This window comes from Lonchura striata, unplaced genomic scaffold (genome assembly GCF_046129695.1).
Source record: "Lonchura striata isolate bLonStr1 unplaced genomic scaffold, bLonStr1.mat Scaffold_82, whole genome shotgun sequence".
NCBI lineage: Eukaryota > Metazoa > Chordata > Aves > Passeriformes > Estrildidae > Lonchura > Lonchura striata.
The window spans coordinates 124,528-196,616 of record NW_027461187.1 but is presented as its reverse complement, the minus strand read 5'-3'; positions in this window follow the sequence as shown (position 1 = coordinate 196,616).

Below are 72,089 nucleotides of genomic sequence, written 5' to 3'. Positions count from 1 at the left end.
GCTCCATTGGGACACTGCGAGACCCCACGGAAACAAAGCTCCAGGGTAACACAGAGAGGCTGCCTGTAATCAGTGCTCCATTGTGACCCTGTGGAGCCAAAGGAGAGCGTTGTGACACTGCAAAGCCCCATGGTCCATTGGTCCAAAGGTCCATTGTGACATTGCAGGACTCATGGAACAGAGGAGTCACATGACACTGTGGGGCCTGTGGAACCATGGAGAACATTGTGACACTGCAAGGCCTCAAGGAATCATTAGGACTGTTATATGTCTATAGGATAATTCGTGCAAATAAAATTGTCGTCTATTTTATAGTTATGTGCTGTTAAATTATACTCTTATAAGAAGTTTTTAAATCGCACAAGCCAGCAACAGCGACTGCAACACCATGTCAAAGCCACCTGGACGAGAGAGGGAGGACTTTATTTACAAGCGAACGAAAGTGGCCAGCCCAGAGAGGGATCATGCATCAAGGTTGTCCGAGAAACACCCGGACGATAAATACACGATAAATATCCGAGACCGAGATAGTCAGAGCCATCAGGGAGGTACATCTCAAATCCGAATTCCGGGACTGCAAACACAGGTGTTCATCACTCTCCGGACACGTATTGTTCAACTTGCCACAGAGAAAAGAACTCCGCATGAATACATGCACTTTGAAAAGGAAGAAAGGGGACTCTGGCTCAGGCAAGGAAAATCGTATAAAAATGGGTCAGACAGGACGGTCGGTGTGAAGCATAGAGGACCCTCTGCTGCAGCTGTCCAACCTGTGTCTCACCCGGTGGCAATCCCGGGCTCCACATTGACCTTTTTTTATAGTGGCTTTTTTTCATTTTTCTCAAAGTTTATATTTGGTACACTTAATAACTTTTATTAAATTAAAAATTAATAACTTGGAGCCTTGCATTTCTAAGATGTTTATCACATTCGGTTTCTCATGATAAGCCTATCTACTTCTGCTAATTCTGAGATGGGGAAAATGAACTGTCATGATTCCCGCTGGCACTAAAGGATTGTGACACGGGCTGACTTTGTGATGCCAGAGTCTTCTGTGCCATCACAGCGCAACTGTATGACATCCCAGAGTGATGGAGCAGCACTGGCTCTGTGACATCACAAGGGGGATTTGTGAGATCTCAGGGTGGGCTGTGACATCCCAGGAGGCAGTGTGACATCTCAGGGGCTCTGTGACCTTACTGGGGAGGTCACTTCAAGCCAGCTCCCACTCACAGTTCCTCCCAGAGAAGTCCAAAGCTGCTCGTGCCCGGTGGCATCCCGTGTCCCTCTGGGTCCCCCTGCCCCTGGCGCTGCAGCCTCCCGCTGAGGATGTTCGAGGAGATCAAGCCCAGAGCCTGACACGGGGACAGGGGCTCAGGGCCGTCACAGTTGGAACAGGGAGACAGGGACCCCCTAGCAGCATCCCTGTGCCCCCAGGGCCAGAGCTTGGCCAGGGCTCCTTCACCCTCTTATGAAGGAGGGCTTGAGAGCACTTTAAAAATCCCCAGCAGGGGAGTAGCATAAAACAGCTTTAATATTAAGTGACAGCACCACAGAGTTCCTTGGCAAGAGTCACTCTGCTCCTGACTGGACACTTCAGGCACACCAAGGAAACAAAGCAACAACAAAACCAAACAAAATCCAGGCAATCAAACCAAAAAGGAGTCAAGAACTGTCCCGGTGTCTGTGTGTCTCTGTGTGTTTGTGTGTGTGTGTGTGTGTGTGTGTGTGTGTGTGTGACGAAAGGACAGTGAGGGCAAGGATAAAAGGAATACAGCCTAAAAACTAAACAGAGCTGTGGAATAACACTTAACAATATTCAACTTCGCTTATAACTTCTATTAAGCTTCACAAATTAGCAAAAGAACAACTCTTAGCAGCATTTAACTTTGCTTACAGCTTGTGACTTTGTCGCTATAAGACACGTGAAAGCACGACGCGAGCCACCTGCTATTTTCAAGGTAAAGAGAAAAGTTTATTCTCTGACTCCAACTTTTATACTTTCCCAAAGGTGACATTGGATTGGAGAGTGAATGGACCACCTGTCCAAAGACATTGGACAAAGCACTAGTACATCAAGTTTGTCCAGCCCCATAAAAGATTGTAAACAATATGTTGTTGACAGAAATTGTGTGGGAAGGTTCTCCAACAGAATGGAAACTCAGAAGGCTTTAGAAAATCTTAAGAATCAGGGTGACATGACTTAACCTTACTTCCAGGCCTGACTAGCTCAGCTATCCAAGGCAATCAAAGCCCTCAGAGAGCAGCATTTCTTCCACATTTCCCTGAGCACAGGCACCCCTGTGTGCACACAGACACAAAGAGTCACTACAAGGCACCTGTGAGAAATTCCCCTCAGCAAAGGGAAATGCTCCCTGTGGAGGCTTTGGCATCTCCCCAGGGGATGAAGGGTTGAGCCTGGAGCAGACAGTGTCTGTGATGAGCTCCAGAGGAGCTGAGCCCAGGGGCTGCTGGCCAAGGCCCTGGCCCAGTGAGCATTTCTCAGCTGGCAGGGCGGCCTGAGAAGGGAAAAGGGGAATGCACCAGACCAGGAACCATGGAACCAAGGGACCATTGTTACACTGTGGGGCCATGTGAGAAGAAGTGACCACTGGGACACTGTGGGGCCTTGTGAGACCAAGGGACCATTGGGACACTGTGGGACCATGTGAGATCAAGGGACCATTGGGATACTGTGAGTCCTCATGGATTCATGGACACCACTGTGACATTGCTGGGCCTCATGGAAGCAAGGGGACCCTAGTGATGCCGTGTGCCTCAGTGGAATGTAGGCATCATTGTGACACTGTGAGGCCCCATCCAGCCAAGGCTCCATTGGGACACTGCGAGACCCCACGGAAACAAAGCTCCAGGGTAACACAGAGAGGCTGCCTGTAATCAGTGCTCCATTGTGACCCTGTGGAGCCAAAGGAGAGCGTTGTGACACTGCAAAGCCCCATGGTCCATTGGTCCAAAGGTCCACGGTGACATTGCAGGACTCATGGAACAGAGGAGTCACATGACACTGTGGGGCCTGTGGAACCATGGAGAACATTGTGACACTGCAAGGCCTCAAGGAATCATTAGGACTGTTATATGTCTATAGGATAATTCGTGCAAATAAAATTGTCGTCTATTTTATAGTTATGTGCTGTTAAATTATACTCTTATAAGAAGTTTTTAAATCGCACAAGCCAGCAACAGCGACTGCAACACCATGTCAAAGCCACCTGGACGAGAGAGGGAGGACTTTATTTACAAGCGAACGAAAGTGGCCAGCCCAGAGAGGGATCATGCATCAAGGTTGTCCGAGAAACACCCGGACGATAAATACACGATAAATATCCGAGACCGAGATAGTCAGAGCCATCAGGGAGGTACATCTCAAATCCGAATTCCGGGACTGCAAACACAGGTGTTCATCACTCTCCGGACACGTATTGTTCAACTTGCCACAGAGAAAAGAACTCCACATGAATACATGCACTTTGAAAAGGAAGAAAGGGGACTCTGGCTCAGGCAAGGAAAATCGTATAAAAATGGGTCAGACAGGACGGTCGGTGTGAAGCATAGAGGACCCTCTGCTGCAGCTGTCCAACCTGTGTCTCACCCGGTGGCAATCCCGGGCTCCACATTGACCATTTTTTATAGTGGCTTTTTTTCATTTTTCTCAAAGTTTATATTTGGTACACTTAATAACTTTTATTAAATTAAAAATTAATAACTTGGAGCCTTGCATTTCTAAGATGTTTATCACATTCGGTTTCTCATGATAAGCCTATCTACTTCTGCTAATTCTGAGATGGGGAAAATGAACTGTCATGATTCCTGCTTGCACTAGAGGATTGTGACACGGGCTGACTTTGTGATGCCAGTCTTCTGTGCCATCACAGCGCAACTGTATGACATCCCAGAGTGATGGAGCAGCACTGGCTCTGTGACATCACAAGGGGGATTTGTGAGATCTCAGGGTGGGCTGTGACATCCCAGGAGGCAGTGTGACATCTCAGGGGCTCTGTGACCTTACTGGGGAGGTCACTTCAAGCCAGCTCCCACTCACAGTTCCTCCCAGAGAAGTCCAAAGCTGCTCGTGCCCGGTGGCATCCCGTGTCCCTCTGGGTCCCCCTGCCCCTGGCGCTGCAGCCTCCCGCTGAGGATGTTCGAGGAGATCAAGCCCAGAGCCTGACACGGGGACAGGGGCTCAGGGCCGTCACAGTTGGAACAGGGAGACAGGGACCCCCTAGCAGCATCCCTGTGCCCCCAGGGCCAGAGCTTGGCCAGGGCTCCTTCACCCTCTTATGAAGGAGGGCTTGAGAGCACTTTAAAAATCCCCAGCAGGGGAGTAGCATAAAACAGCTTTAATATTAAGTGACAGCACCACAGAGTTCCTTGGCAAGAGTCACTCTGCTCCTGACTGGACACTTCAGGCACACCAAGGAAACAAAGCAACAACAAAACCAAACAAAATCCAGGCAATCAAACCAAAAAGGAGTCAAGAACTGTCCCGGTGTCTGTGTGTCTCTGTGTGTTTGTGTGTGTGTGTGTGTGTGTGTGTGTGTGTGTGTGACGAAAGGACAGTGAGGGCAAGGATAAAAGGAATACAGCCTAAAAACTAAACAGAGCTGTGGAATAACACTTAACAATATTCAACTTCGCTTATAACTTCTATTAAGCTTCACAAATTAGCAAAAGAACAACTCTTAGCAGCATTTAACTTTGCTTACAGCTTGTGACTTTGTCGCTATAAGACACGTGAAAGCACGACGCGAGCCACCTGCTATTTTCAAGGTAAAGAGAAAAGTTTATTCTCTGACTCCAACTTTTATACTTTCCCAAAGGTGACATTGGATTGGAGAGTGAATGGACCACCTGTCCAAAGACATTGGACAAAGCACTAGTACATCAAGTTTGTCCAGCCCCATAAAAGATTGTAAACAATATGTTGTTGACAGAAATTGTGTGGGAAGGTTCTCCAACAGAATGGAAACTCAGAAGGCTTTAGAAAATCTTAAGAATCAGGGTGACATGACTTAACCTTACTTCCAGGCCTGACTGGCTCAGCTATCCAAGGCAATCAAAGCCCTCAGAGAGCAGCATTTCTGCCACATTTCCCTGAGCACAGGCACTCCTGTGTGCACACAGACACAAAGAGTCACTACAAGGCACCTGTGAGAAATTCCCCTGAGCAAAGGGAAATGCTCCCTGTGGAGGCTTTGGCATCTCCCCAGGGGATGAAGGGTTGAGCCTGGAGCAGACAGTGTCTGTGATGAGCTCCAGAGGAGCTGAGCCCAGGGGCTGCTGGCCAAGGCCCTGGCCCAGTGAGCATTTCTCAGCTGGCAGGGCGGCCTGAGAAGGGAAAAGGGGAATGCACCAGACCAGGAACCATGGAACCAAGGGACCATTGTTACACTGTGGGGCCATGTGAGAAGAAGTGACCACTGGGACACTGTGGGGCCTTGTGAGACCAAGGGACCATTGGGACACTGTGGGACCATGTGAGATCAAGGGACCATTGGGATACTGTGAGTCCTCATGGATTCATGGACACCACTGTGACATTGCTGGGCCTCATGGAAGCAAGGGGACCCTAGTGATGCCGTGTGCCTCAGTGGAATGTAGGCATCATTGTGACACTGTGAGGCCCCATCCAGCCAAGGCTCCATTGGGACACTGCGAGACCCCACGGAAACAAAGCTCCAGGGTAACACAGAGAGGCTGCCTGTAATCAGTGCTCCATTGTGACCCTGTGGAGCCAAAGGAGAGCGTTGTGACACTGCAAAGCCCCATGGTCCATTGGTCCAAAGGTCCATTGTGACATTGCAGGACTCATGGAACAGAGGAGTCACATGACACTGTGGGGCCTGTGGAACCATGGAGAACATTGTGACACTGCAAGGCCTCAAGGAATCATTAGGACTGTTATATGTCTATAGGATAATTCGTGCAAATAAAATTGTCGTCTCTTTTATAGTTATGTGCTGTTAAATTATACTCTTATAAGAAGTTTTTAAATCGCACAAGCCAGCAACAGCGACTGCAACACCATGTCAAAGCCACCTGGACGAGAGAGGGAGGACTTTATTTACAAGCGAACGAAAGTGGCCAGCCCAGAGAGGGATCATGCATCAAGGTTGTCCGAGAAACACCCGGACGATAAATACACGATAAATATCCGAGACCGAGATAGTCAGAGCCATCAGGGAGGTACATCTCAAATCCGAATTCCGGGACTGCAAACACAGGTGTTCATCACTCTCCGGACACGTATTGTTCAACTTGCCACAGAGAAAAGAACTCCACATGAATACATGCACTTTGAAAAGGAAGAAAGGGGACTCTGGCTCAGGCAAGGAAAATCGTATAAAAATGGGTCAGACAGGACGGTCGGTGTGAAGCATAGAGGACCCTCTGCTGCAGCTGTCCAACCTGTGTCTCACCCGGTGGCAATCCCGGGCTCCACATTGACCATTTTTAATAGTGGCTTTTTTTCATTTTTCTCAAAGTTTATATTTGGTACACTTAATAACTTTTATTAAATTAAAAATTAATAACTTGGAGCCTTGCATTTCTAACATGTTTATCACATTCGGTTTCTCATGATAAGCCTATCTACTTCTGCTAATTCTGAGATGGGGAAAATGAACTGTCATGATTCCTGCTTGCACTAGAGGATTGTGACACGGGCTGACTTTGTGATGCCAGTCTTCTGTGCCATCACAGCGCAACTGTATGACATCCCAGAGTGATGGAGCAGCACTGGCTCTGTGACATCACAAGGGGGATTTGTGAGATCTCAGGGTGGGCTGTGACATCCCAGGAGGCAGTGTGACATCTCAGGGGCTCTGTGACCTTACTGGGGAGGTCACTTCAAGCCAGCTCCCACTCACAGTTCCTCCCAGAGAAGTCCAAAGCTGCTCGTGCCCGGTGGCATCCCGTGTCCCTCTGGGTCCCCCTGCCCCTGGCGCTGCAGCCTCCCGCTGAGGATGTTCGAGGAGATCAAGCCCAGAGCCTGACACGGGGACAGGGGCTCAGGGCCGTCACAGTTGGAACAGGGAGACAGGGACCCCCTAGCAGCATCCCTGTGCCCCCAGGGCCAGAGCTTGGCCAGGGCTCCTTCACCCTCTTATGAAGGAGGGCTTGAGAGCACTTTAAAAATCCCCAGCAGGGGAGTAGCATAAAACAGCTTTAATATTAAGTGACAGCACCACAGAGTTCCTTGGCAAGAGTCACTCTGCTCCTGACTGGACACTTCAGGCACACCAAGGAAACAAAGCAACAACAAAACCAAACAAAATCCAGGCAATCAAACCAAAAAGGAGTCAAGAACTGTCCCGGTGTCTGTGTGTCTCTGTGTGTTTGTGTGTGTGTGTGTGTGTGACGAAAGGACAGTGAGGGCAAGGATAAAAGGAATACAGCCTAAAAGCTAAAGAGAGCTGTGGAATAACACTTAACAATATTCAACTTCGCTTATAACTTCTATTAAGCTTCACAAATTAGCAAAAGAACAACTCTTAGCAGCATTTAACTTTGCTTACAGCTTGTGACTTTGTCGCTATAAGACACGTGAAAGCACGACGCGAGCCACCTGCTATTTTCAAGGTAAAGAGAAAAGTTTATTCTCTGACTCCAACTTTTATACTTTCCCAAAGGTGACATTGGATTGGAGAGTGAATGGGCCACCTGTCCAAAGACATTGGACAAAGCACTAGTACATCAAGTTTGTCCAGCCCCATAAAAGATTGTAAACAATATGTTGTTGACAGAAATTGTGTGGGAAGGTTCTCCAACAGAATGGAAACTCAGAAGGCTTTAGAAAATCTTAAGAATCAGGGTGACATGACTTAACCTTACTTCCAGGCCTGACTGGCTCAGCTATCCAAGGCAATCAAAGCCCTCAGAGAGCAGCATTTCTGCCACATTTCCCTGAGCACAGGCACTCCTGTGTGCACACAGACACAAAGAGTCACTACAAGGCACCTGTGAGAAATTCCCCTGAGCAAAGGGAAATGCACCCAGGGGAGGCTTTGGCATCTCCCCAGGGGATGAAGGGTTGAGCCTGGAGCAGACAGTGTCTGTGATGAGCTCCAGAGGAGCTGAGCCCAGGGGCTGCTGGCCAAGGCCCAGGCCCAGTGAGCATTTCTCAGCTGGCAGGGCGGCCTGAGAAGGGGAAAGGGGAATGCACCAGACCAGGAACCATGGAACCAAGGGACCATTGTTACACTGTGGGGCCATGTGAGAAGAAGTGACCATTGGGACACTGTGGGGCCTTGTCAGACCAAGGGACCATTGGGACACTGTGGGACCATGTGAGATCAAGGGACCATTGGGATACTGTGAGTCCTCATGGATTCATGGACACCACTGTGACATTGCTGGGCCTCATGGAAGCAAGGGGACCCTAGTGACGCCGTGTGCCTCAGTGGAATGTAGGCATCATTGTGACACTGTGAGGCCCCATCCAGCCAAGGCTCCATTGGGACACTGCGAGACCCCACGGAAACAAAGCTCCAGGGTAACACAGAGAGGCTGCCTGTAATCAGTGCTCCATTGTGACCCTGTGGAGCCAAAGGAGAGCGTTGTGACACTGCAAAGCCCCATGGTCCATTGGTCCAAAGGTCCATTGTGACATTGCAGGACTCATGGAACAGAGGAGTCACATGACACTGTGGGGCCTGTGGAACCATGGAGAACATTGTGACACTGCAAGGCCTCAAGGAATCATTAGGACTGTTATATGTCTATAGGATAATTCGTGCAAATAAAATTGTCGTCTCTTTTATAGTCATGTGCTGTTAAATTATACTCTTATAAGAAGTTTTTAAATCGCACAAGCCAGCAACAGCGACTGCAACACCATGTCAAAGCCACCTGGACGAGAGAGGGAGGACTTTATTTACAAGCGAACGAAAGTGGCCAGCCCAGAGAGGGATCATGCATCAAGGTTGTCCGAGAAACACCCGGACGATAAATACACGATAAATATCCGAGACCGAGATAGTCAGAGCCATCAGGGAGGTACATCTCAAATCCGAATTCCGGGACTGCAAACACAGGTGTTCATCACTCTCCGGACACGTATTGTTCAACTTGCCACAGAGAAAAGAACTCCACATGAATACATGCACTTTGAAAAGGAAGAAAGGGGACTCTGGCTCAGGCAAGGAAAATCGTATAAAAATGGGTCAGACAGGACGGTCGGTGTGAAGCATAGAGGACCCTCTGCTGCAGCTGTCAAACCTGTGTCTCACCCGGTGGCAATCCCGGGCTCCACATTGACCTTTTTTTATAGTGGCTTTTTTTCATTTTTCTCAAAGTTTATATTTGGTACACTTAATAACTTTTATTAAATTAAAAATTAATAACTTGGAGCCTTGCATTTCTAAGATGTTTATCACATTCGGTTTCTCATGATAAGCCTATCTACTTCTGCTAATTCTGAGATGGGGAAAATGAACTGTCATGATTCCCGCTTGCATAAAAGGATTGTGACACGGGCTGACTTTGTGATGCCAGAGTCTTCTGTGCCATCACAGCGCAACTGTATGACATCCCAGAGTGCTAGAGCAGCACTGGCTCTGTGACATCACAAGGGGGATTTGTGAGATCTCAGGGTGGGCTGTGACATCCCAGGAGGCAGTGTGACATCTCAGGGGCTCTGTGACCTTACTGGGGAGGTCACTTCAAGCCAGCTCCCACTCACAGTTCCTCCCAGAGAAGTCCAAAGCTGCTCATGCCCGGTGGCATCCCGTGTCCCTCTGGGTCCCCCTGCCCCTGGCGCTGCAGCCTCCCGCTGAGGATGTTCGAGGAGATCAAGCCCAGAGCCTGACACGGGGACAGGGGCTCAGGGCCGTCACAGTTGGAACAGGGAGACAGGGACCCCCTAGCAGCATCCCTGTGCCCCCAGGGCCAGAGCTTGGCCAGGGCTCCTTCACCCTCTTATGAAGGAGGGCTTGAGAGCACTTTAAAAATCCCCAGCAGGGGAGTAGCATAAAACAGCTTTAATATTAAGTGACAGCACCACAGAGTTCCTTGGCAAGAGTCACTCTGCTCCTGACTGGACACTTCAGGCACACCAAGGAAACAAAGCAACAACAAAACCAAACAAAATCCAGGCAATCAAACCAAAAAGGAGTCCCGGTGTCTGTGTGTCTCTGTGTGTTTGTGTGTGTGTGTGTGTGTGTGGGTGTGTGTGTGTGTGTGTGTGTGTGTGATGAAAGGACAGTGAGGGCAAGGATAAAAGGAATACAGCCTAAAACCTAAACAGAGCTGTGGAATAACACTTAACAATATTCAACTTCGCTTATAACTTCTATTAAGCTTCACAAATTAGCAAAAGAACAACTCTTAGCAGCATTTAACTTTGCTTACAGCTTGTGACTTTGTCGCTATAAGACACGTGAAAGCACGACACGAGCCACCTGCTATTTTCAAGGTAAAGAGAAAAGTTTATTCTCCAACTTTTATACTTTCCCAAAGGTGACATTGGATTGGAGAGTGAATGGACCACCTGTCCAAAGACATTGGACAAAGCACTAGTACATCAAGTTTGTCCAGCCCCATAAAAGATTGTAAACAATATGTTGTTGACAGAAATTGTGTGGGAAGGTTCTCCAACAGAATGGAAACTCAGAAGGCTTTAGAAAATCTTAAGAATCAGGGTGACATGACTTAACCTTACTTGCAGGCCTGACTGGCTCAGCTATCCAAGGCAATCAAAGCCCTCAGAGAGCAGCATTTCTGCCACATTTCCCTGAGCACAGGCACTCCTGTGTGCACACAGACCCAAAGAGTCACTACAAGGCACCTGTGAGAAATTCCCCTGAGCAAAGGGAAATGCTCCCTGTGGAGGCTTTGGCATCTCCCCAGGGGATGAAGGGTTGAGCCTGGAGCAGACAGTGTCTGTGATGAGCTCCAGAGGAGCTGAGCCCAGGGGCTGCTGGCCAAGGCCCTGGCCCAGTGAGCATTTCTCAGCTGGCAGGGCGGCCTGAGAAGGGGAAAGGGGAATGCACCAGACCAGGAACCATGGAACCAAGGGACCATTGTTACACTGTGGGGCCATGTGAGAAGAAGTGACCATTGGGTCACTGTGGGGCCTTGTGAGACCAAGGGACCATTGGGACACTGTGGGACCATGTGAGATCAAGGGACCATTGGGATACTGTGAGTCCTCATGGATTCATGGACACCACTGTGACATTGCTGGGCCTCATGGAAGCAAGGGGACCCTAGTGACGCCGTGTGCCTCAGTGGAATGTAGGCATCATTGTGACACTGTGAGGCCCCATCCAGCCAAGGCTCCATTGGGACACTGCGAGACCCCACGGAAACAAAGCTCCAGGGTAACACAGAGAGGCTGCCTGTAATCAGTGCTCCATTGTGACCCTGTGGAGCCAAAGGAGAGCGTTGTGACACTGCAAAGCCCCATGGTCCATTGGTCCAAAGGTCCATTGTGACATTGCAGGACTCATGGAACAGAGGAGTCACATGACACTGTGGGGCCTGTGGAACCATGGAGAACATTGTGACACTGCAAGGCCTCAAGGAATCATTAGGACTGTTATATGTCTATAGGATAATTCGTGCAAATAAAATTGTCGTCTCTTTTATAGTTATGTGCTGTTAAATTATACTCTTATAAGAAGTTTTTAAATCGCACAAGCCAGCAACAGCGACTGCAACACCATGTCAAAGCCACCTGGACGAGAGAGGGAGGACTTTATTTACAAGCGAACGAAAGTGGCCAGCCCAGAGAGGGATCATGCATCAAGGTTGTCCGAGAAACACCCGGACGATAAATACACGATAAATATCCGAGACCGAGATAGTCAGAGCCATCAGGGAGGTACATCTCAAATCCGAATTCCGGGACTGCAAACACAGGTGTTCATCACTCTCCGGACACGTATTGTTCAACTTGCCACAGAGAAAAGAACTCCACATGAATACATGCACTTTGAAAAGGAAGAAAGGGGACTCTGGCTCAGGCAAGGAAAATCGTATAAAAATGGGTCAGACAGGACGGTCGGTGTGAAGCATAGAGGACCCTCTGCTGCAGCTGTCAAACCTGTGTCTCACCCGGTGGCAATCCCGGGCTCCACATTGACCTTTTTTTATAGTGGCTTTTTTTCATTTTTCTCAAAGTTTATATTTGGTACACTTAATAACTTTTATTAAATTAAAAATTAATAACTTGGAGCCTTGCATTTCTAAGATGTTTATCACATTCGGTTTCTCATGATAAGCCTATCTACTTCTGCTAATTCTGAGATGGGGAAAATGAACTGTCATGATTCCCGCTTGCATAAAAGGATTGTGACACGGGCTGACTTTGTGATGCCAGTCTTCTGTGCCATCACAGCGCAACTGTATGACATCCCAGAGTGCTAGAGCAGCACTGGCTCTGTGACATCACAAGGGGGATTTGTGAGATCTCAGGGTGGGCTGTGACATCCCAGGAGGCAGTGTGACATCTCAGGGGCTCTGTGACCTTACTGGGGAGGTCACTTCAAGCCAGCTCCCACTCACAGTTCCTCCCAGAGAAGTCCAAAGCTGCTCGTGCCCGGTGGCATCCCGTGTCCCTCTGGGTCCCCCTGCCCCTGGCGCTGCAGCCTCCCGCTGAGGATGTTCGAGGAGATCAAGCCCAGAGCCTGACACGGGGACAGGGGCTCAGGGCCGTCACAGTTGGAACAGGGAGACAGGGACCCCCTAGCAGCATCCCTGTGCCCCCAGGGCCAGAGCTTGGCCAGGGCTCCTTCACCCTCTTATGAAGGAGGGCTTGAGAGCACTTTAAAAATCCCCAGCAGGGGAGTAGCATAAAACAGCTTTAATATTAAGTGACAGCACCACAGAGTTCCTTGGCAAGAGTCACTCTGCTCCTGACTGGACACTTCAGGCACACCAAGGAAACAAAGCAACAACAAAACCAAACAAAATCCAGGCAATCAAACCAAAAAGGAGTCCCGGTGTCTGTGTGTCTCTGTGTGTTTGTGTGTGTGTGTGTGTGTGTGGGTGTGTGTGTGTGTGTGTGTGTGTGTGACGAAAGGACAGTGAGGGCAAGGATAAAAGGAATACAGCCTAAAAGCTAAACAGAGCTGTGGAATAACACTTAACAATATTCAACTTCGCTTATAACTTCTATTAAGCTTCACAAATTAGCAAAAGAACAACTCTTAGCAGCATTCAACTTTGCTTACAGCTTGTGACTTTGTCGCTATAAGACACGTGAAAGCACGACGCGAGCCACCTGCTATTTTCAAGGTAAAGAGAAAAGTTTATTCTCCAACTTTTATACTTTCCCAAAGGTGACATTGGATTGGAGAGTGAATGGACCACCTGTCCAAAGACATTGGACAAAGCACTAGTACATCAAGTTTGTCCAGCCCCATAAAAGATTGTAAACAATATGTTGTTGACAGAAATTGTGTGGGAAGGTTCTCCAACAGAATGGAAACTCAGAAGGCTTTAGAAAATCTTAAGAATCAGGGTGACATGACTTAACCTTACTTGCAGGCCTGACTGGCTCAGCTATCCAAGGCAATCAAAGCCCTCAGAGAGCAGCATTTCTGCCACATTTCCCTGAGCACAGGCACTCCTGTGTGCACACAGACACAAAGAGTCACTACAAGGCACCTGTGAGAAATTCCCCTGAGCAAAGGGAAATGTTCCCTGTGGAGGCTTTGGCATCTCCCCAGGGGATGAAGGGTTGAGCCTGGAGCAGACAGTGTCTGTGATGAGCTCCAGAGGAGCTGAGCCCAGGGGCTGCTGGCCAAGGCCCTGGCCCAGTGAGCATTTCTCAGCTGGCAGGGCGGCCTGAGAAGGGGAAAGGGGAATGCACCAGACCAGGAACCATGGAACCAAGGGACCATTGTTACACTGTGGGGCCATGTGAGAAGAAGTGACCATTGGGACACTGTGGGGCCTTGTGAGACCAAGGGACCATTGGGACACTGTGGGACCATGTGAGATCAAGAGACCATTGGGATACTGTGAGTCCTCATGGATTCATGGACACCACTGTGACATTGCTGGGCCTCATGGAAGCAAGGGGACCCTGGTGACGCCGTGTGCCTCAGTGGAATGTAGGCATCATTGTGACACTGTGAGGCCCCATCCAGCCAAGGCTCCATTGGGACACTGCGAGACCCCACGGAAACAAAGCTCCAGGGTAACACAGAGAGGCTGCCTGTAATCAGTGCTCCATTGTGACCCTGTGGAGCCAAAGGAGAGCGTTGTGACACTGCAAAGCCCCATGGTCCATTGGTCCAAAGGTCCATTGTGACATTGCAGGACTCATGGAACAGAGGAGTCACATGACACTGTGGGGCCTGTGGAACCATGGAGAACATTGTGACACTGCAAGGCCTCAAGGAATCATTAGGACTGTTATATGTCTATAGGATAATTCGTGCAAATAAAATTGTCGTCTATTTTATAGTCATGTGCTGTTAAATTATACTCTTATAAGAAGTTTTTAAATCGCACAAGCCAGCAACAGCGACTGCAACACCATGTCAAAGCCACCTGGACGAGAGAGGGAGGACTTTATTTACAAGCGAACGAAAGTGGCCAGCCCAGAGAGGGATCATGCATCAAGGTTGTCCGAGAAACACCCGGACGATAAATACACGATAAATATCCGAGACCGAGATAGTCAGAGCCATCAGGGAGGTACATCTCAAATCCGAATTCCGGGACTGCAAACACAGGTGTTCATCACTCTCCGGACACGTATTGTTCAACTTGCCACAGAGAAAAGAACTCCACATGAATACATGCACTTTGAAAAGGAAGAAAGGGGACTCTGGCTCAGGCAAGGAAAATCGTATAAAAATGGGTCAGACAGGACGGTCGGTGTGAAGCATAGAGGACCCTCTGCTGCAGCTGTCAAACCTGTGTCTCACCCGGTGGCAATCCCGGGCTCCACATTGACCTTTTTTTATAGTGGCTTTTTTTCATTTTTCTCAAAGTTTATATTTGGTACACTTAATAACTTTTATTAAATTAAAAATTAATAACTTGGAGCCTTGCATTTCTAACATGTTCATCACATTCGGTTTCTCATGATAAGCCTATCTACTTCTGCTAATTCTGAGATGGGGAAAATGAACTGTCATGATTCCCGCTTGCACTAAAGGATTGTGACACGGGCTGACTTTGTGATGCCAGAGTCTTCTGTGCCATCACAGCGCAACTGTATGACATCCCAGAGTGATAGAGCAGCACTGGCTCTGTGACATCACAAGGGGGATTTGTGAGATCTCAGGGTGGGCTGTGACATCCCAGGAGGCAGTGTGACATCTCAGGGGCTCTGTGACCTTACTGGGGAGGTCACTTCAAGCCAGCTCCCACTCACAGTTCCTCCCAGAGAAGTCCAAAGCTGCTCGTGCCCGGTGGCATCCCGTGTCCCTCTGGGTCCCCCTGCCCCTGGCGCTGCAGCCTCCCGCTGAGGATGTTCGAGGAGATCAAGCCCAGAGCCTGACACGGGGACAGGGGCTCAGGGCCGTCACAGTTGGAACAGGGAGACAGGGACCCCCTAGCAGCATCCCTGTGCCCCCAGGGCCAGAGCTTGGCCAGGGCTCCTTCACCCTCTTATGAAGGAGGGCTTGAGAGCACTTTAAAAATCCCCAGCAGGGGAGTAGCATAAAACAGCTTTAAGATTAAGTGACAGCACCACAGAGTTCCTTGGCAAGAGTCACTCTGCTCCTGACTGGACACTTCAGGCACACCAAGGAAACAAAGCAACAACAAAACCAAACAAAATCCAGGCAATCAAACCAAAAAGGAGTCAAGAACTGTCCCGGTGTCTGTGTGTCTCTGTGTGTTTGTGTGTGTGTGTGTGTGTGTGTGTGTGTGTGTGTGTGTGACGAAAGGACAGTGAGGGCAAGGATAAAAGGAATACAGCCTAAAAGCTAAACAGAGCTGTGGAATAACACTTAACAATATTCAACTTTGCTTATAACTTCTATTAAGCTTCACAAATTAGCAAAAGAACAACTCTTAGCAGCATTTAACTTTGCTTACAGCTTGTGACTTTGTCGCTATAAGACACGTGAAAGCACGACGCGAGCCACCTGCTATTTTCAAGGTAAAGAGAAAAGTTTATTCTCCGACTCCAACTTTTATACTTTCCCAAAGGTGACATTGGATTGGAGAGTGAATGGGCCACCTGTCCAAAGACATTGGACAAAGCACTAGTACATCAAGTTTGTCCAGCCCCATAAAAGATTGTAAACAATATGTTGTTGACAGAAATTGTGTGGGAAGGTTCTCCAACAGAATGGAAACTCAGAAGGCTTTAGAAAATCTTAAGAATCAGGGTGACATGACTTAACCTTACTTGCAGGCCTGACTGGCTCAGCTATCCAAGGCAATCAAAGCCCTCAGAGAGCAGCATTTCTGCCACATTTCCCTGAGCCCAGGCACTCCTGTGTGCACACAAAGAGTCACTACAAGGCACCTGTGAGAAATTCCCCTGAGCAAAGGGAAATGCTCCCTGTGGAGGCTTTGGCATCTCCCCAGGGGATGAAGGGTTGAGCCTGGAGCAGACAGTGTCTGTGATGAGCTCCAGAGGAGCTGAGCCCAGGGGCTGCTGGCCAAGGCCCTGGCCCAGTGAGCATTTCTCAGCTGGCAGGGCGGCCTGAGAAGGGGAAAGGGGAATGCACCAGACCAGGAACCATGGAACCAAGGGACCATTGTTACACTGTGGGGCCATGTGAGAAGAAGTGACCATTGGGACACTGTGGGGCCTTGTGAGACCAAGGGACCATTGGGACACTGTGGGACCATGTGAGATCAAGAGACCATTGGGATACTGTGAGTCCTCATGGATTCATGGACACCACTGTGACACTGCTGGGCCTCATGGAAGCAAGGGGACCCTAGTGACGCCGTGTGCCTCAGTGGAATGTAGGCGTCATTGTGACACTGTGAGGCCCCATCCAGCCAAGGCTCCATTGGGACACTGCGAGACCCCACGGAAACAAAGCTCCAGGGTAACACAGAGAGGCTGCCTGTAATCAGTGCTCCATTGTGACACTGTGGAGCCAAAGGAGAGCGTTGTGACACTGCAAAGCCCCATGGTCCATTGGTCCAAAGGTCCATTGTGACATTGCAGGACTCATGGAACAGAGGAGTCATATGACACTGTGGGGCCTGTGGAACCATGGAGAACATTGTGACACTGCAAGGCCTCAAGGAATCATTAGGACTGTTATATGTCTATAGGATAATTCGTGCAAATAAAATTGTCGTCTATTTTATAGTCATGAGCTGTTAAATTATACTCTTATAAGAAGTTTTTAAATCGCACAAGCCAGCAACAGCGACTGCAACACCATGTCAAAGCCACCTGGACGAGAGAGGGAGGACTTTATTTACAAGCGAACGAAAGTGGCCAGCCCAGAGAGGGATCATGCATCAAGGTTGTCCGAGAAACACCCGGACGATAAATACACGATAATTATCCGAGACCGAGATAGTCAGAGCCATCAGGGAGGTACATCTCAAATCCGAATTCCGGGACTGCAAACACAGGTGTTCATCACTCTCCGGACACGTATTGTTCAACTTGCCACAGAGAAAAGAACTCCACATGAATACATGCACTTTGAAAAGGAAGAAAGGGGACTCTGGCTCAGGCAAGGAAAATCGTATAAAAATGGGTCAGACAGGACGGTCGGTGTGAAGCATAGAGGACCCTCTGCTGCAGCTGTCCAACCTGTGTCTCATCCGGTGGCAATCCCGGGCTCCACATTGACTTTTTTTTATAGTGGCTTTTTTTCATTTTTCTCAAAGTTTATATTTGGTACAATTAATAACTTTTATTAAATTAAAAATTAATAACTTGGAGCCTTGCATTTCTAACATGTTCATCACATTCGGTTTCTCATGATAAGCCTATCTACTTCTGCTAATTCTGAGATGGGGAAAATGAACTGTCATGATTCCCGCTTCCACTAGAGGATTGTGACACGGGCTGACTTTGTGATGCCAGAGTCTTCTGTGCCATCACAGCGCAACTGTATGACATCCCAGAGTGATAGAGCAGCACTGGCTCTGTGACATCACAAGGGGGATTTGTGAGATCCCAGGGTGGGCTGTGACATTCCAGGAGGCAGTGTGGCATCTCAGGGGCTCTGTGACCTTACTGTGGAGGTCACTTCAAGCCAGCTCCCACTCACAGTTCCTCCCAGAGAAGTCCAAAGCTGCTCGTGCCCGGTGGCATCCCGTGTCCCTCTGGGTCCCCCTGCCCCTGGCGCTGCAGCCTCCCGCTGAGGATGTTCGAGGAGATCAAGCCCAGAGCCTGACACGGGGACAGGGGCTCAGGGCCGTCACAGTTGGAACAGGGAGACAGGGACCCCCTAGCAGCATCCCTGTGCCCCCAGGGCCAGAGCTTGGCCAGGGCTCCTTCACCCTCTTATGAAGGAGGGCTTGAGAGCACTTTAAAAATCCCCAGCAGGGGAGTAGCATAAAACAGCTTTAAGATTAAGTGACAGCACCACAGAGTTCCTTGGCAAGAGTCACTCTGCTCCTGACTGGACACTTCAGGCACACCAAGGAAACAAAGCAACAACAAAACCAAACAAAATCCAGGCAATGAAACCAAAAAGGAGTCAAGAACTGTCCCGGTGTCTGTGTGTCTCTGTGTGTTTGTGTGTGTGTGTGTGTGTGTGTGTGTGTGTGTGTGTGTGTGTGTGTGTGACGAAAGGACAGTGAGGGCAAGGATAAAAGGAATACAGCCTAAAAGCTAAACAGAACTGTGGAATAACACTTAACAATATTCAACTTTGCTTATAACTTCTATTAAGCTTCACAAATTAGCAAAAGAACAACTCTTAGCAGCATTTAACTTTGCTTACAGCTTGTGACTTTGTCGCTATAAGACACGTGAAAGCACGACGCAAGCCACCTGCTATTTTCAAGGTAAAGAGAAAAGTTTATTCTCCGACTCCAACTTTTATACTTTCCCAAAGGTGACATTGGATTGGAGAGTGAATGGGCCACCTGTCCAAAGACATTGGACAAAGCACTAGTACATCAAGTTTGTCCAGCCCCATAAAAGATTGTAAACAATATGTTGTTGACAGAAATTGTGTGGGAAGGTTCTCCAACAGAATGGAAACTCAGAAGGCTTTAGAAAATCTTAAGAATCAGGGTGACATGACTTAACCTTACTTCCAGGCCTGACTGGCTCAGCTATCCAAGGCAATCAAAGCCCTCAGAGAGCAGCATTTCTGCCACATTTCCCTGAGCACAGGCACTCCTGTGTGCACACAGACCCAAAGAGTCACTACAAGGCACCTGTGAGAAATTCCCCTGAGCAAAGGGAAATGCTCCCTGTGGAGGCTTTGGCATCTCCCCAGGGGATGAAGGGTTGAGCCTGGAGCAGACAGTGTCTGTGATGAGCTCCAGAGGAGCTGAGCCCAGGGGCTGCTGGCCAAGGCCCTGGCCCAGTGAGCATTTCTCAGCTGGCAGGGCGGCCTGAGAAGGGGAGAGGGGAATGCACCAGACCAGGAACCATGGAACCAAGGGACCATTGTTACACTGTGGGGCCATGTGAGAAGAAGTGACCATTGGGACACTGTGGGGCCTTGTGAGACCAAGGGACCATTGGGACACTGTGGGACCATGTGAGATCAAGAGACCATTGGGATACTGTGAGTCCTCATGGATTCATGGACACCACTGTGACACTGCTGGGCCTCATGGAAGCAAGGGGACCCTAGTGACGCCGTGTGCCTCAGTGGAATGTAGGCGTCATTGTGACACTGTGAGGCCCCATCCAGCCAAGGCTCCATTGGGACACTGCGAGACCCCACGGAAACAAAGTTCCAGGGTAACACAGAGAGGCTGCCTGTAATCAGTGCTCCATTGTGACCCTGTGGAGCCAAAGGAGAGCGTTGTGACACTGCAAAGCCCCATGGTCCATTGGTCCAAAGGTCCACTGTGACATTGCAGGACTCATGGAACAGAGGAGTCACATGACGCTGTGGGGCCTGTGGAACCATGGAGAACATTGTGACACTGCAAGGCCTCAAGGAATCATTAGGACTGTTATATGTCTATAGGATAATTCGTGCAAATAAAATTGTCGTCTCTTTTATAGTTATGTGCTGTTAAATTATACTCTTATAAGAAGTTTTTAAATCGCACAAGCCAGCAACAGCGACTGCAACACCATGTCAAAGCCACCTGGACGAGAGAGGGAGGACTTTATTTACAAGCGAACGAAAGTGGCCAGCCCAGAGAGGGATCATGCATCAAGGTTGTCCGAGAAACACCCGGACGATAAATACACGATAAATATCCGAGGCCGAGGTAGTCAGAGCCATCAGGGAGGTACATCTCAAATCCGAATTCCGGGACTGCAAACACAGGTGTTCATCACTCTCCGGACACGTATTGTTCAACTTGCCACAGAGAAAAGAACTCCACATGAATACATGCACTTTGAAAAGGAAGAAAGGGGACTCTGGCTCAGGCAAGGAAAATCGTATAAAAATGGGTCAGACAGGACGGTCGGTGTGAAGCATAGAGGACCCTCTGCTGCAGCTGTCAAACCTGTGTCTCACCCGGTGGCAATCCCGGGCTCCACATTGACTTTTTTTTATAGTGGCTTTTTTTCATTTTTCTCAAAGTTTATATTTGGTACACTTAATAACTTTTATTAAATTAAAAATTAATAACTTGGAGCCTTGCATTTCTAAGATGTTCATCACATTCGGTTTCTCATGATAAGCCTATCTACTTCTGCTAATTCTGAGATGGGGAAAATGAACTGTCATGATTCCCGCTTCCACTAGAGGATTGTGACACGGGCTGACTTTGTGATGCCAGAGTCTTCTGTGCCATCACAGCGCAACTGTATGACATCCCAGAGTGATAGAGCAGCACTGGCTCTGTGACATCACAAGGGGGATTTGTGAGATCTCAGGGTGGGCTGTGACATTCCAGGAGGCAGTGTGACATCTCAGGGGCTCTGTGACCTTACTGGGGAGGTCACTTCAAGCCAGCTCCCACTCACAGTTCCTCCCAGAGAAGTCCAAAGCTGCTCGTGCCCGGTGGCATCCCGTGTCCCTCTGGGTCCCCCTGCCCCTGGCGCTGCAGCCTCCCGCTGAGGATGTTCAAGGAGATCAAGCCCAGAGCCTGACACGGGGACAGGGGCTCAGGGCCGTCACAGTTGGAACAGGGAGACAGGGACCCCCTAGCAGCATCCCTGTGCCCCCAGGGCCAGAGCTTGGCCAGGGCTCCTTCACCCTCTTATGAAGGAGGGCTTGAGAGCACTTTAAAAATCCCCAGCAGGGGAGTAGCATAAAACAGCTTTAATATTAAGTGACAGCACCACAGTGTTCCTTGGCAAGAGTCACTCTGCTCCTGACTGGACACTTCAGGAACACCAAGGAAACAAAGCAACAACAAACCCAAACAAAATCCAGGCAATCAAACCAAAAAGGAGTCAAGAACTGTCCCGGTGTCTGTGTGTCTCTGTGTGTTTGTGTGTGTGTGTGTGCATGTGGGTGTGTGTGTGTGCGTATGTGTGTGTGTGACGAAAGGACAGTGAGGGCAAGGATAAAAGGAATACAGCCTAAAAGCTAAACAGAACTGTGGAATAACACTTAACAATATTCAACTTTGCTTATAACTTCTATTAAGCTTCACAAATTAGCAAAAGAACAACTCTTAGCAGCATTTAACTTTGCTTACAGCTTGTGACTTTGTCGCTATAAGACACGTGAAAGCACGACGCAAGCCACCTGCTATTTTCAAGGTAAAGAGAAAAGTTTATTCTCCGACTCCAACTTTTATACTTTCCCAAAGGTGACATTGGATTGGAGAGTGAATGGGCCACCTGTCCAAAGACATTGGACAAAGCACTAGTACATCAAGTTTGTCCAGCCCCATAAAAGATTGTAAACAATATGTTGTTGACAGAAATTGTGTGGGAAGGTTCTCCAACAGAATGGAAACTCAGAAGGCTTTAGAAAATCTTAAGAATCAGGGTGACATGACTTAACCTTACTTCCAGGCCTGACTGGCTCAGCTATCCAAGGCAATCAAAGCCCTCAGAGAGCAGCATTTCTGCCACATTTCCCTGAGCACAGGCACTCCTGTGTGCACACAGACCCAAAGAGTCACTACAAGGCACCTGTGAGAAATTCCCCTGAGCAAAGGGAAATGTTCCCTGTGGAGGCTTTGGCATCTCCCCAGGGGATGAAGGGTTGAGCCTGGAGCAGACAGTGTCTGTGATGAGCTCCAGAGGAGCTGAGCCCAGGGGCTGCTGGCCAAGGCCCTGGCCCAGTGAGCATTTCTCAGCTGGCAGGGCGGCCTGAGAAGGGGAAAGGGGAATGCACCAGACCAGGAACCATGGAACCAAGGGACCATTGTTACACTGTGGGGCCATGTGAGAAGAAGTGACCATTGGGACACTGTGGGGCCTTGTGAGACCAAGGGACCATTGGGACACTGTGGGACCATGTGAGATCAAGGGACCATTGGGATACTGTGAGTCCTCATGGATTCATGGACACCACTGTGACATTGCTGGGCCTCATGGAAGCAAGGGGACCCTAGTGACGCCGTGTGCCTCAGTGGAATGTAGGCATCATTGTGACACTGTGAGGCCCCATCCAGCCAAGGCTCCATTGGGACACTGCGAGACCCCACGGAAACAAAGCTCCAGGGTAACACAGAGAGGCTGCCTGTAATCAGTGCTCCATTGTGACCCTGTGGAGCCAAAGGAGAGCGTTGTGACACTGCAAAGCCCCATGGTCCATTGGTCCAAAGGTCCATTGTGATATTGCAGGACTCATGGAACAGAGGAGTCACATGACACTGTGGGGCCTGTGGAACCATGGAGAACATTGTGACACTGCAAGGCCTCAAGGAATCATTAGGACTGTTATATGTCTATAGGATAATTCGTGCAAATAAAATTGTCGTCTCTTTTATAGTTATGTGCTGTTAAATTATACTCTTATAGGAAGTTTTTAAATCGCACAAGCCAGCAACAGCGACTGCAACACCATGTCAAAGCCACCTGGACGAGAGAGGGAGGACTTTATTTACAAGCGAACGAAAGTGGCCAGCCCAGAGAGGGATCATGCATCAAGGTTGTCCAAGAAACACCCGGACGATAAATACACGATAAATATCCGAGACCGAGATAGTCAGAGCCATCAGGGAGGTACATCTCAAATCCGAATTCCGGGACTGCAAACACAGGTGTTCATCACTCTCCGGACACGTATTGTTCAACTTGCCACAGAGAAAAGAACTCCACATGAATACATGCACTTTGAAAAGGAAGAAAGGGGACTCTGGCTCAGGCAAGGAAAATCGTATAAAAATGGGTCAGACAGGACGGTCGGTGTGAAGCATAGAGGACCCTCTGCTGCAGCTGTCCAACCTGTGTCTCACCCGGTGGCAATCCCGGGCTCCACATTGACTTTTTTTTATAGTGGCTTTTTTTCATTTTTCTCAAAGTTTATATTTGGTACACTTAATAACTTTTATTAAATTAAAAATTAATAACTTGGAGCCTTGCATTTCTAAGATGTTCATCACATTCGGTTTCTCATGATAAGCCTATCTACTTCTGCTAATTCTGAGATGGGGAAAATGAACTGTCATGATTCCCGCTTCCACTAGAGGATTGTGACACGGGCTGACTTTGTGATGCCAGAGTCTTCTGTGCCATCACAGCGCAACTGTATGACATCCCAGAGTGATAGAGCAGCACTGGCTCTGTGACATCACAAGGGGGATTTGTGAGATCTCAGGGTGGGCTGTGACATCCCAGGAGGCAGTGTGACATCTCAGGGGCTCTGTGACCTTACTGGGGAGGTCACTTCAAGCCAGCTCCCACTCACAGTTCCTCCCAGAGAAGTCCAAAGCTGCTCGTGCCCGGTGGCATCCCGTGTCCCTCTGGGTCCCCCTGCCCCTGGCGCTGCAGCCTCCCGCTGAGGATGTTCAAGGAGATCAAGCCCAGAGCCTGACACGGGGACAGGGGCTCAGGGCCGTCACAGTTGGAACAGGGAGACAGGGACCCCCTAGCAGCATCCCTGTGCCCCCAGGGCCAGAGCTTGGCCAGGGCTCCTTCACCCTCTTATGAAGGAGGGCTTGAGAGCACTTTAAAAATCCCCAGCAGGGGAGTAGCATAAAACAGCTTTAATATTAAGTGACAGCACCACAGTGTTCCTTGGCAAGAGTCACTCTGCTCCTGACTGGACACTTCAGGAACACCAAGGAAACAAAGCAACAACAAACCCAAACAAAATCCAGGCAATCAAACCAAAAAGGAGTCAAGAACTGTCCCGGTGTCTGTGTGTCTCTGTGTGTTTGTGTGTGTGTGTGTGCATGTGGGTGTGTGTGTGTGCGTATGTGTGTGTGTGACGAAAGGACAGTGAGGGCAAGGATAAAAGGAATACAGCCTAAAAGCTAAACAGAACTGTGGAATAACACTTAACAATATTCAACTTTGCTTATAACTTCTATTAAGCTTCACAAATTAGCAAAAGAACAACTCTTAGCAGCATTTAACTTTGCTTACAGCTTGTGACTTTGTCGCTATAAGACACGTGAAAGCACGACGCAAGCCACCTGCTATTTTCAAGGTAAAGAGAAAAGTTTATTCTCCGACTCCAACTTTTATACTTTCCCAAAGGTGACATTGGATTGGAGAGTGAATGGGCCACCTGTCCAAAGACATTGGACAAAGCACTAGTACATCAAGTTTGTCCAGCCCCATAAAAGATTGTAAACAATATGTTGTTGACAGAAATTGTGTGGGAAGGTTCTCCAACAGAATGGAAACTCAGAAGGCTTTAGAAAATCTTAAGAATCAGGGTGACATGACTTAACCTTACTTCCAGGCCTGACTGGCTCAGCTATCCAAGGCAATCAAAGCCCTCAGAGAGCAGCATTTCTGCCACATTTCCCTGAGCACAGGCACTCCTGTGTGCACACAGACCCAAAGAGTCACTACAAGGCACCTGTGAGAAATTCCCCTGAGCAAAGGGAAATGTTCCCTGTGGAGGCTTTGGCATCTCCCCAGGGGATGAAGGGTTGAGCCTGGAGCAGACAGTGTCTGTGATGAGCTCCAGAGGAGCTGAGCCCAGGGGCTGCTGGCCAAGGCCCTGGCCCAGTGAGCATTTCTCAGCTGGCAGGGCGGCCTGAGAAGGGGAAAGGGGAATGCACCAGACCAGGAACCATGGAACCAAGGGACCATTGTTACACTGTGGGGCCATGTGAGAAGAAGTGACCATTGGGACACTGTGGGGCCTTGTGAGACCAAGGGACCATTGGGACACTGTGGGACCATGTGAGATCAAGGGACCATTGGGATACTGTGAGTCCTCATGGATTCATGGACACCACTGTGACATTGCTGGGCCTCATGGAAGCAAGGGGACCCTAGTGACGCCGTGTGCCTCAGTGGAATGTAGGCATCATTGTGACACTGTGAGGCCCCATCCAGCCAAGGCTCCATTGGGACACTGCGAGACCCCACGGAAACAAAGCTCCAGGGTAACACAGAGAGGCTGCCTGTAATCAGTGCTCCATTGTGACCCTGTGGAGCCAAAGGAGAGCGTTGTGACACTGCAAAGCCCCATGGTCCATTGGTCCAAAGGTCCATTGTGATATTGCAGGACTCATGGAACAGAGGAGTCACATGACACTGTGGGGCCTGTGGAACCATGGAGAACATTGTGACACTGCAAGGCCTCAAGGAATCATTAGGACTGTTATATGTCTATAGGATAATTCGTGCAAATAAAATTGTCGTCTCTTTTATAGTTATGTGCTGTTAAATTATACTCTTATAGGAAGTTTTTAAATCGCACAAGCCAGCAACAGCGACTGCAACACCATGTCAAAGCCACCTGGACGAGAGAGGGAGGACTTTATTTACAAGCGAAAGAAAGTGGCCAGCCCAGAGAGGGATCATGCATCAAGGTTGTCCGAGAAACACCCGGACGATAAATACACGATAAATATCCGAGACCGAGATAGTCAGAGCCATCAGGGAGGTACATCTCAAATCCGAATTCCGGGACTGCAAACACAGGTGTTCATCACTCTCCGGACACGTATTGTTCAACTTGCCACAGAGAAAAGAACTCCACATGAATACATGCACTTTGAAAAGGAAGAAAGGGGACTCTGGCTCAGGCAAGGAAAATCGTATAAAAATGGGTCAGACAGGACGGTCGGTGTGAAGCATAGAGGACCCTCTGCTGCAGCTGTCAAACCTGTGTCTCACCCGGTGGCAATCCCGGGCTCCACATTGACTTTTTTTTATAGTGGCTTTTTTTCATTTTTCTCAAAGTTTATATTTGGTACACTTAATAACTTTTATTAAATTAAAAATTAATAACTTGGAGCCTTGCATTTCTAACATGTTCATCACATTCAGTTTCTCATGATAAGCCTATCTACTTCTGCTAATTCTGAGATGGGGAAAATGAACTGTCATGATTCCCGCTTGCACTAGAGGATTGTGACACGGGCTGACTTTGTGATGCCAGAGTCTTCTGTGCCATCACAGCGCAACTGTATGACATCCCAGAGTGATGGAGCAGCACTGGCTCTGTGACATCACAAGGGGGATTTGTGAGATCTCAGGGTGGGCTGTGACATTCCAGGAGGCAGTGTGACATCTCAGGGGCTCTGTGACCTTACTGGGGAGGTCACTTCAAGCCAGCTCCCACTCACAGTTCCTCCCAGAGAAGTCCAAAGCTGCTCGTGCCCGGTGGCATCCCGTGTCCCTCTGGGTCCCCCTGCCCCTGGCGCTGCAGCCTCCCGCTGAGGATGTTTGAGGAGATCAAGCCCAGAGCCTGACACGGGGACAGGGGCTCAGGGCCGTCACAGTTGGAACAGGGAGACAGGGACCCCCTAGCAGCATCCCTGTGCCCCCAGGGCCAGAGCTTGGCCAGGGCTCCTTCACCCTCTTATGAAGGAGGGCTTGAGAGCACTTTAAAAATCCCCAGCAGGGGAGTAGCATAAAACAGCTTTAATATTAAGTGACAGCACCACAGAATTCCTTGGCAAGAGTCACTCTGCTCCTGACTGGACACTTCAGGAACACCAAGGAAACAAAGCAACAACAAACCCAAACAAAATCCAGGCAATCAAACCAAAAAGGAGTCAAGAACTGTCCCGGTGTCTGTGTGTCTCTGTGTGTTTGTGTGTGTGTGTGTGTGTGTGTGTGTGTGTGTGTGTGTGTGTGTGTGTGTGACGAAAGGACAGTGAGGGCAAGGATAAAAGGAATACAGCCTAAAAGCTAAACAGAACTGTGGAATAACACTTAACAATATTCAACTTTGCTTATAACTTCTATTAAGCTTCACAAATTAGCAAAAGAACAACTCTTAGCAGCATTTAACTTTGCTTACAGCTTGTGACTTTGTTGCTATAAGACACGTGAAAGCATGACGCGAGCCACCTGCTATTTTCAAGGTAAAGAGAAAAGTTTATTCTCTGACTCAAACTTTTATACTTTCCCAAAGGTGACATTGGATTGGAGAGTGAATGGACCACCTGTCCAAAGACATTGGACAAAGCACTAGTACATCAAGTTTGTCCAGCCCCATAAAAGATTGTAAACAATATGTTGTTGACAGAAATTGTGTGGGAAGGTTCTCCAACAGAATGGAAACTCAGAAGGCTTTAGAAAATCTTAAGAATCAGGGTGACATGACTTAACCTTACTTCCAGGCCTGACTGGCTCAGCTATCCAAGGCAATCAAAGCCCTCAGAGAGCAGCATTTCTGCCACATTTCCCTGAGCACAGGCACTCCTGTGTGCACACAGACACAAAGAGTCACTACAAGGCACCTGTGAGAAATTCCCCTGAGCAAAGGGAAATGTTCCCTGTGGAGGCTTTGGCATCTCCCCAGGGGATGAAGGGTTGAGCCTGGAGCAGACAGTGTCTGTGATGAGCTCCAGAGGAGCTGAGCCCAGGGGCTGCTGGCCAAGGCCCTGGCCCAGTGAGCATTTCTCAGCTGGCAGGGCGGCCTGAGAAGGGGAGAGGGGAATGCACCAGACCAGGAACCATGGAACCAAGGGACCATTGTTACACTGTGGGGCCATGTGAGAAGAAGTGACCATTGGGACACTGTGGGGCCTTGTGAGACCAAGGGACCATTGGGACACTGTGGGACCATGTGAGATCAAGGGACCATTGGGATACTGTGAGTCCTCATGGATTCATGGACACCACTGTGACATTGCTGGGCCTCATGGAAGCAAGGGGACCCTAGTGACGCCGTGTGCCTCAGTGGAATGTAGGCATCATTGTGACACTGTGAGGCCCCATCCAGCCAAGGCTCCATTGGGACACTGCGAGACCCCACGGAAACAAAGCTCCAGGGTAACACAGAGAGGCTGCCTGTAATCAGTGCTCCATTGTGACCCTGTGGAGCCAAAGGAGAGTGTTGTGACACTGCAAAGCCCCATGCTCCATTGGTCCAAAGGTCCATTGTGACATTGCAGGACTCATGGAACAGAGGAGTCACATGACACTGTGGGGCCTGTGGAACCATGGAGAACATTGTGACACTGCAAGGCCTCAAGGAATCATTAGGACTGTTATATGTCTATAGGATAATTCGTGCAAATAAAATTGTCGTCTATTTTATAGTTATGTGCTGTTAAATTATACTCTTATAGGAAGTATTTAAATCGCACAAGCCAGCAACAGCGACTGCAACACCATGTCAAAGCCACCTGGACGAGAGAGGGAGGACTTTATTTACAAGCGAACGAAAGTGGCCAGCCCAGAGAGGGATCATGCATCAAGGTTGTCCGAGAAACACCCGGACGATAAATACACGATAAATATCCGAGACCGAGATAGTCAGAGCCATCAGGGAGGTACATCTCAAATCCGAATTCCGGGACTGCAAACACAGGTGTTCATCACTCTCCGGACACGTATTGTTCAACTTGCCACAGAGAAAAGAACTCCACATGAATACATGCACTTTGAAAAGGAAGAAAGGGGACTCTGGCTCAGGCAAGGAAAATCGTATAAAAATGGGTCAGACAGGACGGTCGGTGTGAAGCATAGAGGACCCTCTGCTGCAGCTGTCAAACCTGTGTCTCACCAGGTGGCAATCCCGGGCTCCACATTGACCTCTTTTTATAGTGGCTTTTTTTCATTTTTCTCAAAGTTTATATTTGGTACACTTAATAACTTTTATTAAATTAAAAATTAATAACTTGGAGCCTTGCATTTCTAACATGTTCATCACATTCGGTTTCTCATGATAAGCCTATCTACTTCTGCTAATTCTGAGATGGGGAAAATGAACTGTCATGATTCCCGCTTCCACTAGAGGATTGTGACACGGGCTGACTTTCTGATGCCAGAGTCTTCTGTGCCATCACAGCGCAACTGTATGACATCCCAGAGTGCTAGAGCAGCACTGGCTCTGTGACATCACAAGGGGGATTTGTGAGATCTCAGGGTGGGCTGTGACATCCCAGGAGGCAGTGTGACATCTCAGGGGCTCTGTGACCTTACTGGGGAGGTCACTTCAAGCCAGCTCCCACTCACAGTTCCTCCCAGAGAAGTCCAAAGCTGCTCGTGCCCGGTGGCATCCCGTGTCCCTCTGGGTCCCCCTGCCCCTGGCGCTGCAGCCTCCCGCTGAGGATGTTTGAGGAGATCAAGCCCAGAGCCTGACACGGGGACAGGGGCTCAGGGCCGTCACAGTTGGAACAGGGAGACAGGGACCCCCTAGCAGCATCCCTGTGCCCCCAGGGCCAGAGCTTGGCCAGGGCTCCTTCACCCTCTTATGAAGGAGGGCTTGAGAGCACTTTAAAAATCCCCAGCAGGGGAGTAGCATAAAACAGCTTTAAGATTAAGTGACAGCACCACAGAGTTCCTTGGCAAGAGTCACTCTGCTCCTGACTGGACACTTCAGGCACACCAAGGAAACAAAGCAACAACAAAATCAAACAAAATCCAGGCAATCAAACCAAAAAGGAGTCAAGAACTGTCCCGGTGTCTGTGTGTCTCTGTGTGTTTGTGTGTGTGTGTGTGTGTGTGTGTGTGTGTGTGTGTGTGACGAAAGGACAGTGAGGGCAAGGATAAAAGGAATATAGCCTAAAAGCTAAACAGAGCTGTGGAATAACACTTAACAATATTCAACTTTGCTTATAACTTCTATTAAGCTTCACAAATTAGCAAAAGAACAACTCTTAGCAGCATTTAACTTTGCTTACAGCTTGTGACTTTGTCGCTATAAGACACGTGAAAGCACGACGCGAGCCACCTGCTATTTTCAAGGTAAAGAGAAAAGTTTATTCTCTGACTCCAACTTTTATACTTTCCCAAAGGTGACATTGGATTGGAGAGTGAATGGACCACCTGTCCAAAGACATTGGACAAAGCACTAGTACATCAAGTTTGTCCAGCCCCATAAAAGATTGTAAACAATATGTTGTTGACAGAAATTGTGTGGGAAGGTTCTCCAACAGAATGGAAACTCAGAAGGCTTTAGAAAATCTTAAGAATCAGGGTGACATGACTTAACCTTACTTCCAGGCCTGACTGGCTCAGCTATCCAAGGCAATCAAAGCCCTCAGAGAGCAGCATTTCTGCCACATTTCCCTGAGCACAGGCACTCCTGTGTGCACACAGACACAAAGAGTCACTACAAGGCACCTGTGAGAAATTCCCCTGAGCAAAGGGAAATGTTCCCTGTGGAGGCTTTGGCATCTCCCCAGGGGATGAAGGGTTGAGCCTGGAGCAGACAGTGTCTGTGATGAGCTCCAGAGGAGCTGAGCCCAGGGGCTGCTGGCCAAGGCCCAGGCCCAGTGAGCATTTCTCAGCTGGCAGGGCAGCCTGAGAAGGGGAGAGGGGAATGCACCAGACCAGGAACCATGGAACCAAGGGACCATTGTTACACTGTGGGGCCATGTGAGAAGAAGTGACCATTGGGACACTGTGGGGCCTTGTGAGACCAAGGGACCATTGGGACACTGTGGGACCATATGAGATCAAGGGACCATTGGGATACTGTGAGTCCTCATGGATTCATGGACACCACTGTGACATTGCTGGGCCTCATGGAAGCAAGGGGACCCAGGTGACGCCGTGTGCCTCAGTGGAATGTAGGCATCATTGTGACACTGTGAGGCCCCATCCAGCCAAGGCTCCATTGGGACACTGCGAGACCCCACGGAAACAAAGCTCCAGGGTAACACAGAGAGGCTGCCTGTAATCAGTGCTCCATTGTGACCCTGTGGAGCCAAAGGAGAGCGTTGTGACACTGCAAAGCCCCATGGTCCATTGGTCCAAAGGTCCACGGTGACATTGCAGGACTCATGGAACAGAGGAGTCACATGACACTGTGGGGCCTGTGGAACCATGGAGAACATTGTGACACTGCAAGGCCTCAAGGAATCATTAGGACTGTTATATGTCTATAGGATAATTCGTGCAAATAAAATTGTCGTCTATTTTATAGTTATGTGCTGTTAAATTATACTCTTATAAGAAGTTTTTAAATCGCACAAGCCAGCAACAGCGACTGCAACACCATGTCAAAGCCACCTGGACGAGAGAGGGAGGACTTTATTTACAAGCGAACGAAAGTGGCCAGCCCAGAGAGGGATCATGCATCAAGGTTGTCCGAGAAACACCCGGACGATAAATACACGATAAATATCCGAGACCGAGATAGTCAGAGCCATCAGGGAGGTACATCTCAAATCCGAATTCCGGGACTGCAAACACAGGTGTTCATCACTCTCCGGACACGTATTGTTCAACTTGCCACAGAGAAAAGAACTCCACATGAATACATGCACTTTGAAAAGGAAGAAAGGGGACTCTGGCTCAGGCAAGGAAAATCGTATAAAAATGGGTCAGACAGGACGGTCGGTGTGAAGCATAGAGGACCCTCTGCTGCAGCTGTCCAACCTGTGTCTCACCCGGTGGCAATCCCGGGCTCCACATTGACTTTTTTTTATAGTGGCTTTTTTTCATTTTTCTCAAAGTTTATATTTGGTACACTTAATAACTTTTATTAAATTAAAAATTAATAACTTGGAACCTTGCATTTCTAACATGTTCATCACATTCGGTTTCTCATGATAAGCCTATCTACTTCTGCTAATTCTGAGATGGGGAAAATGAACTGTCATGATTCCCGCTTGCACTAGAGGATTGTGACATGGGCTGACTTTGTGATGCCAGAGTCTTCTGTGCCATCACAGCGCAACTGTATGACATCCCAGAGTGCTAGAGCAGCACTGGCTCTGTGACATCACAAGGGGGATTTGTGAGATCTCAGGGTGGGCTGTGACATCCCAGGAGGCAGTGTGACATCTCAGGGGCTCTGTGACCTTACTGGGGAGGTCACTTCAAGCCAGCTCCCACTCACAGTTCCTCCCAGAGAAGTCCAAAGCTGCTCGTGCCCGGTGGCATCCCGTGTCCCTCTGGGTCCCCCTGCCCCTGGCGCTGCAGCCTCCCCCTGAGGATGTTCAAGGAGATCAAGCCCAGAGCCTGACATGGGGACAGGGGCTCAGGGCCGTCAAAGTTGGAACAGGGAGACAGGGACCCCCTAGCAGCATCCCTGTGCCCCCAGGGCCAGAGCTTGGCCAGGGCGCCTTCACCCTCTTATGAAGGAGGGCTTGAGAGCACTTTAAAAATCCCCAGCAGGGGAGTAGCATAAAACAGCTTTAATATTAAGTGACAGCACCACAGAGTTCCTTGGCAAGAGTCACTCTGCTCCTGACTGGACACTTCAGGCACACCAAGGAAACAAAGCAACAACAAAACCAAACAAAATCCAGGCAATCAAACCAAAAAGGAGTCAAGAACTGTCCCGGTGTCTGTGTGTCTCTGTGTGTTTGTGTGTGTGTGGGGGTGTGGGTGTGTGTGTGTGTGTGTGTGTGTGTGTGACGAAAGGACAGTGAGGGCAAGGATAAAAGGAATACAGCCTAAAAGCTAAAGAGAGCTGTGGAATAACACTTAACAATATTCAACTTTGCTTATAACTTCTATTAAGCTTCACAAATTAGCAAAAGAACAACTCTTAGCAGCATTTAACTTTGCTTACAGCTTGTGACTTTGTCGCTATAAGACACGTGAAAGCACGATGCGAGCCACCTGCTATTTTCAAGGTAAAGCGAAAAGTTTATTCTCTGACTCCAACTTTTATACTTTCCCAAAGGTGACATTGGATTGGAGAGTGAATGGGCCACCTGTCCAAAGACATTGGTCAAAGCACTAGTACATCAAGTTTTTCCAGCCCCTAAAAGATTGTAAACAATATGTTGTTGAGTGAAATTGTGTGGGAAGGTTCTCCAACAGAATGGAAACTCAGAAGGCTTTAGAAAATCTTAAGAATCAGGGTGACATGACTTAACCTTACTTCCAGGCCTGACTGGCTCAGCTATCCAAGGCAATCAAAGCCCTCAGAGAGCAGCATTTCTGCCACATTTCCCTGAGCACAGGCACTCCTGTGTGCACACAGACACAAAGAGTCACTACAAGGCACCTGTGAGAAATTCCCCTGAGCAAAGGGAAATGTTCCCTATGGAGGCTTTGGCATCTCCCCAGGGGATGAAGGGTTGAGCCTGGAGCAGACAGTGTCTGTGATGAGCTCCAGAGGAGCTGAGCCCAGGGGCTGCTGGCCAAGGCCCTGGCCCAGTGAGCATTTCTCAGCTGGCAGGGCGGCCTGAGAAGGGGAAAGGGGAATGCACCAGACCAGGAACCATGGAACCAAGGGACCATTGTTACACTGTGGGGCCATGTGAGAAGAAGTGACCATTGGGACACTGTGGGGCCTTGTGAGACCAAGGGACCATTGGGACACTGTGGGACCGTGTGAGATCAAGGGACCATTGGGATACTGTGAGTCCTCATGGATTCATGGACACCACTGTGACATTGCTGGGCCTCATGGAAGCAAGGGGACCCTAGTGACGCCGTGTGCCTCAGTGGAATGTAGGCATCATTGTGACACGGTGAGGCCCCATCCAACCAAGGCTCCATTGGGACACTGCGAGACCCCACGGAAACAAAGCTCCAGGGTAACACAGAGAGGCTGCCTGTAATCAGTGCTCCATTGTGACACTGTGGAGCCAAAGGAGAGCGTTGTGACACTGCAAAGCCCCATGGTCCATTGGTCCAAAGGTCCATTGTGACATTGCAGGACTCATGGAACAGAGGAGTCACATGACACTGTGGGGCCTGTGGAACCATGGAGAACATTGTGACACTGCAAGGCCTCAAGGAATCATTAGGACTGTTATATGTCTATAGGATAATTCGTGCAAATAAAATTGTCGTCTCTTTTATAGTTATGTGCTGTTAAATTATACTCTTATAAGAAGTTTTTAAATCGCACAAGCCAGCAACAGCGACTGCAACACCATGTCAAAGCCACCTGGACGAGAGAGGGAGGACTTTATTTACAAGCGAACGAAAGTGGCCAGCCCAGAGAGGGATCATGCATCAAGATTGTCCGAGAAACACCCGGACGATAAATACACGATAAATATCCGAGACCGAGATAGTCAGAGCCATCAGGGAGGTACATCTCAAATCCGAATTCCGGGACTGCAAACACAGGTGTTCATCACTCTCTGGACACGTATTGTTCAACTTGCCACAGAGAAAAGAACTCCACATGAATACATGCACTTTGAAAAGGAAGAAAGGGGACTCTGGCTCAGGCAAGGAAAATCGTATAAAAATGGGTCAGACAGGACGGTCGGTGTGAAGCATAGAGGACCCTCTGCTGCAGCTGTCCAACCTGTGTCTCACCCGGTGGCAATCCCGGGCTCCACATTGACTTTTTTTTATAGTGGCTTTTTTTCATTTTTCTCAAAGTTTATATTTGGTACACTTAATAACTTTTATTAAATTAAAAATTAATAACTTGGAACCTTACATTTCTAACATGTTCATCACATTCGGTTTCTCATGATAAGCCTATCTACTTCTGCTAATTCTGAGATGGGGAAAATGAACTGTCATGATTCCCGCTTCCACTAGAGGATTGTGACATGGGCTGACTTTGTGATGCCAGAGTCTTCTGTGCCATCACAGCGCAACTGTATGACATCCCAGAGTGCTAGAGCAGCACTGGCTCTGTGACATCACAAGGGGGATTTGTGAGATCTCAGGGTGGGCTGTGACATCCCAGGAGGCAGTGTGACATCTCAGGGGCTCTGTGACCTTACTGTGGAGGTCACTTCAAGCCAGCTCCCACTCACAGTTCCTCCCAGAGAAGTCCAAAGCTGCTCGTGCCCGGTGGCATCCCGTGTCCCTCTGGGTCCCCCTGCCCCTGGCGCTGCAGCCTCCCGCTGAGGATGTTCAAGGAGATCAAGCCCAGAGCCTGACATGGGGACAGGGGCTCAGGGCCGTCAAAGTTGGAACAGGGAGACAGGGACCCCCTAGCAGCATCCCTGTGCCCCCAGGGCCAGAGCTTGGCCAGGGCTCCTTCACCCTCTTATGAAGGAGGGCTTGAGAGCACTTTAAAAATCCCCAGCAGGGGAGTAGCATAAAACAGCATTAAGATTAAGTGACAGCACCACAGAGTTCCTTGGCAAGAGTCACTCTGCTCCTGACTGGACACTTCAGGCACACCAAGGAAACAAAGCAACAACAAAACCAAACAAAATCCAGGCAATCAAACCAAAAAGGAGTCAAGAACTGTCCCGGTGTCTGTGTGTCTCTGTGTGTTTGTGTGTGTGTGGGGGTGTGGGTGTGTGTGTGTGTGTGTGTGTGTGTGTGTGACGAAAGGACAGTGAGGGCAAGGATAAAAGGAATACAGCCTAAAAGCTAAACAGAGCTCTGGAATAACACTTAACAATATTCAACTTTGCTTATAACTTCTATTAAGCTTCACAAATTAGCAAAAGAACAACTCTTAGCAGCATTTAACTTTGCTTACAGCTTGTGACTTTGTCGCTATAAGACACGTGAAAGCACGATGCGAGCCACCTGCTATTTTCAAGGTAAAGCGAAAAGTTTATTCTCTGACTCCAACTTTTATACTTTCCCAAAGGTGACATTGGATTGGAGAGTGAATTGGCCACCTGTCCAAAGACATTGGTCAAAGCACTAGTACATCAAGTTTTTCCAGCCCCTAAAAGATTGTAAACAATATGTTGTTGAGTGAAATTGTGTGGGAAGGTTCTCCAACAGAATGGAAACTCAGAAGGCTTTAGAAAATCTTAAGAATCAGGGTGACATGACTTAACCTTACTTCCAGGCCTGACTGGCTCAGCTATCCAAGGCAATCAAAGCCCTCAGAGAGCAGCATTTCTGCCACATTTCCCTGAGCACAGGCACTCCTGTGTGCACACAGACACAAAGAGTCACTACAAGGCACCTGTGAGAAATTCCCCTGAGCAAAGGGAAATGTTCCCTGTGGAGGCTTTGGCATTTCCCCAGGAAATGAAGGGTTGAGCCTGGAGCAGACAGTGTCTGTGATGAGCTCCAGAGGAGCTGAGCCCAGGGGCTGCTGGCCAAGGCCCTGGCCCAGTGAGCATTTCTCAGCTGGCAGGGCGGCCTGAGAAGGGGAGAGGGGAATGCACCAGACCAGGAACCATGGAACCAAGGGACCATTGTTACACTGTGGGGCCATGTGAGAAGAAGTGACCATTGGGACACTGTGGGGCCTTGTGAGACCAAGGGACCATTGGGACACTGTGGGACCATGTGAGATCAAGGGACCATTGGGATACTGTGAGTCCTCATGGATTCATGGACACCACTGTGACATTGCTGGGCCTCATGGAAGCAAGGGGACCCAGGTGACGCCGTGTGCCTCAGTGGAATGTAGGCATCATTGTGACACTGTGAGGCCCCATCCAACCAAGGCTCCATTGGGACACTGCGAGACCCCACGGAAACAAAGCTCCAGGGTAACACAGAGAGGCTGCCTGTAATCAGTGCTCCATTGTGACACTGTGGAGCCAAAGGAGAGCGTTGTGACACTGCAAAGCCCCATGGTCCATTGGTCCAAAGGTCCATTGTGACATTGCAGGACTCATGGAACAGAGGAGTCACATGACACTGTGGGGCCTGTGGAACCATGGAGAACATTGTGACACTGCAAGGCCTCAAGGAATCATTAGGACTGTTATATGTCTATAGGATAATTCGTGCAAATAAAATTGTCGTCTATTTTATAGTTATGTGCTGTTAAATTATACTCTTATAAGAAGTTTTTAAATCGCACAAGCCAGCAACAGCGACTGCAACACCATGTCAAAGCCACCTGGACGAGAGAGGGAGGACTTTATTTACAAGCGAACGAAAGTGGCCAGCCCAGAGAGGGATCATGCATCAAGGTTGTCCGAGAAACACCCGGACGATAAATACACGATAAATATCCGAGACCGAGATAGTCAGAGCCATCAGGGAGGTACATCTCAAATCCGAATTCCGGGACTGCAAACACAGGTGTTCATCACTCTCCGGACACGTATTGTTCAACTTGCCACAGAGAAAAGAACTCCACATGAATACATGCACTTTGAAAAGGAAGAAAGGGGACTCTGGCTCAGGCAAGGAAAATCGTATAAAAATGGGTCAGACAGGACGGTCGGTGTGAAGCATAGAGGACCCTCTGCTGCAGCTGTCCAACCTGTGTCTCACCCGGTGGCAATCCCGGGCTCCACATTGACTTTTTTTTATAGTGGCTTTTTTTCATTTTTCTCAAAGTTTATATTTGGTACACTTAATAACTTTTATTAAATTAAAAATTAATAACTTGGAGCCTTGCATTTCTAAGATGTTTATCACATTCGGTTTCTCATGATAAGCCTATCTACTTCTGCTAATTCTGAGATGGGGAAAATGAACTGTCATGATTCCCGCTTGCACTAGACGATTGTGACACGGGCTGACTTTGTGATGCCAGAGTCTTCTGTGCCATCACAACGCAACTGTATGACATCCCAGAGTGCTAGAGCAGCACTGGCTCTGTGACATCACAAGGGGGATTTGTGAGATCTCAGGGTGGGCTGTGACATCCCAGGAGGCAGTGTGACATCTCAGGGGCTCTGTGACCTTACTGGGGAGGTCACTTCAAGCCAGCTCCCACTCACAGTTCCTCCCAGAGAAGTCCAAAGCTGCTCGTGCCCGGTGGCATCCTGTGTCCCTCTGGGTCCCCCTGCCCCTGGCGCTGCAGCCTCCCCCTGAGGATGTTCGAGGAGATCAAGCCCAGAGCCTGACACGGGGACAGGGGCTCAGGGCCGTCACAGTTGGAACAGGGAGACAGGGACCCCCTAGCAGCATCCCTGTTCCCCCAGGGCCAGAGCTTGGCCAGGGCTCCTTCACCCTCTTATGAAGGAAGGCTTGAGAGCACTTTAAAAATCCCCAGCAGGGGAGTAGCATAAAACAGCTTTAAGATTAAGTGACAGCACCACAGAGTTCCTTGGCAAGAGTCACTCTGCTCCTGACTGGACACTTCAGGCACACCAAGGAAACAAAGCAACAACAAAACCAAACAAAATCCAGGCAATCAAACCAAAAAGGAGTCAAGAACTGTCCCGGTGTCTGTGTGTCTCTGTGTGTTTTTGTGTGTGTGTGTGTGTGTGTGTGTGTGTGTGTGTGTGTGTGTGTGTGACGAAAGGACAGTGAGGGCAAGGATAAAAGGAATACAGCCTAAAAGCTAAACAGAGCTGTGGAATAACACTTAACAATATTCAACTTCGCTTATAACTTCTATTAAGCTTCACAAATTAGCAAAAGAACAACTCTTAGCAGCATTTAACTTTGCTTACAGCTTGTGACTTTGTCGCTATAAGACACGTGAAAGCACGACGCGAGCCACCTGCTATTTTCAAGGTAAAGAGAAAAGTTTATTCTCTGACTCCAACTTTTATACTTTCCCAAAGGTGACATTGGATTGGAGAGTGAATGGGCCACCTGTCCAAAGACAATGGACAAACCACTAGTACATCAAGTTTGTCCAGCCCCATAAAAGATTGTAAACAATATGTTGTTGACAGAGATTGTGTGGGAAGCTTCTCCAACAGAATGTAAACTCAGAAGGCTTTAGAAAATCTTAAGAATCAGGGTGACATGACTTAACCTTACTTCCAGGCCTGACTGGCTCAGCTATCCAAGGCAATCAAAGCCCTCAGAGAGCAGCATTTCTGCCACATTTCCCTGAGCACAGGCACTCCTGTGTGCACACAGACACAAAGAGTCACTACAAGGCACCTGTGAGAAATTCCCCTGAGCAAAGGGAAATGCTCCCTGTGGAGGCTTTGGCATCTCCCCAGGGGATGAAGGGTTGAGCCTGGAGCAGACAGTGTCTTTGATGAGCTCCAGAGGAGCTGAGCCCAGGGGCTGCTGGCCAAGGCCCTGGCCCAGTGAGCATTTCTCAGCTGGCAGGGCGGCCTGAGAAGGGGAGAGGGGAATGCACCAGACCAGGAACCATGGAACCAAGGGACCATTGTTACACTGTGGGGCCATGTGAGAAGAAGTGACCATTGGGACACTGTGGGGCCTTGTGAGACCAAGGGACCATTGGGACACTGTGGGACCATGTGAGATCAAGAGACCATTGGGATACTGTGAGTCCTCATGGATTCATGGACACCACTGTGACATTGCTGGGCCTCATGGAAGCAAGGGGACCCTAGTGACGCCGTGTGCCTCAGTGGAATGTAGGCATCATTGTGACACTGTGAGGCCCCATCCAGCCAAGGCTCCATTGGGACACTGCGAGACCCCACGGAAACAAAGCTCCAGGGTAACACAGAGAGGCTGCCTGTAATCAGTGCTCCATTGTGACCCTGTGGAGCCAAAGGAGAGCGTTGTGACACTGCAAAGCCCCAAGGTCCATTGGTCCAAAGGTCCATTGTGACATTGCAGGACTCATGGAACAGAGGAGTCACATGACACTGTGGGGCCTGTGGAACCATGGAGAACATTGTGACACTGCAAGGCCTCAAGGAATCATTAGGACTGTTATATGTCTATAGGATAATTCGTGCAAATAAAATTGTCGTCTCTTTTATAGTTATGTGCTGTTAAATTATACTCTTATAGGAAGTTTTTAAATCGCACAAGCCAGCAACAGCGATTGCAACACCATGTCAAAGCCACCTGGACGAGAGAGGGAGGACTTTATTTACAAGCGAACGAAAGTGGCCAGCCCAGAGAGGGATCATGCATCAAGGTTGTCCGAGAAACACCCGGACGATAAATACACGATAAATATCCGAGACCGAGATAGTCAGAGCCATCAGGGAGGTACATCTCAAATCCGAATTCCGGGACTGCAAACACAGGTGTTCATCACTCTCCGGACACGTATTGTTCAACTTGCCACAGAGAAAAGAACTCCACATGAATACATGCACTTTGAAAAGGAAGAAAGGGGACTCTGGCTCAGGCAAGGAAAATCGTATAAAAATGGGTCAGACAGGACGGTCGGTGTGAAGCATAGAGGACCCTCTGCTGCAGCTGTCCAACCTGTGTCTCACCCGGTGGCAATCCCGGGCTCCACATTGACTTTTTTTTATAGTGGCTTTTTTTCATTTTTCTCAAAGTTTATATTTGGTACACTTAATAACTTTTATTAAATTAAAAATTAATAACTTGGAGCCTTGCATTTGTAACATGTTCATCACATTCAGTTTCTCATGATAAGCCTATCTACTTCTGCTAATTCTGAGATGGGGAAAATGAACTGTCATGATTCCCGCTTGCACTAGACGATTGTGACACGGGCTGACTTTGTGATGCCAGAGTCTTCTGTGCCATCACAGCGCAACTGTATGACATCCCAGAGTGCTAGAGCAGCACTGGCTCTGTGACATCACAAGGGGGATTTGTGAGATCTCAGGGTGGGCTGTGACATCCCAGGAGGCAGTGTGACATCTCAGGGGCTCTGTGACCTTACTGGGGAGGTCACTTCAAGCCAGCTCCCACTCACAGTTCCTCCCAGAGAAGTCCAAAGCTGCTCGTGCCCGGTGGCATCCCGTGTCCCTCTGGGTCCCCCTGCCCCTGGCGCTGCAGCCTCCCGCTGAGGATGTTCGAGGAGATCAAGCCCAGAGCCTGACACGGGGACAGGGGCTCAGGGCCGTCACAGTTGGAACAGGGAGACAGGGACCCCCTAGCAGCATCCCTGTGCCCCCAGGGCCAGAGCTTGGCCAGGGCTCCTTCACCCTCTTATGAAGGAGGGCTTGAGAGCACTTTAAAAATCCCCAGCAGGGGAGTAGCATAAAACAGCTTTAAGATTAAGTGACAGCACCACAGAGTTCCTTGGCAAGAGTCACTCTGCTCCTGACTGGACACTTCAGGCACACCAAGGAAACAAAGCAACAACAAAACCAAACAAAATCCAGGCAATCAAACCAAAAAGGAGTCAAGAACTGTCCCGGTGTCTGTGTGTCTCTGTGTGTTTGTGTGTGTGTGTGTGTCTGGGTGTGTGTGTGTGTGTGTGTGTGTGTGTGACGAAAGGACAGTGAGGGCAAGGATAAAAGGAATACAGCCTAAAAGCTAAACAGAGCTGTGGAATAACACTTAACAATATTCAACTTCGCTTATAACTTCTATTAAGCTTCACAAATTAGCAAAAGAACAACTCTTAGCAGCATTTAACTTTGCTTACAGCTTGTGACTTTGTCGCTATAAGACACGTGAAAGCACGACGCGAGCCACCTGCTATTTTCAAGGTAAAGAGAAAAGTTTATTCTCTGACTCCAACTTTTATACTTTGCCAAAGGTGACATTGGATTGGAGAGTGAATGGACCACCTGTCCAAAGACATTGGACAAACCACTAGTACATCAAGTTTGTCCAGCCCCATAAAAGATTGTAAACAATATGTTGTTGACAGAAATTGTGTGGGAAGGTTCTCCAACAGAATGGAAACTCAGAAGGCTTTAGAAAATCTTAAGAATCAGGGTGACATGACTTAACCTTACTTCCAGGCCTGACTGGCTCAGCTATCCAAGGCAATCAAAGCCCTCAGAGAGCAGCATTTCTGCCACATTTCCCTGAGCACAGGCACTCCTGTGTGCACACAGACACAAAGAGTCACTACAAGGCACCTGTGAGAAATTCCCCTGAGCAAAGGGAAATGCTCCCTGTGGAGGCTTTGGCATCTCCCCAGGGGATGAAGGGTTGAGCCTGGAGCAGACAGTGTCTGTGATGAGCTCCAGAGGAGCTGAGCCCAGGGGCTGCTGGCCAAGGCCCTGGCCCAGTGAGCATTTCTCAGCTGGCAGGGCGGCCTGAGAAGGGGAGAGGGGAATGCACCAGACCAGGAACCATGGAACCAAGGGACCATTGTTACACTGTGGGGCCATGTGAGAAGAAGTGACCATTGGGACACTGTGGGGCCTTGTGAGACCAAGGGACCATTGGGACACTGTGGGACCATGTGAGATCAAGAGACCATTGGGATACTGTGAGTCCTCATGGATTCATGGACACCACTGTGACATTGCTGGGCCTCATGGAAGCAAGGGGACCCTGGTGACGCTGTGTGCCTCAGTGGAATGTAGGCATCATTGTGACACGGTGAGGCCCCATCCAACCAAGGCTCCATTGGGACACTGCGAGACCCCACGAAAACAAAGCTCCAGGGTGACACAGAGAGGCTGCCTGTAATCAGTGCTCCATTGTGACCCTGTGGAGCCAAAGGAGAGCGTTGTGACACTGCAAAGCCCCATGGTCCATTGGTCCAAAGGTCCATTGTGACATTGCAGGACTCATGGAACAGAGGAGTCACATGACACTGTGGGGCCTGTGGAACCATGGAGAACATTGTGACACTGCAAGGCCTCAAGGAATCATTAGGACTGTTATATGTCTATAGGATAATTCGTGCAAATAAAATTGTCGTCTCTTTTATAGTTATGTGCTGTTAAATTATACTCTTAGAGGAAGTTTTTAAATCGCACAAGCCAGCAACAACGATTGCAACACCATGTCAAAGCCACCTGGACGAGAGAGGGAGGACTTTATTTTCAAGCGAACGAAAGTGGCCAGCCCAGAGAGGGATCATGCATCAAGGTTGTCCGAGAAACACCCGGACGATAAATACACGATAAATATCCGAGACCGAGATAGTCAGAGCCATCAGGGAGGTACATCTCAAATCCGAATTCCGGGACTGCAAACACAGGTGTTCATCACTCTCCGGACACGTATTGTTCAACTTGCCACAGAGAAAAGAACTCCACATGAATACATGCACTTTGAAAAGGAAGAAAGGGGACTCTGGCTCAGGCAAGGAAAATCGTATAAAAATGGGTCAGACAGGACGGTCGGTGTGAAGCATAGAGGACCCTCTGCTGCAGCTGTCCAACCTGTGTCTCACCCGGTGGACATCCCGGGCTCCACATTGACTTTTTTTTATAGTGGCTTTTTTTCATTTTTCTCAAAGTTTATATTTGGTACACTTAATAACTTTTATTAAATTAAAAATTAATAACTTGGAGCCTTGCATTTGTAACATGTTCATCACATTCAGTTTCTCATGATAAGCCTATCTACTTCTGCTAATTCTGAGATGGGGAAAATGAACTGTCATGATTCCCGCTTGCACTAGAGGATTGTGACACGGGCTGACTTTGTGATGCCAGAGTCTTCTGTGCCATCACAGCGCAACTGTATGACATCCCAGAGTGATAGAGCAGCACTGGCTCTGTGACATCACAAGGGGGATTTGTGAGATCTCAGGGTGGGCTGTGACATCCCAGGAGGCAGTGTGACATCTCAGGGGCTCTGTGACCTTACTGGGGAGGTCACTTCAAGCCAGCTCCCACTCACAGTTCCTCCCAGAGAAGTCCAAAGCTGCTCGTGCCCGGTGGCATCCCGTGTCCCTCTGGGTCCCCCTGCCCCTGGCGCTGCAGCCTCCCGCTGAGGATGTTCGAGGAGATCAAGCCCAGAGCCTGACACGGGGACAGGGGCTCAGGGCCGTCACAGTTGGAACAGGGAGACAGGGACCCCCTAGCAGCATCCCTGTGCCCCCAGGGCCAGAGCTTGGCCAGGGCTCCTTCACCCTCTTATGAAGGAGGGCTTGAGAGCACTTTAAAAATCCCCAGCAGGGGAGTAGCATAAAACAGCTTTAAGATTAAGTGACAGCACCACAGAGTTCCTTGGCAAGAGTCACTCTGCTCCTGACTGGACACTTCAGGCACACCAAGGAAACAAAGCAACAACAAAACCAAACAAAATCCAGGCAATCAAACCAAAAAGGAGTCAAGAACTGTCCCGGTGTCTGTGTGTCTCTGTGTGTTTGTGTGTGTGTGTGTGTCTGGGTGTGTGTGTGTGTGTGTGTGTGTGTGTGTGTGTGACGAAAGGACAGTGAGGGCAAGGATAAAAGGAATACAGCCTAAAAGCTAAACAGAGCTGTGGAATAACACTTAACAATATTCAACTTTGCTTATAACTTCTATTAAGCTTCACAAATTAGCAAAAGAACAACTCTTAGCAGCATTTAACTTTGCTTACAGCTTGTGACTTTGTCGCTATAAGACACGTGAAAGCAAGACGCGAGCCACCTGCTATTTTCAAGGTAAAGAGAAAAGTTTATTCTCTGACTCCAACTTTTATACTTTCCCAAAGGTGACATTGGATTGGAGAGTGAATGGACCACCTGTCCAAAGACATTGGACAAAGCACTAGTACATCAAGTTTGTCCAGCCCCATAAAAGATTGTAAACAATATGTTGTTGACAGAGATTGTGTGGGAAGCTTCTCCAACAGAATGTAAACTCAGAAGGCTTTAGAAAATCTTAAGAATCAGGGTGACATGACTTAACCTTACTTCCAGGCCTGACTGGCTCAGCTATCCAAGGCAATCAAAGCCCTCAGAGAGCAGCATTTCTGCCACATTTCCCTGAGCACAGGCACTCCTGCGTGCACACAGACACAAAGAGTCACTACAAGGCACCTGTGAGAAATTCCCCTGAGCAAAGGGAAATGCTCCCTGTGGAGGCTTTGGCATCTCCCCAGGGGATGAAGGGTTGAGCCTGGAGCAGACAGTGTCTTTGATGAGCTCCAGAGGAGCTGAGCCCAGGGGCTGCTGGCCAAGGCCCTGGCCCAGTGAGCATTTCTCAGCTGGCAGGGCGGCCTGAGAAGGGGAGAGGGGAATGCACCAGACCAGGAACCATGGAACCAAGGGACCATTGTTACACTGTGGGGCCATGTGAGAAGAAGTGACCATTGGGACACTGTGGGGCCTTGTGAGACCAAGGGACCATTGGGACACTGTGGGACCATGTGAGATCAAGAGATCATTGGGATACTGTGAGTCCTCATGGATTCATGGACACCACTGTGACATTGCTGGGCCTCATGGAAGCAAGGGGACCCTAGTGACGCCGTGTGCCTCAGTGGAATGTAGGCATCATTGTGACACTGTGAGGCCCCATCCAGCCAAGGCTCCATTGGGACACTGCGAGACCCCACGGAAACAAAGCTCCAGGGTAACACAGAGAGGCTGCCTGTAATCAGTGCTCCATTGTGACCCTGTGGAGCCAAAGGAGAGCGTTGTGACACTGCAAAGCCCCATGGTCCATTGGTCCAAAGGTCCATTGTGACATTGCAGGACTCATGGAACAGAGGAGTCACATGACACTGTGGGGCCTGTGGAACCATGGAGAACATTGTGACACTGCAAGGCCTCAAGGAATCATTAGGACTGTTATATGTCTATAGGATAATTCGTGCAAATAAAATTGTCGTCTCTTTTATAGTTATGTGCTGTTAAATTATACTCTTATAGGAAGTTTTTAAATCGCACAAGCCAGCAACAGCGATTGCAACACCATGTCAAAGCCACCTGGACGAGAGAGGGAGGACTTTATTTACAAGCGAACGAAAGTGGCCAGCCCAGAGAGGGATCATGCATCAAGGTTGTCCGAGAAACACCCGGACGATAAATACACGATAAATATCCGAGACCGAGATAGTCAGAGCCATCAGGGAGGTACATCTCAAATCCGAATTCCGGGACTGCAAACACAGGTGTTCATCACTCTCCGGACACGTATTGTTCAACTTGCCACAGAGAAAAGAACTCCACATGAATACATGCACTTTGAAAAGGAAGAAAGGGGACTCTGGCTCAGGCAAGGAAAATCGTATAAAAATGGGTCAGACAGGACGGTCGGTGTGAAGCATAGAGGACCCTCTGCTGCAGCTGTCCAACCTGTGTCTCACCCGGTGGCAATCCCGGGCTCCACATTGACTTTTTTTTATAGTGGCTTTTTTTCATTTTTCTCAAAGTTTATATTTGGTACACTTAATAACTTTTATTAAATTAAAAATTAATAACTTGGAGCCTTGCATTTGTAACATGTTCATCACATTCAGTTTCTCATGATAAGCCTATCTACTTCTGCTAATTCTGAGATGGGGAAAATGAACTGTCATGATTCCCGCTTGCACTAGAGGATTGTGACACGGGCTGACTTTGTGATGCCAGAGTCTTCTGTGCCATCACAGCGCAACTGTATGACATCCCAGAGTGCTAGAGCAGCACTGGCTCTGTGACATCACAAGGGGGATTTGTGAGATCTCAGGGTGGGCTGTGACATCCCAGGAGGCAGTGTGACATCTCAGGGGCTCTGTGACCATACTGGGGAGGTCACTTCAAGCCAGCTCCCACTCACAGTTCCTCCCAGAGAAGTCCAAAGCTGCTCGTGCCCGGTGGCATCCCGTGTCCCTCTGGGTCCCCCTGCCCCTGGCGCTGCAGCCTCCCGCTGAGGATGTTCGAGGAGATCAAGCCCAGAGCCTGACACGGGGACAGGGGCTCAGGGCCGTCACAGTTGGAACAGGGAGACAGGGACCCCCTAGCAGCATCCCTGTGCCCCCAGGGCCAGAGCTTGGCCAGGGCTCCTTCACCCTCTTATGAAGGAGGGCTTGAGAGCACTTTAAAAATCCCCAGCAGGGGAGTAGCATAAAACAGCTTTAAGATTAAGTGACAGCACCACAGAGTTCCTTGGCAAGAGTCACTCTGCTCCTGACTGGACACTTCAGGCACACCAAGGAAACAAAGCAACAACAAAACCAAACAAAATCCAGGCAATCAAACCAAAAAGGAGTCAAGAACTGTCCCGGTGTCTGTGTGTCTCTGTGTGTTTGTGTGTGTGTGTGTGTCTGGGTGTGTGTGTGTGTGTGTGTGTGTGTGTGACGAAAGGACAGTGAGGGCAAGGATAAAAGGAATACAGCCTAAAAGCTAAACAGAGCTGTGGAATAACACTTAACAATATTCAACTTCGCTTATAACTTCTATTAAGCTTCACAAATTAGCAAAAGAACAACTCTTAGCAGCATTTAACTTTGCTTACAGCTTGTGACTTTGTCGCTATAAGACACGTGAAAGCACGACGCGAGCCACCTGCTATTTTCAAGGTAAAGAGAAAAGTTTATTCTCTGACTCCAACTTTTATACTTTGCCAAAGGTGACATTGGATTGGAGAGTGAATGGACCACCTGTCCAAAGACATTGGACAAACCACTAGTACATCAAGTTTGTCCAGCCCCATAAAAGATTGTAAACAATATGTTGTTGACAGAAATTGTGTGGGAAGGTTCTCCAACAGAATGGAAACTCAGAAGGCTTTAGAAAATCTTAAGAATCAGGGTGACATGACTTAACCTTACTTCCAGGCCTGACTGGCTCAGCTATCCAAGGCAATCAAAGCCCTCAGAGAGCAGCATTTCTGCCACATTTCCCTGAGCACAGGCACTCCTGTGTGCACACAGACACAAAGAGTCACTACAAGGCACCTGTGAGAAATTCCCCTGAGCAAAGGGAAATGCTCCCTGTGGAGGCTTTGGCATCTCCCCAGGGGATGAAGGGTTGAGCCTGGAGCAGACAGTGTCTGTGATGAGCTCCAGAGGAGCTGAGCCCAGGGGCTGCTGGCCAAGGCCCTGGCCCAGTGAGCATTTCTCAGCTGGCAGGGCGGCCTGAGAAGGGGAGAGGGGAATGCACCAGACCAGGAACCATGGAACCAAGGGACCATTGTTACACTGTGGGGCCATGTGAGAAGAAGTGACCATTGGGACACTGTGGGGCCTTGTGAGACCAAGGGACCATTGGGACACTGTGGGACCATGTGAGATCAAGAGACCATTGGGATACTGTGAGTCCTCATGGATTCATGGACACCACTGTGACATTGCTGGGCCTCATGGAAGCAAGGGGACCCTGGTGACGCTGTGTGCCTCAGTGGAATGTAGGCATCATTGTGACACGGTGAGGCCCCATCCAACCAAGGCTCCATTGGGACACTGCGAGACCCCACGAAAACAAAGCTCCAGGGTGACACAGAGAGGCTGCCTGTAATCAGTGCTCCATTGTGACCCTGTGGAGCCAAAGGAGAGCGTTGTGACACTGCAAAGCCCCATGGTCCATTGGTCCAAAGGTCCATTGTGACATTGCAGGACTCATGGAACAGAGGAGTCACATGACACTGTGGGGCCTGTGGAACCATGGAGAACATTGTGACACTGCAAGGCCTCAAGGAATCATTAGGACTGTTATATGTCTATAGGATAATTCGTGCAAATAAAATTGTCGTCTCTTTTATAGTTATGTGCTGTTAAATTATACTCTTAGAGGAAGTTTTTAAATCGCACAAGCCAGCAACAACGATTGCAACACCATGTCAAAGCCACCTGGACGAGAGAGGGAGGACTTTATTTTCAAGCGAACGAAAGTGGCCAGCCCAGAGAGGGATCATGCATCAAGGTTGTCCGAGAAACACCCGGACGATAAATACACGATAAATATCCGAGACCGAGATAGTCAGAGCCATCAGGGAGGTACATCTCAAATCCGAATTCCGGGACTGCAAACACAGGTGTTCATCACTCTCCGGACACGTATTGTTCAACTTGCCACAGAGAAAAGAACTCCACATGAATACATGCACTTTGAAAAGGAAGAAAGGGGACTCTGGCTCAGGCAAGGAAAATCGTATAAAAATGGGTCAGACAGGACGGTCGGTGTGAAGCATAGAGGACCCTCTGCTGCAGCTGTCCAACCTGTGTCTCACCCGGTGGACATCCCGGGCTCCACATTGACTTTTTTTTATAGTGGCTTTTTTTCATTTTTCTCAAAGTTTATATTTGGTACACTTAATAACTTTTATTAAATTAAAAATTAATAACTTGGAGCCTTGCATTTGTAACATGTTCATCACATTCAGTTTCTCATGATAAGCCTATCTACTTCTGCTAATTCTGAGATGGGGAAAATGAACTGTCATGATTCCCGCTTGCACTAGAGGATTGTGACACGGGCTGACTTTGTGATGCCAGAGTCTTCTGTGCCATCACAGCGCAACTGTATGACATCCCAGAGTGATAGAGCAGCACTGGCTCTGTGACATCACAAGGGGGATTTGTGAGATCTCAGGGTGGGCTGTGACATCCCAGGAGGCAGTGTGACATCTCAGGGGCTCTGTGACCTTACTGGGGAGGTCACTTCAAGCCAGCTCCCACTCACAGTTCCTCCCAGAGAAGTCCAAAGCTGCTCGTGCCCGGTGGCATCCCGTGTCCCTCTGGGTCCCCCTGCCCCTGGCGCTGCAGCCTCCCGCTGAGGATGTTCGAGGAGATCAAGCCCAGAGCCTGACACGGGGACAGGGGCTCAGGGCCGTCACAGTTGGAACAGGGAGACAGGGACCCCCTAGCAGCATCCCTGTGCCCCCAGGGCCAGAGCTTGGCCAGGGCTCCTTCACCCTCTTATGAAGGAGGGCTTGAGAGCACTTTAAAAATCCCCAGCAGGGGAGTAGCATAAAACAGCTTTAAGATTAAGTGACAGCACCACAGAGTTCCTTGGCAAGAGTCACTCTGCTCCTGACTGGACACTTCAGGCACACCAAGGAAACAAAGCAACAACAAAACCAAACAAAATCCAGGCAATCAAACCAAAAAGGAGTCAAGAACTGTCCCGGTGTCTGTGTGTCTCTGTGTGTTTGTGTGTGTGTGTGTGTCTGGGTGTGTGTGTGTGTGTGTGTGTGTGTGTGTGTGTGACGAAAGGACAGTGAGGGCAAGGATAAAAGGAATACAGCCTAAAAGCTAAACAGAGCTGTGGAATAACACTTAACAATATTCAACTTTGCTTATAACTTCTATTAAGCTTCACAAATTAGCAAAAGAACAACTCTTAGCAGCATTTAACTTTGCTTACAGCTTGTGACTTTGTCGCTATAAGACACGTGAAAGCAAGACGCGAGCCACCTGCTATTTTCAAGGTAAAGAGAAAAGTTTATTCTCTGACTCCAACTTTTATACTTTCCCAAAGGTGACATTGGATTGGAGAGTGAATGGACCACCTGTCCAAAGACATTGGACAAAGCACTAGTACATCAAGTTTGTCCAGCCCCATAAAAGATTGTAAACAATATGTTGTTGACAGAGATTGTGTGGGAAGCTTCTCCAACAGAATGTAAACTCAGAAGGCTTTAGAAAATCTTAAGAATCAGGGTGACATGACTTAACCTTACTTCCAGGCCTGACTGGCTCAGCTATCCAAGGCAATCAAAGCCCTCAGAGAGCAGCATTTCTGCCACATTTCCCTGAGCACAGGCACTCCTGCGTGCACACAGACACAAAGAGTCACTACAAGGCACCTGTGAGAAATTCCCCTGAGCAAAGGGAAATGCTCCCTGTGGAGGCTTTGGCATCTCCCCAGGGGATGAAGGGTTGAGCCTGGAGCAGACAGTGTCTTTGATGAGCTCCAGAGGAGCTGAGCCCAGGGGCTGCTGGCCAAGGCCCTGGCCCAGTGAGCATTTCTCAGCTGGCAGGGCGGCCTGAGAAGGGGAGAGGGGAATGCACCAGACCAGGAACCATGGAACCAAGGGACCATTGTTACACTGTGGGGCCATGTGAGAAGAAGTGACCATTGGGACACTGTGGGGCCTTGTGAGACCAAGGGACCATTGGGACACTGTGGGACCATGTGAGATCAAGAGATCATTGGGATACTGTGAGTCCTCATGGATTCATGGACACCACTGTGACATTGCTGGGCCTCATGGAAGCAAGGGGACCCTAGTGACGCCGTGTGCCTCAGTGGAATGTAGGCATCATTGTGACACTGTGAGGCCCCATCCAGCCAAGGCTCCATTGGGACACTGCGAGACCCCACGGAAACAAAGCTCCAGGGTAACACAGAGAGGCTGCCTGTAATCAGTGCTCCATTGTGACCCTGTGGAGCCAAAGGAGAGCGTTGTGACACTGCAAAGCCCCATGGTCCATTGGTCCAAAGGTCCATTGTGACATTGCAGGACTCATGGAACAGAGGAGTCACATGACACTGTGGGGCCTGTGGAACCATGGAGAACATTGTGACACTGCAAGGCCTCAAGGAATCATTAGGACTGTTATATGTCTATAGGATAATTCGTGCAAATAAAATTGTCGTCTCTTTTATAGTTATGTGCTGTTAAATTATACTCTTATAGGAAGTTTTTAAATCGCACAAGCCAGCAACAGCGATTGCAACACCATGTCAAAGTTACCTAGACGAGAGAGGGAGGACTTTATTTACAAGCGAACGAAAGTGGCCAGCCCAGAGAGGGATCATGCATCAAGGTTGTCCGAGAAACACCCGGACGATAAATACACGATAAATATCCGAGACCGAGATAGTCAGAGCCATCAGGGAGGTACATCTCAAATCCGAATTCCGGGACTGCAAACACAGGTGTTCATCACTCTCCGGACACGTATTGTTCAACTTGCCACAGAGAAAAGAACTCCACATGAATACATGCACTTTGAAAAGGAAGAAAGGGGACTCTGGCTCAGGCAAGGAAAATCGTATAAAAATGGGTCAGACAGGACGGTCGGTGTGAAGCATAGAGGACCCTCTGCTGCAGCTGTCAAACCTGTGTCTCACCCGGTGGCAATCCCGGGCTCCACATTGACTTTTTTTTATAGTGGCTTTTTTTCATTTTTCTCAAAGTTTATATTTGGTACACTTAATAACTTTTATTAAATTAAAAATTAATAACTTGGAGCCTTGCATTTCTAAGATGTTCATCACATTCAATTTCTCATGATAAGCCTATCTACTTCTGCTAATTCTGAGATGGGGAAAATGAACTGTCATGATTCCCGCTTGCACTAGAGGATTGTGACACAGGCTGACTTTGTGATGCCAGAGTCTTCTGTGCCATCACAGCGCAACTGTATGACATCCCAGAGTGATAGAGCAGCACTGGCTCTGTGACATCACAAGGGGGATTTGTGAGATCTCAGGGTGGGCTGTGACATCCCAGGAGGCAGTGTGACATCTCAGGGGCTCTGTGACCTTACTGGGGAGGTCACTTCAAGCCAGCTCCCACTCACAGTTCCTCCCAGAGAAGTCCAAAGCTGCTCGTGCCCGGTGGCATCCCGTGTCCCTCTGGGTCCCCCTGCCCCTGGCGCTGCAGCCTCCCGCAGAGGATGTTCGAGGAGATCAAGCCCAGAGCCTGACACGGGGACAGGGGCTCAGGGCCGTCACAGTTGGAACAGGGAGACAGGGACCCCCTAGCAGCATCCCTGTGCCCCCAGGGCCAGAGCTTGGCCAGGGCTCCTTCACCCTCTTATGAAGGAGGGCTTGAGAGCACTTTAAAAATCCCCAGCAGGGGAGTAGCATAAAACAGCTTTAATATTAAGTGACAGCACCACAGAGTTCCTTGGCAAGAGTCACTCTGCTCCTGACTGGACACTTCAGGCACACCAAGGAAACAAAGCAACAACAAAACCAAACAAAATCCAGGCAATCAAACCAAAAAGGAGTCAAGAACTGTCCCGGTGTCTGTGTGTCTCTGTGTGTTTGTGTGTGTGTGTGTGTCTGGGGGGGTGTGTGTGTGTGTGTGTGTGTGTGTGACGAAAGGACAGTGAGGGCAAGGATAAAAGGAATACAGCCTAAAAGCTAAACAGAGCTGTGGAATAACACTTAACAATATTCAACTTCGCTTATAACTTCTATTAAGCTTCACAAATTAGCAAAAGAACAACTCTTAGCAGCATTTAACTTTGCTTACAGCTTGTGACTTTGTCGCTATAAGACACGTGAAAGCACGACGCGAGCCACCTGCTATTTTCAAGGTAAAGAGAAAAGTTTATTCTCTGACTCCAACTTTTATACTTTGCCAAAGGTGACATTGGATTGGAGAGTGAATGGACCACCTGTCCAAAGACATTGGACAAAGCACTAGTACATCAAATTTGTCCAGCCCCATAAAAGATTGTAAACAATATGTTGTTGACAGAAATTGTGTGGGAAGGTTCTCCAACAGAATGGAAACTCAGAAGGCTTTAGAAAATCTTAAGAATCAGGGTGACATGACTTAACCTTACTTCCAGGCCTGACTGGCTCAGCTATCCAAGGCAATCAAAGCCCTCAGAGAGCAGCATTTCTGCCACATTTCCCTGAGCACAGGCACTCCTGTGTGCACACAGACACAAAGAGTCACTACAAGGCACCTGTGAGAAATTCCCCTCAGCAAAGGGAAATGCTCCCTGTGGAGGCTTTGGCATCTCCCCAGGGGATGAAGGGTTGAGCCTGGAGCAGACAGTGTCTGTGATGAGCTCCAGAGGAGCTGAGCCCAGGGGCTGCTGGCCAAGGCCCTGGCCCAGTGAGCATTTCTCAGCTGGCAGGGTGGCCTGAGAAGGGGAAAGGGGAATGCACCAGACCAGGAACCATGGAACCAAGGGACCATTGTTACACTGTGGGGCCATGTGAGAAGAAGTGACCATTGTTACACTGTGGGTCCATGTGAGAAGAAGTGACCATTGGGACACTGTGGGGCCTTGTGAGACCACGGGACCATTTTTACACTGTGGGGCCATGTGAGAAGAAGTGACCCTTGGGACACTGTGGGGCCTTGTGAGACCAAGGGACCATTGGGACACTGTGGGACCATGTGAGATCAAGAGACCATTGGGATACTGCGAGTCCTCATGGATTCATGGACACCACTGTGACATTGCTGGGCCTCATGGAAGCAAGGGGACCCTGGTGACGCTGTGTGCCTCAGTGGAATGTAGGCATCATTGTGACACTGTGAGGCCCCATCCAACCAAGGCTCCATTGGGACACTGCGAGACCCCACGGAAACAAAGCTCCAGGGTAACACAGAGAGGCTGCCTGTAATCAGTGCTCCATTGTGACCCTGTGGAGGCAAAGGAGACCGTTGTGACACTGCAAAGCCCCATGGTCCATTGGTCCAAAGGTCCATTGTGACATTGCAGGACTCATGGAACAGAGGAGTCACATGACACTGTGGGGCCTGTGGAACCATGGAGAACATTGTGACACTGCAAGGCCTCAAGGAATCATTAGGACTGTTATATGTCTATAGGATAATTCGTGCAAATAAAATTGTCGTCTCTTTTATAGTTATGTGCTGTTAAATTATACTCTTATAGGAAGTTTTTAAATCGCACAAGCCAGCAACAGCGATTGCAACACCATGTCAAAGCCACCTGGACGAGAGAGGGAGGACTTTATTTACAAGCGAACGAAAGTGGCCAGCCCAGAGAGGGATCATGCATCAAGGTTGTCCGAGAAACACCCGGACGATAAATACACGATAAATATCCGAGGCCGAGGTAGTCAGAGCCATCAGGGAGGTACATCTCAAATCCGAATTCCGGGACTGCAAACACAGGTGTTCATCACTCTCCGGACACGTATTGTTCAACTTGCCACAGAGAAAAGAACTCCACATGAATACATGCACTTTGAAAAGGAAGAAAGGGGACTCTGGCTCAGGCAAGGAAAATCGTATAAAAATGGGTCAGACAGGACGGTCGGTGTGAAGCATAGAGGACCCTCTGCTGCAGCTGTCCAACCTGTGTCTCACCCGGTGGCAATCCCGGGCTCCACATTGACTTTTTTTTATAGTGGCTTTTTTTCATTTTTATCAAAGTTTATATTTGGTACACTTAATAACTTTTATTAAATTAAAAATTAATAACTTGGAGCCTTGCATTTGTAACATGTTCATCACATTCAGTTTCTCATGATAAGCCTATCTACTTCTGCTAATTCTGAGATGGGGAAAATGAACTGTCATGATTCCCGCTTGCACTAGAGGATTGTGACACGGGCTGACTTTGTGATGCCAGAGTCTTCTGTGCCATCACAGCGCAACTGTATGACATCCCAGAGTGATAGAGCAGCACTGGCTCTGTGACATCACAAGGGGGATTTGTGAGATCTCAGGGTGGGCTGTGACATCCCAGGAGGCAGTGTGACATCTCAGGGGCTCTGTGACCTTACTGGGGAGGTCACTTCAAGCCAGCTCCCACTCACAGTTCCTCCCAGAGAAGTCCAAAGCTGCTCGTGCCCGGTGGCATCCCATGTCCCTCTGGGTCCCCCTGCCCCTGGCGCTGCAGCCTCCCGCAGAGGATGTTCGAGGAGATCAAGCCCAGAGCCTGACACGGGGACAGGGGCTCAGGGCCGTCACAGTTGGAACAGGGAGACAGGGACCCCCTAGCAGCATCCCTGTGCCCCCAGGGCCAGAGCTTGGCCAGGGCTCCTTCACCCTCTTATGAAGGAGGGCTTGAGAGCACTTTAAAAATCCCCAGCAGGGGAGTAGCATAAAACAGCTTTAATATTAAGTGACAGCACCACAGAGTTCCTTGGCAAGAGTCACTCTGCTCCTGACTGGACACTTCAGGCACAGCAAGGAAACAAAGCAACAACAAAACCAAACAAAATCCAGGCAATCAAACCAAAAAGGAGTCAAGAACTGTCCCGGTGTCTGTGTGTCTCTGTGTGTTTGTGTGTGTGTGTGTGTCTGGGTGTGTGTGTGTGTGTGTGTGTGTGTGTGACGAAAGGACAGTGAGGGCAAGGATAAAAGGAATACAGCCTAAAAGCTAAACAGAGCTGTGGAATAACACTTAACAATATTCAACTTCGCTTATAACTTCTATTAAGCTTCACAAATTAGCAAAAGAACAACTCTTAGCAGCATTTAACTTTGCTTACAGCTTGTGACTTTGTCGCTATAAGACACGTGAAAGCACGACGCGAGCCACCTGCTATTTTCAAGGTAAAGAGAAAAGTTTATTCTCTGACTCCAACTTTTATACTTTCCCAAAGGTGACATTGGATTGGAGAGTGAATGGACCACCTGTCCAAAGACATTGGACAAAGCACTAGTACATCAAGTTTGTCCAGCCCCATAAAAGATTGTAAACAATATGTTGTTGACAGAAATTGTGTGGGAAGGTTCTCCAACAGAATGGAAACTCAGAAGGCTTTAGAAAATCTTAAGAATCAGGGTGGCATGACTTAACCTTACTTCCAGGCCTGACTGGCTCAGCTATCCAAGGCAATCAAAGCCCTCAGAGAGCAGCATTTCTGCCACATTTCCCTGAGCACAGGCACTCCTGTGTGCACACAGACACAAAGAGTCACTACAAGGCACCTGTGAGAAATTCCCCTCAGCAAAGGGAAATGCTCCCTGTGGAGGCTTTGGCATCTCCCCAGGGGATGAAGGGTTGAGCCTGGAGCAGACAGTGTCTGTGATGAGCTCCAGAGGAGCTGAGCCCAGGGGCTGCTGGCCAAGGCCCTGGCCCAGTGAGCATTTCTCAGCTGGCAGGGCGGCCTGAGAAGGGGAAAGGGGAATGCACCAGACCAGGAACCATGGAACCAAGGGACCATTGTTACACTGTGGGGCCATGTGAGAAGAAGTGACCATTGGGACACTGTGGGGCCTTGTGAGACCAAGGGACCATTGGGACACTGTGGGACCATGTGAGATCAAGAGACCATTGGGATACTGTGAGTCCTCATGGATTCATGGACACCACTGTGACATTGCTGGGCCTCATGGAAGCAAGGGGACCCTAGTGACGCCGTGTGCCTCAGTGGAATGTAGGCATCATTGTGACACTGTGAGGCCCCATCCAACCAAGGCTCCATTGGGACACTGCGAGACCCCACGGAAACAAAGCTCCAGGGTAACACAGAGAGGCTGCCTGTAATCAGTGCTCCATTGTGACCCTGTGGAGCCAAAGGAGAGCGTTGTGACACTGCAAAGCCCCATGGTCCATTGGTCCAAAGGTCCATTGTGACATTGCAGGACTCATGGAACAGAGGAGTCACATGACACTGTGGGGCCTGTGGAACCATGGAGAACATTGTGACACTGCATGGCCTCAAGGAATCATTAGGACTGTTATATGTCTATAGGATAATTCGTGCAAATAAAATTGTCGTCTCTTTTATAGTTATGTGCTGTTAAATTATACTCTTATAGGAAGATTTTAAATCGCACAAGCCAGCAACAGCGATTGCAACACCATGTCAAAGCCACCTGGACGAGAGAGGGAGGACTTTATTTACAAGCGAACGAAAGTGGCCAGCCCAGAGAGGGATCATGCATCAAGGTTGTCCGAGAAACACCCGGACGATAAATACACGATAAATATCCGAGACCGAGATAGTCAGAGCCATCAGGGAGGTACATCTCAAATCCGAATTCCGGGACTGCAAACACAGGTGTTCATCACTCTCCGGACACGTATTGTTCAACTTGCCACAGAGAAAAGAACTCCACATGAATACATGCACTTTGAAAAGGAAGAAAGGGGACTCTGGCTCAGGCAAGGAAAATCGTATAAAAATGGGTCAGACAGGACGGTCGGTGTGAAGCATAGAGGACCCTCTGCTGCAGCTGTCAAACCTGTGTCTCACCCGGTGGCAATCCCGGGCTCCACATTGACCTTTTTTTATAGAGGCTTTTTTTCATTTTTCTCAAAGTTTATATTTGGTACACTTAATAACTTTTATTAAATTAAAAATTAATAACTTGGAGCCTTGCATTTCTAAGATGTTTATCACATTCGGTTTCTCATGATAAGCCTATCTACTTCTGCTAATTCTGAGATGGGGAAAATGAACTGTCATGATTCCCGCTTGCACTAAAGGATTGTGACACGGGCTGACTTTGTGATGCCAGAGTCTTCTGTGCCATCACAGCGCAACTGTATGACATCCCAGAGTGATAGAGCAGCACTGGCTCTGTGACATCACAAGGGGGATTTGTGAGATCTCAGGGTGGGCTGTGACATCCCAGGAGGCAGTGTGACATCTCAGGGGCTCTGTGACCTTACTGGGGAGGTCACTTCAAGCCAGCTCCCACTCACAGTTCCTCCCAGAGAAGTCCAAAGCTGCTCGTGCCCGGTGGCATCCCGTGTCCCTCTGGGTCCCCCTGCCCCTGGCGCTGCAGCCTCCCGCTGAGGATGTTCGAGGAGATCAAGCCCAGAGCCTGACACGGGGACAGGGGCTCAGGGCCGTCACAGTTGGAACAGGGAGACAGGGACCCCCTAGCAGCATCCCTGTGCCCCCAGGGCCAGAGCTTGGCCAGGGCTCCTTCACCCTCTTATGAAGGAGGGCTTGAGAGCACTTTAAAAATCCCCAGCAGGGGAGTAGCATAAAACAGCTTTAATATTAAGTGACAGCACCACAGAGTTCCTTGGCAAGAGTCACTCTGCTCCTGACTGGACACTTCAGGCACACCAAGGAAACAAAGCAACAACAAAACCAAACAAAATCCAGGCAATCAAACCAAAAAGGAGTCAAGAACTGTCCCGGTGTCTGTGTGTCTCTGTGTGTTTGTGTGTGTGTGTGTGTGTGTGTGTGTGTGTGTGTGTGTGTGTGTGTGTGTGTGTGACGAAAGGACAGTGAGGGCAAGGATAAAAGGAATACAGCCTAAAAGCTAAACAGAGCTGTGGAATAACACTTAACAATATTCAACTTTGCTTATAACTTCTATTAAGCTTCACAAATTAGCAAAAGAACAACTCTTAGCAGCATTTAACTTTGCTTACAGCTTGTGACTTTGTCGCTATAAGACACGTGAAAGCACGACGCGAGCCACCTGCTATTTGCAAGGTAAAATTAAAAGTTTATTCTCTGACTCCAACTTTTATACTTTCCCAAAGGTGACATTGGATTGGAGAGTGAATGGACCACCTGTCCAAAGACATTGGACAAAGCACTAGTACATCAAGTTTGTCCAGCCCCATAAAAGATTGTAAACAATATGTTGTTGACAGAAATTGTGTGGGAAGGTTCTCCAACAGAATGGAAACTCAGAAGGCTTTAGAAAATCTTAAGAATCAGGGTGACATGACTTAACCTTACTTCCAGGCCTGACTGGCTCAGCTATCCAAGGCAATCAAAGCCCTCAGAGAGCAGCATTTCTGCCACAATTCCCTGAGCACAGGCACTCCTGTGTGCACACAGACACAAAGAGTCACTACAAGGCACCTGTGAGAAATTCCCCTGAGCAAAGGGAAATGTTCCCTGTGGAGGCTTTGGCATCTCCCCAGGGGATGAAGGGTTGAGCCTGGAGCAGACAGTGTCTGTGATGAGCTCCAGAGGAGCTGAGCCCAGGGGCTGCTGGCCAAGGCCCTGGCCCAGTGAGCATTTCTCAGCTGGCAGGGCGGCCTGAGAAGGGGAGAGGGGAATGCACCAGACCAGGAACCATGGAACCAAGGGACCATTGTTACACTGTGGGGCCATGTGAGAAGAAGTGACCATTGGGACACTGTGGGGCCTTGTGAGACCAAGGGACCATTGGGACACTGTGGGACCATGTGAGATCAAGGGACCATTGGGATACTGTGAGTCCTCATGGATTCATGGACACCACTGTGACATTGCTGGGCCTCATGGAAGCAAGGGGACCCTAGTGACGCCGTGTGCCTCAGTGGAATGTAGGCATCATTGTGACACTGTGAGGCCCCATCCAGCCAAGGCTCCATTGGGACACTGCGAGACCCCACGGAAACAAAGCTCCAGGGTAACACAGAGAGGCTGCCTGTAATCAGTGCTCCATTGTGACCCTGTGGAGCCAAAGGAGACCGTTGTGACACTGCAAAGCCCCATGGTCCATTGGTCCAAAGGTCCATTGTGACATTGCAGGACTCATGGAACAGAGGAGTCACATGACACTGTGGGGCCTGTGGAACCATGGAGAACATTGTGACACTGCAAGGCCTCAAGGAATCATTAGGACTGTTATATGTCTATAGGATAATTCGTGCAAATAAAATTGTCGTCTCTTTTATAGTTATGTGCTGTTAAATTATACTCTTATAAGAAGTTTTTAAATCGCACAAGCCAGCAACAGCGACTGCAACACCATGTCAAAGCCACCTGGACGAGAGAGGGAGGACTTTATTTACAAGCGAACGAAAGTGGCCAGCCCAGAGAGGGATCATGCATCAAGGTTGTCCGAGAAACACCCGGACGATAAATACACGATAAATATCCGAGACCGAGATAGTCAGAGCCATCAGGGAGGTACATCTCAAATCCGAATTCCGGGACTGCAAACACAGGTGTTCATCACTCTCCGGACACGTATTGTTCAACTTGCCACAGAGAAAAGAACTCCACATGAATACATGCACTTTGAAAAGGAAGAAAGGGGACTCTGGCTCAGGCAAGGAAAATCGTACAAAAATGGGTCAGACAGGACGGTCGGTGTGAAGCATAGAGGACCCTCTGCTGCAGCTGTCCAACCTGTGTCTCACCCGGTGGCAATCCCGGGCTCCACATTGACCTTTTTTTATAGTGGCTTTTTTTCATTTTTCTCAAAGTTTATATTTGGTACACTTAATAACTTTTATTAAATTAAAAATTAATAACTTGGAGCCTTGCATTTCTAAGATGTTTATCACATTCGGTTTCTCATGATAAGCCTATCTACTTCTGCTAATTCTGAGATGGGGAAAATGAACTGTCATGATTCCCGCTTGCACTAAAGGATTGTGACACGGGCTGACTTTGTGATGCCAGAGTCTTCTGTGCCATCACAGCGCAACTGTATGACATCCCAGAGTGCTAGAGCAGCACTGGCTCTGTGACATCACAAGGGGGATTTGTGAGATCTCAGGGTGGGCTGTGACATCCCAGGAGGCAGTGTGACATCTCAGGGGCTCTGTGACCTTACTGGGGAGGTCACTTCAAGCCAGCTCCCACTCACAGTTCCTCCCAGAGAAGTCCAAAGCTGCTCGTGCCCGGTGGCATCCCGTGTCCCTCTGGGTCCCCCTGCCCCTGGCGCTGCAGCCTCCGCTGAGGATGTTCGAGGAGATCAAGCCCAGAGCCTGACACGGGGACAGGGGCTCAGGGCCGTCACAGTTGGAACAGGGAGACAGGGACCCCCTAGCAGCATCCCTGTGCCCCCAGGGCCAGAGCTTGGCCAGGGCTCCTTCACCCTCTTATGAAGGAGGGCTTGAGAGCACTTTAAAAATCCCCAGCAGGGGAGTAGCATAAAACAGCTTTAATATTAAGTGACAGCACCACAGAGTTCCTTGGCAAGAGTCACTCTGCTCCTGACTGGACACTTCAGGCACACCAAGGAAACAAAGCAACAACAAAACCAAACAAAATCCAGGCAATCAAACCAAAAAGGAGTCAAGAACTGTCCCGGTGTCTGTGTGTCTCTGTGTGTTTGTGTGTGTGTGTGTGTGTGTGTGTGTGTGTGTGTGTGTGTGTGTGTGTGTGACGAAAGGACAGTGAGGGCAAGGATAAAAGGAATACAGCCTAAAAGCTAAACAGAGCTGTGGAATAACACTTAACAATATTCAACTTTGCTTATAACTTCTATTAAGCTTCACAAATTAGCAAAAGGACAACTCTTAGCAGCATTTAACTTTGCTTACAGCTTGTGACTTTGTCGCTATAAGACACGTGAAAGCACGACGCGAGCCACCTGCTATTTTCAAGGTAAAGAGAAAAGTTTATTCTCCAACTTTTATACTTTCCCAAAGGTGACATTGGATTGGAGAGTGAATGGACCACCTGTCCAAAGACATTGGACAAAGCACTAGTACATCAAGTTTGTCCAGCCCCATAAAAGATTGTAAACAATATGTTGTTGACAGAAATTGTGTGGGAAGGTTCTCCAACAGAATGGAAACTCAGAAGGCTTTAGAAAATCTTAAGAATCAGGGTGACATGACTTAACCTTACTTCCAGGCCTGACTGGCTCAGCTATCCAAGGCAATCAAAGCCCTCAGAGAGCAGCATTTCTGCCACATTTCCCTGAGCACAGGCACTCCTGTGTGCACACAGACACAAAGAGTCACTACAAGGCACCTGTGAGAAATTCCCCTGAGCAAAGGGAAATGTTCCCTGAGGAGGCTTTGGCATCTCCCCAGGGGATGAAGGGTTGAGCCTGGAGCAGACAGTGTCTGTGATGAGCTCCAGAGGAGCTGAGCCCAGGGGCTGCTGGCCAAGGCCCTGGCCCAGTGAGCATTTCTCAGCTGGCAGGGCGGCCTGAGAAGGGGAAAGGGGAATGCACCAGACCAGGAACCATGGAACCAAGGGACCATTGTTACACTGTGGGGCCATGTGAGAAGAAGTGACCATTGGGACACTGTGGGGCCTTGTGAGACCAAGGGACCATTGGGATACTGTGAGTCCTCATGGATTCATGGACACCACTGTGACATTGCTGGGCCTCATGGAAGCAAGGGGACCCTAGTGACGCCGTGTGCCTCAGTGGAATGTAGGCATCATTGTGACACTGTGAGGCCCCCTCCAGCCAAGGCTCCATTGGGACACTGCGAGACCCCACGGAAACAAAGCTCCAGGGTAACACAGAGAGGCTGCCTGTAATCAGTGCTCCATTGTGACCCTGTGGAGCCAAAGGAGACCGTTGTGACACTGCAAAGCCCCATGGTCCATTGGTCCAAAGGTCCATTGTGACATTGCAGGACTCATGGAACAGAGGAGTCACATGACACTGTGGGGCCTGTGGAACCATGGAGAACATTGTGACACTGCAAGGCCTCAAGGAATCATTAGGACTGTTATATGTCTATAGGATAATTCGTGCAAATAAAATTGTCGTCTATTTTATAGTTATGTGCTGTTAAATTATACTCTTATAAGAAGTTTTTAAATCGCACAAGCCAGCAACAGCGACTGCAACACCATGTCAAAGCCACTTGGACGAGAGAGGGAGGACTTTATTTACAAGCGAACGAAAGTGGCCAGCCCAGAGAGGGATCATGCATCAAGGTTGTCCGAGAAACACCCGGACGATAAATACACGATAAATATCCGAGACCGAGATAGTCAGAGCCATCAGGGAGGTACATCTCAAATCCGAATTCCGGGACTGCAAACACAGGTGTTCATCACTCTCCGGACACGTATTGTTCAACTTGCCACAGAGAAAAGAACTCCACATGAATACATGCACTTTGAAAAGGAAGAAAGGGGACTCTGGCTCAGGCAAGGAAAATCGTATAAAAATGGGTCAGACAGGACGGTCGGTGTGAAGCATAGAGGACCCTCTGCTGCAGCTGTCAAACCTGTGTCTCACCCGGTGGCAATCCCGGGCTCCACATTGACCTTTTTTTATAGTGGCTTTTTTTCATTTTTCTCAAAGTTTATATTTGGTACACTTAATAACTTTTATTAAATTAAAAATTAATAACTTGGAGCCTTGCATTTCTAAGATGTTTATCACGTTCGGTTTCTCATGATAAGCCTATCTACTTCTGCTAATTCTGAGATGGGGAAAATGAACTGTCATGATTCCCGCTTGCACTAAAGGATTGTGACACGGGCTGACTTTGTGATGCCAGAGTCTTCTGTGCCATCACAGCGCAACTGTATGACATCCCAGAGTGATAGAGCAGCACTGGCTCTGTGACATCACAAGGGGGATTTGTGAGATCTCAGGGTGGGCTGTGACATCCCAGGAGGCAGTGTGACATCTCAGGGGCTCTGTGACCTTACTGGGGAGGTCACTTCAAGCCAGCTCCCACTCAGAGTTCCTCCCAGAGAAGTCCAAAGCTGCTCGTGCCCGGTGGCATCCCGTGTCCCTCTGGGTCCCCCTGCCCCTGGCGCTGCAGCCTCCCGCTGAGGATGTTCGAGGAGATCAAGCCCAGAGCCTGACACGGGGACAGGGGCTCAGGGCCGTCACAGTTGGAACAGGGAGACAGGGACCCCCTAGCAGCATCCCTGTGCCCCCAGGGCCAGAGCTTGGCCAGGGCTCCTTCACCCTCTTATGAAGGAGGGCTTGAGAGCACTTTAAAAATCCCCAGCAGGGGAGTAGCATAAAACAGCTTTAATATTAAGTGACAGCACCACAGAGTTCCTTGGCAAGAGTCACTCTGCTCCTGACTGGACACTTCAGGCACACCAAGGAAACAAAGCAACAACAAAACCAAACAAAATCCAGGCAATCAAACCAAAAAGGAGTCAAGAACTGTCCCGGTGTCTGTGTGTCTCTGTGTGTTTGTCTGTGTGTGTGTGTGTGTGTGTGTGTGTGTGACGAAAGGACAGTGAGGGCAAGGATAAAAGGAATACAGCCTAAAAGCTAAACAGAGCTGTGGAATAACACTTAACAATATTCAACTTTGCTTATAACTTCTATTAAGCTTCACAAATTAGCAAAAGAACAACTCTTAGCAGCATTTAACTTTGCTTACAGCTTGTGACTTTGTCGCTATAAGACACGTGAAAGCACGACGCGAGCCACCTGCTATTTTCAAGGTAAAGAGAAAAGTTTATTCTCTGACTCCAACTTTTATACTTTCCCAAAGGTGACATTGGATTGGAGAGTGAATGGACCACCTGTCCAAAGACATTGGACAAAGCACTAGTACATCAAGTTTGTCCAGCCCCATAAAAGATTGTAAACAATATGTTGTTGACAGAAATTGTGTGGGAAGGTTCTCCAACAGAATGGAAACTCAGAAGGCTTTAGAAAATCTTAAGAATCAGGGTGACATGACTTAACCTTACTTCCAGGCCTGACTGGCTCAGCTATCCAAGGCAATCAAAGCCCTCAGAGAGCAGCATTTCTGCCACATTTCCCTGAGCACAGGCACTCCTGTGTGCACACAGACACAAAGAGTCACTACAAGGCACCTGTGAGAAATTCCCCTGAGCAAAGGGAAATGTTCCCTGTGGAGGCTTTGGCATCTCCCCAGGGGATGAAGGGTTGAGCCTGGAGCAGACAGTGTCTGTGATGAGCTCCAGAGGAGCTGAGCCCAGGGGCTGCTGGCCAAGGCCCAGGCCCAGTGAGCATTTCTCAGCTGGCAGGGCGGCCTGAGAAGGGGAGAGGGGAATGCACCAGACCAGGAACCATGGAACCAAGGGACCATTGTTACACTGTGGGGCCATGTGAGAAGAAGTGACCATTGGGACACTGTGGGGCCTTGTGAGACCAAGGGACCATTGGGACACTGTGGGACCATGTGAGATCAAGGGACCATTGGGATACTGTGAGTCCTCATGGATTCATGGACACCACTGTGACATTGCTGGGCCTCATGGAAGCAAGGGGACCCTAGTGACGCCGTGTGCCTCAGTGGAATGTAGGCATCATTGTGACACTGTGAGGCCCCATCCAGCCAAGGCTCCATTGGGACACTGCGAGACCCCACGGAAACAAAGCTCCAGGGTAACACAGAGAGGCTGCCTGTAATCAGTGCTCCATTGTGACCCTGTGGAGCCAAAGGAGACCATTGTGACACTGCAAAGCCCCATGGTCCATTGGTCCAAAGGTCCATTGTGACATTGCAGGACTCATGGAACAGAGGAGTCACATGACACTGTGGGGCCTGTGGAACCATGGAGAACATTGTGACACTGCAAGGCCTCAAGGAATCATTAGGACTGTTATATGTCTATAGGATAATTCGTGCAAATAAAATTGTCGTCTATTTTATAGTTATGTGCTGTTAAATTATACTCTTATAAGAAGTTTTTAAATCGCACAAGCCAGCAACAGCGACTGCAACACCATGTCAAAGCCACCTGGACGAGAGAGGGAGGACTTTATTTACAAGCGAACGAAAGTGGCCAGCCCAGAGAGGGATCATGCATCAAGGTTGTCCGAGAAACACCCGGACGATAAATACACGATAAATATCTGAGACCGAGATAGTCAGAGCCATCAGGGAGGTACATCTCAAATCCGAATTCCGGGACTGCAAACACAGGTGTTCATCACTCTCCGGACACGTATTGTTCAACTTGCCACAGAGAAAAGAACTCCACATGAATACATGCACTTTGAAAAGGAAGAAAGGGGACTCTGGCTCAGGCAAGGAAAATCGTATAAAAATGGGTCAGACAGGACGGTCGGTGTGAAGCATAGAGGACCCTCTGCTGCAGCTGTCCAACCTGTGTCTCACCCGGTGGCAATCCCGGGCTCCACATTGACCTTTTTTTATAGTGGCTTTTTTTCATTTTTCTCAAAGTTTATATTTGGTACACTTAATAACTTTTATTAAATTAAAAATTAATAACTTGGAGCCTTGCATTTCTAAGATGTTTATCACGTTCGGTTTCTCATGATAAGCCTATCTACTTCTGCTAATTCTGAGATGGGGAAAATGAACTGTCATGATTCCCGCTTGCACTAAAGGATTGTGACACGGGCTGACTTTGTGATGCCAGAGTCTTCTGTGCCATCACAGCGCAACTGTATGACATCCCAGAGTGCTAGAGCAGCACTGGCTCTGTGACATCACAAGGGGGATTTGTGAGATCTCAGGGTGGGCTGTGACATCCCAGGAGGCAGTGTGACATCTCAGGGGCTCTGTGACCTTACTGGGGAGGTCACTTCAAGCCAGCTCCCACTCACAGTTCCTCCCAGAGAAGTCCAAAGCTGCTCGTGCCCGGTGGCATCCCGTGTCCCTCTGGGTCCCCCCGCCCCTGGCGCTGCAGCCTCCCGCTGAGGATGTTCGAGGAGATCAAGCCCAGAGCCTGACACGGGGACAGGGGCTCAGGGCCGTCACAGTTGGAACAGGGAGACAGGGACCCCCTAGCAGCATCCCTGTGCCCCCAGGGCCAGAGCTTGGCCAGGGCTCCTTCACCCTCTTATGAAGGAGGGCTTGAGAGCACTTTAAAAATCCCCAGCAGGGGAGTAGCATAAAACAGCATTAAGATTAAGTGACAGCACCACAGAGTTCCTTGGCAAGAGTCACTCTGCTCCTGACTGGACACTTCAGGCACACCAAGGAAACAAAGCAACAACAAAACCAAACAAAATCCAGGCAATCAAACCAAAAAGGAGTCAAGAACTGTCCCGGTGTCTGTGTGTCTCTGTGTGTTTGTGTGTGTGTGTGTGTCTGGGTGTGTGTGTGTGTGTGTGTGTGTGTGTGACGAAAGGACAGTGAGGGCAAGGATAAAAGGAATACAGCCTAAAAGCTAAACAGAGCTGTGGAATAACACTTAACAATATTCAACTTCGCTTATAACTTCTATTAAGCTTCACAAATTAGCAAAAGAGCAACTCTTAGCAGCATTTAACTTTGCTTACAGCTTGTGACTTTGTCGCTATAAGACACGTGAAAGCACGACGCAAGCCACCTGCTATTTTCAAGGTAAAGAGAAAAGTTTATTCTCTGACTCCAGCTTTTATACTTTCCCAAAGGTGACATTGGATTGGAGAGTGAATGGGCCACCTGTCCAAAGACATTGGACAAAGCACTAGTACATCAAGTTTGTCCAGCCCCATAAAAGATTGTAAACAATATGTTGTTGACAGAAATTGTGTGGGAAGGTTCTCCAACAGAATGGAAACTCAGAAGGCTTTAGAAAATCTTAAGAATCAGGGTGACATGACTTAACCTTACTTCCAGGCCTGACTGGCTCAGCTATCCAAGGCAATCAAAGCCCTCAGAGAGCAGCATTTCTGCCACATTTCCCTGAGCACAGGCACTCCTGTGTGCACACAGACACAAAGAGTCACTACAAGGCACCTGTGAGAAATTCCCCTGAGCAAAGGGAAATGTTCCCTGTGGAGGCTTTGGCATCTCCCCAGGGGATGAAGGGTTGAGCCTGGAGCAGACAGTGTCTGTGATGAGCTCCAGAGGAGCTGAGCCCAGGGGCTGCTGGCCAAGGCCCTGGCCCAGTGAGCATTTCTCAGCTGGCAGGGCGGCCTGAGAAGGGGAGAGGGGAATGCACCAGACCAGGAACCATGGAACCAAGGGACCATTGTTACACTGTGGGGCCATGTGAGAAGAAGTGACCATTGGGACACTGTGGGGCCTTGTGAGACCAAGGGACCATTGGGACACTGTGGGACCATGTGAGATCAAGGGACCATTGGGATACTGTGAGTCCTCATGGATTCATGGACACCACTGTGACATTGCTGGGCCTCATGGAAGCAAGGGGACCCTAGTGACGCCGTGTGCCTCAGTGGAATGTAGGCATCATTGTGACACTGTGAGGCCCCATCCAGCCAAGGCTCCATTGGGACACTGCGAGACCCCACGGAAACAAAGCTCCAGGGTAACACAGAGAGGCTGCCTGTAATCAGTGCTCCATTGTGACCCTGTGGAGCCAAAGGAGACCGTTGTGACACTGCAAAGCCCCATGGTCCATTGGTCCAAAGGTCCATTGTGACATTGCAGGACTCATGGAACAGAGGAGTCACATGACACTGTGGGGCCTGTGGAACCATGGAGAACATTGTGACACTGCAAGGCCTCAAGGAATCATTAGGACTGTTATATGTCTATAGGAAAATTCGTGCAAATAAAATTGTCGTCTCTTTTATAGTTATGTGCTGTTAAATTATACTCTTATAAGAAGTTTTTAAATCGCACAAGCCAGCAACAGCGACTGCAACACCATGTCAAAGCCACCTGGACGAGAGAGGGAGGACTTTATTTACAAGCGAACGAAAGTGGCCAGCCCAGAGAGGGATCATGCATCAAGGTTGTCCGAGAAACACCCGGACGATAAATACACGATAAATATCCGAGACCGAGATAGTCAGAGCCATCAGGGAGGTACATCTCAAATCCGAATTCCGGGACTGCAAACACAGGTGTTCATCACTCTCCGGACACGTATTGTTCAACTTGCCACAGAGAAAAGAACTCCACATGAATACATGCACTTTGAAAAGGAAGAAAGGGGACTCTGGCTCAGGCAAGGAAAATCGTATAAAAATGGGTCAGACAGGACGGTCGGTGTGAAGCATAGAGGACCCTCTGCTGCAGCTGTCAAACCTGTGTCTCACCCGGTGGCAATCCCGGGCTCCACATTGACCTTTTTTTATAGTGGCTTTTTTTCATTTTTCTCAAAGTTTATATTTGGTACACTTAATAACTTTTATTAAATTAAAAATTAATAACTTGGAGCCTTGCATTTCTAAGATGTTTATCACGTTCGGTTTCTCATGATAAGCCTATCTACTTCTGCTAATTCTGAGATGGGGAAAATGAACTGTCATGATTCCCGCTTGCACTAAAGGATTGTGACACGGGCTGACTTTGTGATGCCAGAGTCTTCTGTGCCATCACAGCGCAACTGTATGACATCCCAGAGTGATAGAGCAGCACTGGCTCTGTGACATCACAAGGGGGATTTGTGAGATCTCAGGGTGGGCTGTGACATCCCAGGAGGCAGTGTGACATCTCAGGGGCTCTGTGACCTTACTGGGGAGGTCACTTCAAGCCAGCTCCCACTCACAGTTCCTCCCAGAGAAGTCCAAAGCTGCTCGTGCCCGGTGGCATCCCATGTCCCTCTGGGTCCCCCTGCCCCTGGCGCTGCAGGCTCCCGCTGAGGATGTTCGAGGAGATCAAGCCCAGAGCCTGACACGGGGACAGGGGCTCAGGGCCGTCACAGTTGGAACAGGGAGACAGGGACCCCCTAGCAGCATCCCTGTGCCCCCAGGGCCAGAGCTTGGCCAGGGCTCCTTCACCCTCTTATGAAGGAGGGCTTGAGAGCACTTTAAAAATCCCCAGCAGGGGAGTAGCATAAAACAGCATTAAGATTAAGTGACAGCACCACAGAGTTCCTTGGCAAGAGTCACTCTGCTCCTGACTGGACACTTCAGGCACACCAAGGAAACAAAGCAACAACAAAACCAAACAAAATCCAGGCAATCAAACCAAAAAGGAGTCAAGAACTGTCCCGGTGTCTGTGTGTCTCTGTGTGTTTGTCTGTGTGTGTGTGTGTGTGTGTGTGTGTGTGACGAAAGGACAGTGAGGGCAAGGATAAAAGGAATACAGCCTAAAAGCTAAACAGAGCTGTGGAATAACACTTAACAATATTCAACTTTGCTTATAACTTCTATTAAGCTTCACAAATTAGCAAAAGAACAACTCTTAGCAGCATTTAACTTTGCTTACAGCTTGTGACTTTGTCGCTATAAGACACGTGAAAGCACGACGCGAGCCACCTGCTATTTTCAAGGTAAAGAGAAAAGTTTATTCTCCAACTTTTATACTTTCCCAAAGGTGACATTGGATTGGAGAGTGAATGGACCACCTGTCCAAAGACATTGGACAAAGCACTAGTACATCAAGTTTGTCCAGCCCCATAAAAGATTGTAAACAATATGTTGTTGACAGAAATTGTGTGGGAAGGTTCTCTAACCGAATGGAAACTCAGAAGGCTTTAGAAAATCTTAAGAATCAGGGTGACATGCCTTAACCTTACTTCCAGGCCTGACTGGCTCAGCTATCCAAGGCAATCAAAGCCCTCAGAGAGCAGCATTTCTGCCACATTTCCCTGAGCACAGGCACTCCTGTGTGCACACAGACACAAAGAGTCACTACAAGGCACCTGTGAGAAATTCCCCTGAGCAAAGGGAAATGTTCCCTGTGGAGGCTTTGGCATCTCCCCAGGGGATGAAGGGTTGAGCCTGGAGCAGACAGTGTCTGTGATGAGCTCCAGAGGAGCTGAGCCCAGGGGCTGCTGGCCAAGGCCCTGGCCCAGTGAGCATTTCTCAGCTGGCAGGGCGGCCTGAGAAGGGGAAAGGGGAATGCACCAGACCAGGAACCATGGAACCAAGGGACCATTGTTACACTGTGGGGCCATGTGAGAAGAAGTGACCATTGGGACACTGTGGGGCCTTGTGAGACCAAGGGACCATTGGGACACTGTGGGACCATGTGAGATCAAGGGACCATTGGGACACTGTGAGTCCTCATGGATTCATGGACACCACTGTGACATTGCTGGGCCTCATGGAAGCAAGGGGACCCTAGTGACGCCGTGTGCCTCAGTGGAATGTAGGCATCATTGTGACACTGTGAGGCCCCATCCAGCCAAGGCTCCATTGGGACACTGCGAGACCCCACGGAAACAAAGCTCCAGGGTAACACAGAGAGGCTGCCTGTAATCAGTGCTCCATTGTGACCCTGTGGAGCCAAAGGAGACCGTTGTGACACTGCAAAGCCCCATGGTCCATTGGTCCAAAGGTCCACTCTGACATTGCAGGACTCATGGAACAGAGGAGTCACATGACACTGTGGGGCCTGTGGAACCATGGAGAACATTGTGACACTGCAAGGCCTCAAGGAATCATTAGGACTGTTATATGTCTATAGGATAATTCGTGCAAATAAAATTGTCGTCTATTTTATAGTTATGTGCTGTTAAATTATACTCTTATAAGAAGTTTTTAAATCGCACAAGCCAGCAACAGCGACTGCAACACCATGTCAAAGCCACCTGGACGAGAGAGGGAGGACTTTATTTACAAGCGAACGAAAGTGGCCAGCCCAGAGAGGGATCATGCATCAAGGTTGTCCGAGAAACACCCGGACGATAAATACACGATAAATATCCGAGACCGAGATAGTCAGAGCCATCAGGGAGGTACATCTCAAATCCGAATTCCGGGACTGCAAACACAGGTGTTCATCACTCTCCGGACACGTATTGTTCAACTTGCCACAGAGAAAAGAACTCCACATGAATACATGCACTTTGAAAAGGAAGAAAGGGGACTCTGGCTCAGGCAAGGAAAATCGTATAAAAATGGGTCAGACAGGACGGTCGGTGTGAAGCATAGAGGACCCTCTGCTGCAGCTGTCCAACCTGTGTCTCACCCGGTGGCAATCCCGGGCTCCACATTGACCTTTTTTTATAGTGGCTTTTTTTCATTTTTCTCAAAGTTTATATTTGGTACACTTAATAACTTTTATTAAATTAAAAATTAATAACTTGGAGCCTTGCATTTCTAAGATGTTTATCACATTCGGTTTCTCATGATAAGCCTATCTACTTCTGCTAATTCTGAGATGGGGAAAATGAACTGTCATGATTCCCGCTTGCACTAAAGGATTGTGACACGGGCTGACTTTGTGATGCCAGAGTCTTCTGTGCCATCACAGCGCAACTGTATGA